General features: G+C 39.2%; 2 protein-coding genes, 1 long non-coding RNA gene and 1 other non-coding gene across 8 annotated transcripts in view; 1 reads left to right on the forward strand and 3 right to left on the reverse strand.

The window, feature by feature from the left end:
- Nucleotides 1–1,026, reverse strand: part of LOC129636210 (uncharacterized) — an 11,537-nt gene extending 10,511 nt beyond the window's left edge. The window contains exon 1 of the long non-coding RNA XR_008706802.1: nt 876–1,026. This is a non-coding gene — a long non-coding RNA (uncharacterized LOC129636210). The remainder of the gene's footprint in view (nt 1–875) is intronic.
- An 8,445-nt stretch (nt 1,027–9,471) lies between these two features.
- FAM114A2 (family with sequence similarity 114 member A2) lies at nt 9,472–44,892 on the reverse strand. 3 transcript variants are annotated; one of them, XM_055559574.1, is made up of 14 exons: nt 44,758–44,892; nt 39,702–39,943; nt 39,296–39,395; nt 38,798–38,890; nt 35,130–35,221; nt 33,859–33,993; nt 33,188–33,346; nt 32,441–32,564; nt 28,009–28,088; nt 20,277–20,417; nt 19,641–19,780; nt 15,757–15,829; nt 12,167–12,220; nt 9,472–10,106 (listed from the first exon to the last, which is right to left on the reverse strand). In XM_055559574.1, exons 2-14 carry the CDS (start codon nt 39,927–39,929, stop codon nt 10,005–10,007), a joined length of 1,521 nt encoding a protein of 506 aa, XP_055415549.1. In that variant the 5' UTR covers nt 39,930–39,943; nt 44,758–44,892; the 3' UTR covers nt 9,472–10,004. The 3 variants fall into 3 exon arrangements, with proteins under 3 accessions (XP_055415549.1, XP_055415563.1, XP_055415555.1); XM_055559588.1 differs by having other exon boundaries at nt 44,779–44,888; XM_055559580.1 differs by having other exon boundaries at nt 44,737–44,819.
- Nucleotides 43,157–43,259, reverse strand: LOC129642517 (U6 spliceosomal RNA). Its single transcript, XR_008709786.1, has one exon. It is a non-coding gene; the product is annotated as a U6 spliceosomal RNA (small nuclear RNA).
- On the forward strand, nt 44,789–58,798 carry MFAP3 (microfibril associated protein 3). Of its 3 annotated transcripts, XM_055559600.1 has the most exons (4): nt 44,899–44,915; nt 50,032–50,185; nt 54,279–54,759; nt 57,870–58,798. In XM_055559600.1, the coding sequence occupies exons 3-4, from the start codon at nt 54,465–54,467 to the stop codon at nt 58,661–58,663; spliced, it is 1,089 nt and encodes a 362-aa protein (XP_055415575.1). In that variant the 5' UTR covers nt 44,899–44,915; nt 50,032–50,185; nt 54,279–54,464; the 3' UTR covers nt 58,664–58,798. The 3 variants fall into 3 exon arrangements, with proteins under 3 accessions (XP_055415581.1, XP_055415575.1, XP_055415588.1); XM_055559606.1 differs by lacking the exon at nt 50,032–50,185 and having other exon boundaries at nt 44,789–44,915; XM_055559613.1 differs by lacking the exons at nt 44,899–44,915; nt 50,032–50,185 and adding an exon at nt 53,107–53,240.
- The last annotated feature ends 13,291 nt before the right edge of the window (nt 58,799–72,089 follow it).

The following is a 72,089-nucleotide window of genomic DNA, read 5'->3' on the forward strand; positions in this document are numbered from 1 at the left end:
GAAGTGGATTTTAAGCAGCTGCTGACAGCCGATGGGCCCGCCCACTCTAGGGAGAAGCGTTCTCTCACCCTAATTTCATTTGAGTGACCCCCTTTTTAAGACATGCTAACCCTGAAGTATAGAACCAAAAACCACCCAAAGGTAGTCTCCCTAAGCCGGGAGGAACTTCGAGATGCAGAAGAAAACTCCTCAGCAGTAATTCTGCTTGTTTGTGGTGGTGTGTGTTATCTGTCCTCTCCTGTTGGATCTTGGTATTTATCTTGGCTAACAGGGGTCCTATCCTGGTTTCCTTCCTATGGTATGTTAACAGCACCAGCTGCTTTTCCAGGAGGGCTTAATGTGAAATTGGATGAACCAGAATACCAATATTTTTCATCCTATTGCTTGTCTTGGAGAAGGCAATGGCACCCCACTCCAGTACTCTTGCCTGGAAAATCGCATGGATGGAGGAGCCTGGTAGGCTGCAGTCCAAGGGGCCGCTAAGAGTCAGACACGACTGAGTGACTTCACTTTCACTTTCCACTTTCATGCACTGGAGAAGGAAATGGCAACCCACTCCAGTGTTCCTGCCTGGAGAATCCCAGGGATGGGGCAGCCTGGTGGGCTGCCATCTATAGGGTCACAGAGAGTCGGACACGACTGAGGTGACTTAGCAGCAGCAGCAGCATTGCTTGTCTTTCAAGTAATCAAGAGACAGGCTATGATATACTTTCAACCATCAGGACTCTTTAGAGATCCTAAGTCTACTGGAGAGAGAGGGCTTATTATTCAGATTTAATTAGGCTATAACAGGAAGTCCTAAGTCAGTCACATCCCTTTGAAGGGTAAAAAATAATTTTGTTACCTTCTCTGACCCTCAGCCTGCCCAGACTTACCTTCTTCCCTGTAGGGCAAGATTGGCAGTTCTTACATTATTTCCTTACTACCCCCTGATAGGTTCAGGTGAGAACTAGCTAATTGGCTCAGCATCCATTAGAGCCATGGAGAATCCAGACCCAACAGCCCAATCTCCTCTTTTCACGGCTGAGAACCAAGCTGCCATCGGTGCAGTGGCTATAAAGGCAGGCAGGGCTGGTGGTGAGTCTGCTTGCCACACCCCGCCCCCCACCCCCACCACACATCATATAACCTCAGGCTAATGTCTTCACCTCTGCAGGCCATCATAACAGTTCTGGCTTTGTTGGGCTGTTGTGAAAATAAATAGCATAATGTACTTAAAACCTTCAGCACAGTAGCCTGACACATAGTAATCAGTGTTAACATTATCTATTATCATTATCAAGATTAATACACTGAAAGTGTCTCCATATAAATCTTGAGAGTTAGAAACTAAACCAGCATTACAATCCCGCTGTCCTGGGTAGCTTCTGTTCAAACCTTTGTTTATAATAACTTTTATTTAATTCATAATGCTTCTTTCACCCGTTTGATGCAGAATCTGGCTTTGATAATGCTGGAAGCAGAATTCCACAAATATCTTTTCGACTAAATGGGTGGATTTCAATGAACAGTTCAGTCGCTCAGTTGTGTATGACTCTGTGACCCCATGGACTGAAGCATTCCAGGCTTCCCTGTCCATCACCAACTCCTAGAGCTTGTTCAAACTCATGTTTATCAAGTCAGTGATGCCATCCAACCATCTCATCCTGTCGTCCCCTTCTCCTCCTGCATTCAATCTTTCCCTGCATCAGGGTCTTTTCCAATGAGTCAGTTCTTCGCATCAGGTGACCAAAGTATTGGAGCTTCAGCATCAGTCCTTGCAAAGAATATTCAGCACTGATTTCCCTTAGGATTGACAGGTTTGATCTCCTTGTAGTCTAAGGGACTTGCAAGAGTCTTCTCCAGCACCACAGTTCAAAAGCATGAATTCTTTGGCGCTCAGCTTTCTTCATGGTCCAACCCTCATATCCATACACGACTACTGGAAAAACCATAGCATTGACTAGACAGACCTTTGTTGGTAATGCCTCTGCTTTTTCATATGCTGTCTAGGTTTGTCATAACTTTTCTTCCAAGGAGCACGTGTCTTTTAATTTCATGGCTGCAGTCACCATCTGCAGTGACAACGATGGATTAAAATTATCCCAAAAAACTTCTCAAACACTTTCCACTTTGGAACCTGCTCCCCAAGGACCTGCTTATGAAGAGGAGCCAGATGGTGCTATACTTACTACCGTTCCTGCTTCTGAGCCCCTGTAACAGGGACAGTCACCTGAGAGGCCCCGAGGCCTTTGTTAAACCCAGGAAGTGGGCAATGTTTCTTGACTCTTTGGCTCTGTTGGCCCAAAGCCCTCCTTTTTTTAAAAAATTGAAAGAAGTATTGAGATAACTGTAGATTCACATTTGATTATAAGAAACAAAGTCTGTGTATGTTTTACCCAATTCCTCCCAACGGTAACATCTTACAACACTAAAATTTCCCAACCAGGATACACACTGATACAATCTATCTGCCTCATTCAGATTCCTCAGGTTTCCTGTGCACAGTATGTGTGTATGTGTGTGTGCATTTAGTCTATATACTTTATTACTAGATCCCTGTGGCCACCATTACAGCCAAGTTAGTCCATCACCACAAGGATGATGTTCTTTTAAAAACACACCTACCTACCTCTTCCCCCATCCCCATTCCTAACCCCCTACAGCTATTCATCTGTTCTTCATTTCTGTACCTTTGTCATTCCTGTTACAGAAATGGAATTATATACCTTAAGCAGTTTTGAGGGGATTGGATTTTTTTCACTCAGTGTAATTCCCTTGAGATTCAGCCAAGATCTTCCATGTAGTTTGCTTGTTCCTTTTGACTGCTGAGTAGCAACCCATGGTGGGGACACACCACCATTTATTCACTCATTAAAGGACATCTTCAAACCGAGCTTCCAGTTTGGAGCTATTACAAATAAAGCTGTTATGAACATTCATGTACTCCTCTATCCACTTTGATCACTAATTGATACAGATGCTCTTAGTTCACTGAGATCTTTGTTCCTGCGGCTGCAAACATGACTCATCACCACACCATCCTTTCTGTGCCAGCTCCTAGTGGCTTTGGATAATCTGCCCAGATGCTCCCCTACAGACACTTATCACTAGATAGGCACCTTCAAGCCTTTCTCCTAAAAGAAATAAAATAGAACAAACATGAGTTTGCGAGCCAGACAACGTGGGCTCACATGGCAGGGGCTCTGCTATTTACCGTGGTAAAGTCTCACGAGAGTCACTTAATGCTCAATCTGTTTCATAATCATAATAAAGTAGCTGATAGCTGGAAAGGTTTCTTTATCGACAGCTTTTGGTGGCAGTGTAATGTAATGGCTAAAAACAGGAACTCTGGTACCAAGCTGCCTGGGTTTGAATCCTGACACTATCACCTGTTGGGTATGAGATCTCAGGCAAGTTATTTAACCTCCTTGTGCCTCAGTTTTTCCATCTGTAAACAGTTCCTACCTCATCAGAATTAAATTAATACACACAAAACAAATGTTCGCAACAGTGCCTGGCACATAGCATTTACTAAGCATTAGTTCCCACTGCTATGTGGCAGACTATTCTAAGCAGTTTATACAGATTATTTGATTTAATCCTATCAATGATTTTATTTATTAGTGCTATTATAAGATCAGTTTTACAGATGACAAAGCTGCAATTTTAAGGGATTAAGTCACTTGCTCACGATCACACAGTTGGAAAATGAGGGAACTGAGAATCCATTTTGAGCCTGTCTTTGCTTCTCACCTCTATGCCACCCTGAAGGCCCATGAACTGGAAATGGCAGTGCCCTGCCTCGAGCAGTTATAAGGATGTACAAAGAAGTGTCTTTCATGGTGCCTGGGAGTCAACCTGCTCCATACGTGTTAGTGTCCCCTTGTAACTACTGGTGGCTGATGAGCAATACATCACTCTATAGTTCTATATACAGCAGAAACAGGCCTAAGACACAAACCACCAAAACAGAAATCTGAGGGTTTTGAGGATGCATCTTCCAACATTTACAATGTGACCTGCCCAACAATCACAACCACATTTGGGATGAGTCCATCCAACTCAGCCTCAAAATCCCTTACCACAGAGCAGCTGCCTCACTTCTTTCTCAGGTTTTACAGCTACCATGCAGAGATCACTCAGTGGCATCCACGGAGTTCCTACAGGATAGAAGCTACACATTCTGCAGTCTGCTCCCTGCAGCCCTTATCCCAGTAAACATGTACAGAATGCCAGGGAGGCTCTGGTGTAATGGAGTGACAAGGCCAGCATCCAAAGATCCAGGTTCAAGTCTCCACTGAGCCTTCTATCAAGCCATATGACTTTGGGGGTCACATCCTTCTATGAGGCCTCAATGTCCCCAGCTGTGAAATGAGCATTTTCCACCTTGTTGTTGTTGTTCAGTAGCTCAGTCATGTCCAACTCTCTGTAACACCATGGAATGCAGCACGCCAGGCTTCCCTGTCCTTCACCATGCCTGGACTTTGCTCGAACTCATGTCCATTGAGTCAGTGATGCCATCCAACCACCACTTCCTCTGTCACCCCCTTCTCCTGCCCTCAGTCTTTCCCAGTATCAAGGTCTTTTCCAACGAGCCAGCTCTTCGCATCAGGTGGCCCAAGTATCAGAGATTCAGCTTCAGCATCAGTATTTCCAATGAATATTCACAACTGATTTCCTTTAGGATTGACTGGTTTCATCTCCTTGTTGTTCAATGGACTCTCATCTTCTCAAGCACCACAGTTCAGAAGCATCTATTCTTTGGTGCTCAGTCTTCTTTGTGGTCCAACTCTCACATCCATGCTAGACTACTGAAAAAACCACAGCTTTGACCATGTGGACCTTCGTCAGCAAAGTAATGTCTCTGCTTTTGAATATGCAGTCTAGGTTTCCATTGCTTTTCTTCCAAGGAGCAAGCATCTTTTAATTTCATGGCTGTAGTCACCATCCACAGTGATTTTGGAGCTCAAGAAAATAAAGTCTGTCACTGTTTCTATTGTTTCCCCATCTATTTGCCATGAAGTGATGCGACCAGATGCCATGACCTTAATTTCCTGAATGCTGAGTTTTAAACCAGCCACACTCTTCTTTCACCTTCATCAAGAGGCTCTTTAGTTTCTCTGCTTTCTGCCATTAGGGTGGTATCACCTGCATATCTGAGGTCATTGGTATTTCTCCCAGCAATCTTGATTACAGCTTGTGCTTCATCCAGCCCATCATTTCGCATGATGTACTCTGCATATAAATTAAATCAACAGGGACAATATACAGCCTTGACGTACTCCTTCCCCAATTTTGAACCAGTCTGTTGTTCCATGTCTGCTTCTAACTGTTGCTTCTTGACCTGCATTCAGATTTCTCAGGAGGCAGGTACGGTGGTATTGTATTCCCATCTTTAAGAATTTTCCAGTTTGTTGTGTGAAAGGTTTTAGCATAATCAATGAAGCAGATGTTTTTTTGGAATTCCCTTGCTTTTTCTATGATCCAACGAACATTGGCAATTTGATCTCTCATCCCTCTGCCTTTTCTAAATCCAGCTTGTACATCTGGAATTTCTCAGTCCACGTACTACTGAAGCCTAGCTTGAAGGATTTTGAGCATACCCTTGCTACCATATGAAATGAGTACAATTGTTCGGCAGTTTGAACATTCTTTGGGATTGGAATGAAAACTGACCTTTTCCAGTCCTGTGGCCACTGCTGTTTTTCAAATTTGCTGGCATATTGAGTGCAGCACTTTCACAGCATTATCTTTTAGGATTTGAAATAGCTCAGCTGGAATTCCACCACCTCCACTAGCTTTGTCTGTAGTGATGCTTCCTAAGGCCCACTTGACTTCACACTCCAGGATGTCTGGCTCTAGGTGAGTGATCACATCATCATGGTTATCTGGATTAAGACCTTTTCTGTACAGTTCTTCTGTGTATTCTTGTCACCTCTTCTTAATATCTTCTGCTTCTGTTAAGTCCATACCATTTCTACTGGTTAGGATTTGGTGCTCTTACTGCTGTGGCTTAGGTTCAATTCCTGGTCAGGGAAGCCTTTCTTCTTGAGTTCCAAAGAACAGTAAGGAGAGATGAGAAAGTCTTCTTAAGTGAACAATGCAAAGAAATAGAAGGAAACAACAGAATGGGAAAGACTAGAGATCTCTCCAAGAAAATTAGATACCAAGGGAACATTTAACACAAAGATGGACACAATTAAGGACAGAAATGGTATGGACCTAACAGAAGCAGAAGTTTCCACCTTATATGTTTGATATTCTAGCTCCATATTCTCTAGTAGCAGGAAAGCACTAAGCATCCTGTTCTTTTTCCTTCCCTTGCTCCTTCTTTCTTACAGTCAGACAGTATTTCCTACCATGTGCCAGACCCAATACCAAGATCTGGGAATGCAATGGTGAGCAAAACACAGAAAAACAGGTACTTAAGTGTTTGTTGATTTACTGAATGCTCTAAATGCCTTTATTGTTGTTATTTAGTCACTCAGTCATGGCCAACTCTTTTGCAACTCCATGGACTGTCACCCACCAGGCTCCTCCATCCATGGGATTTCCCAGGCAAGAATACTAGAGTGGGCTATTTCCTTCACCAGGGGATCCTCCCGACCCAGGGATCGAACCTGCATCTCCTCCATTGGCAGGCAATTCTTTACCACTGATTCTTACCACCTGAGAAGCCCCTCTAAACGCCTAAGAATACTCAATTCTTACTTTGAAACTTTTGCTTCAACATACATGCTAACCATGCAGTTTTCATTATGCTCAGTAATGCAACTGGAAGCAACAAAGAGCAGGCTGTACTAAAGAGAAGTTCTTCGGTTATGACATAAACAGCCACAATTATGATGTAAACAACTCAGGCTTAAACATGTTTGGCTGAAATTGGCTGAACTGTCTGGTAGAAAATTTATGACAGATTATTCCAATTTTTAAAATGTGCTTTAAAAAATTAAGGATACTGGTACATGTACAGCAGATTTGGGAAAACAACTTCCCTTCAGAACTAGCTTAAAAGCATAGCACTGGCCAGTGTGTACACTGGAGATAAATGTGGGGCTGACATTAGTTTATGAACATTTGTATTTCCTTTAGATCAAATTAATGAAGTCTCTTAATCACAGCCTTTAAAAAATCCAATAGTAGGAACAGGAACATTTACTCTAGTAATAACATTTAATCTATCAAGGTGCTAAGTGAACTGGGAAGAGGTGAGTGGCACATACTAAGACACAGCAGTAAATCTTTGATACCAGAAAATTTAAAGGAAGTAGCACCAAAAAGGGAGAAGGCAGTGGCACCCCACTCCAGTACTCTTGCCTGGAAAATCCCCTGGACAGAGAAGCCTGGTGGGCTGCAATCCATGGGGTTGCTAAGAGTCTGACACGACTGAGCAACTTCACTTTCACTTTTCACTTTCATGCATTGGAGAAGGAAATGGCAACCCACTCCAGTGTTCTTGCCTGGAGAATCCCAGGGATGGAGGAGCCTGGTGGGCTCCCGTCTATGGGGTCGCACAGAGTCAGACACGACTGAAGCGACTTAGCAGCAGCAGCACCAAAAAAAAGTAGGAATCGTCACAAAACTACATCATGTACTCACTCCAAATGGGATAATGAAGCATGCATCATCCAAAACCATCACCTTAATCCAACAGGTTCCAATATGCCCCCTCAACCTACCTACTTCACCTATCAATGAATGTTTACGTTCTTATTCCCTCAACTCTACTACATCAAGGAACTTTCATTCTTTTTCGTTATATTCTAGGTGAAAGGTAGGCAACTGTTATGCAGAATCAACTGGCCCTTTCATCACTTCATTGGTAGTCTCCATAATCCACTGAAACACATGTGGGTGGGCGGGTGAAGCTGATGAGAGGGATGAGAGAAAAAGAAGAGGCGGTAAGTCACATTGGCCTTTTGTAAGATCTAATCTCAAATAGGTGAAATTGGGGGCTGCAATCTGGACAGAGGCATAAACAGTCACTGTTCTATCCCCTACTCTATACCCCTTTCTTAAAGAAAAACCTTAGATATGTTTCCAGATAGAAGAGTAAAAGCTGAAAATTGCCCTTATATGAGAGTCCAAACAGGTAATAGTCAGTGTGACCAGTTTCCAAACCTTGCTCAAAAGAATACCATGTTGAGTTCAGACAGAGCAAATGAGCTTGAGGCACACATTAGGGCTGGGAACACCAGCTTTATTTACCATAACACAACTGCTTTTCTGAAATTACAGAATTGCTCACTTTGGGAACAGTGAAATGTGTCTATTAAAAAAAATACTCAAAAACTTTTCTCATCATGTTAGAACATAGTATAAGCAGAATTAACATTTTAGTGATGTCAGTGAACCTTTTGATTCCAAATCTGCCTTGCTTAACAAACTGCCCCCTACCCCAAATAAGGTGACACATAGAAATAGTGTTGATATCAACCTATGTTATAGCTTCACTTTGCTATTTCTTTAGTCTGGGAAAATACTGGGGCTTACATTTGGAAAACTAAATAAAAGGATAAACTGACAGAATTATTACATTTTACTTAAAGGTTTAAAAGATATGGGGCAGAGCTCATAAAAGTTACCTGAAACATTAAAAATCACCAAGTTGGAGAACTTTTTTTTTTTTTCCCAAGAGTGGATAGCAAAATAGCTGTTGCTGCTGCTGCTGCTAAGTCGCTTCAGTCGTGTCCAACTCTGTGCAACCTCATAGACGGCAGCCCATCAGGCTCCCCCGTCCCTGGGATTCTCAAGGTAAGAACACTGGAGTGGGTTGCCATTTCCTTCTCCAACGCATGAAAGTGAAGAGTGAAAGTGAAGTCGCTCAGTCGTGTCCGACTCTCAGCAGCCCCATGGACTGCAGTCTACCAGGCTCCTGCGTCCATGGGATTTTCCAGAGGACTTATAAATCTTTTAAATTGCTGAAGAAAGCAAAAGGCGGCTTAGAATCTGAAGGATAAAAGTTATATTTATAAACATGCTAAAGAATACATTAAAAGAAACAAAAAAGAATGAAGAAAAATATACTGTGTCTTAATCCTATTATACATGAACATCATTTTCATGGGACTCTACAATCCATTTCAACCAAGTAACAAAATCTCCATCGCTGAAAGAGCTTCAACCCTCCTTTTGAGCTAGCTATTACAGAATTCATCCTGCATACAGGGTATGCATGAAAAACATCCTAGAAACTCAGAATATCTACAAACATGAAACTGTTTCTCCAAATTGCATTTCTTTGTCTTGAATCTGGTAGAGTGGGAGGCAACAACAACTTGAAGCTTACCATCGTGGGACAGGAGAGCAACTTGAAGTCAAAGGACACTTGGCTATAGTTAATTAATGTGGCTATAGGTAGGTATATTCTATAAGCTTCTCCTCAATGCCACATATCTACTGAGAATTACAGAGTAGATGAAATTTTCTAACCAATTCCAAAAATCCATGTAATAAAGGGCAATCACTACAGAGTTTATACATACTCAGTTTTCTTAAAAGCAATAGATTTTATTATAGAAAGGAGAAAGAAAATGGCATTAACAGATCAAGCACATGAATTCCAAAATATTGAATTCCTTTTCCTCTTTTTTTTTTTTTTAATTTCTTTTCCTCTTAACAACCAATTATATCCATGGACTATAAAATGACATCCATGACAAAAATATTAGTGTTTTACATATTGCCAAAGAAAGATCAATATCTTTGCCTGAGTATCCCATTAACTTTCACCTAGAGCTATTATTTTTGAACTGTCTATAAAAGTTTCTTTTCAAATAATTTATTAATTATAACAACTGGGAAGAGCAGCGTGAGGACCTGAATACTTCAGTCAAGCAGTGAAGACAACAAACTTCCTTCAAATCTGCTCTTCTGCCAGCATTTTTATATACCAAAATAACCTTTCTCCCTCACTTCTGCAGGGCTACCCAGAAGTGAGTGGCATTTCTCAGCCATCACAAGTCTCAGGTAGAATCTTCTCTGTTCCTTAATGTTCGGACAAAGGCCTCTGGACATGAAGCTCATGCCTCTGGTAATTCAGTCTTGTTCTCAATAAAAGAGATCTCCAATACAGGTAAAAGTAGCTGAAAGGCATCCTGAATGTAGGAAGCACTGTTTGATGCCTACAGGGATAAGAAATGAAAAATAAGAAAATGAAAATATTGCTGTCTCTTAAAAGAGAAAATATAAGACAACAAAAACCAAACTAATTTTTATAATCTAACTAAATCTGTAGCCTGGCAAATAAGAATACAGACTTAATCATTTCACTGAAGTTAAAAGGAAAAGAATGACCCAGCTCTTAAGATGATATGATAACACAAAAAAAGAATGTCACCATTTTTGTCCAACTGGTCCATCAAAAATAATAGCCATTCTTTGGCATCTTGCTCAAATTCGGCATTCAAAGCTTATTGACTCCTTGAATGAGTGGGTAGATCCTGTCACAAGCATTTTACTCAATTACTCAAAGAGGATTTCAGAAGGCTATGAATTCTAAATCAACAGAATTTATAGTCTGTTGTGACTGCTCCTCTTCCATGGACTCAGCACAGTTGTGAACATGTGACAGGTGCTCACAAGTATAAACAAAGAATACTACTTTTAAAGATGATAAAGTACAGATATGTTTCTGTCTAGTATAAGAGATGTATTTATGAAAAGCTAGGATTCATTATGCCCAGAGTTTACCAGACTTCATTAATATCTGACAAGTTCTGACTTTCCAGAAGAACAGAGTTCATTACATTAAAAAAAAAAAAAAAAGTATAATTTCAAGGACAAAAGTGTTCAAATCTATAAGCAGGAACAACCAACTCAAAAAGAGCAGAAAGGTACCCATATCAAGTGTGTTAACCCTTTTTTGATTTATCAGTAGCATAAATTTAAATGGTTATTTTAACTTCAATGTGACATCTGATGCCAAACTTTTAAGCCAAAAGAGACCTCACAGCACATCTAGTTAAATCTCTTATTCTGTATATAAACATAACAAGACTGCCAAGAAGGTAAATGCCTGGTCCATGATCATACTGCAAATCAGGGGAGATCCAGAACAAGACTGGGCTCCTGGTTTGCAAGCTCCTTTCATCTATACCACTCTGTCATCTATTAAATCATAAACATATTTAATTGCTTAAGTGATCAGAATGATTTCCCTGACTATTAAAGGAAAACGATTCAGTTAAGGAATGAAAGGCATTCCCTCATTGGTAACATTAAAAGAATCTAAAACTAAAGAAGTAACAGTCTGGTGGCAAAAATATTTAATTCATATTTAAAACCTAACTGATTATCAAATATATTTTTCCCCTTACACTTAGATAATATGCTTTAAATAGGTAATCAAACATCTAACTTTTTGCACAATTAATTTACAAGATAGAGTTCTTAAACCACAGAATCCAGAAAGCATCCCATATGGAGGGACTATAATCCATCCATGGATTTAAACCACCCACCTCCTTAAATCTAATGAATTGAAGAGGGTTATATAAATACATGTACCCTTTTGACAAAATAAAGAAAATTCCCAGGCAAGGAAAAAGACAAAATGTTTTATTTTTGTTTTGTAACTAATCTCCTCTGCATAAACCTTAGCCCTTCAAGTAGCAATACTAGCCTATTTGTAATTTCCAGCCCCTCATGTTTACCAGCTGGTCTCCAGAAGATGTTTCATTACTGAGAATTGTCCACTAATTACCAAGGGGTAGTACTAAGTAATGACAGCCTAACTGCTTCTTCCTCTGCACTTTACCTGGCATCTTTAAGCTTTGTAATTAAAGGACAGGAAATATGTATCAAATATACATCATTTTGGTCATACCTGCATCAACACAGCTAAAGTAGTTTTAAAAAGCCAAAAAATAAAAACTTAGAAGTAAAGTGAAAGTCGCTCAGTCATGTCCAACTCTTTGCGACCCCATGGACTATACAGTCCATGGAATTCTCCAGGCCAGAATACTGGAGTGGGTAGCCTTTCCCTTCTCCAGGGGATATTCCCAACCCAGGGACTGAACCCAGGTCTCCCACATTGCAGGTGGATTCTTTACCAGCTGAGCCACAAGGGAAGCCCCCCCACCAAAAAAAAAAAAAACAAAAAACACTTAAGAAGAGTTATTAATACACAATGCCCTAGAAGTTAGAGACTTAAAAAATAATAATAATAATTAGTACTACTAACCTCTAGAAATACTGCAGTGATTAATGGATTAAGGACATCAGCCTTTTCCTTAACCTAGAACAAAGGATAATATGTTAAGGGAGCATAGCATATTTAAAAAAGAAAAAATAGGTACAGTATGACCCCACTTTGAAACACACCCATACACACCCATACATAAATATAAGCATAGAAAAAGTCTGAATCAGATCAGGAAGGACTTTAAATTTCCTTCTTTCTATCCTTCTGTGATATCCAAGTTCAGAGTGTACTCCTTTGTAGTTTTTACTGACTTTAAAAAGTATCTTCATTTCAGAAGGGGATAGAAATGGTCTATTTGACCATGAAAACCAGAAAAATTTTTAAAACAAAATCTGCAGATATAAAACTCGTGCTCAAAAGACTCAACTGATTTTTTAAGATACACCATTTGGAAAACATGAAAACAAATAATGCAAATTTAATACTTCCATGTATTAGCTAGCACCTCAGAGCCAACTTGCTGTGACATCTTTATGAAATACATAGAAAAATTTAGCCTCAGAAGATTAACTTTAGGAAACCCAGAAATTCTTTTAAAGAAAACACTAAGAGGAAAAAAGAAGCTATATAACAGAATTGTCCCCTACAGGAAAAATCTAAACTCAAAGTGAGAAAAATTAATTTGGGCCATGCTCTTAACTAAAATAAACGTAAGGACCCAGAATAACTTTGCTGCCATACTGATACTTACCACAAGCTGATTTTTTTTTTTAATTGAGGTATAATTGACATATAACAGTATATAAACTGCAGGTATTTTTTGCAGATGTACAACATAATGATTGTTATCTGCATACACAGCAAAATGAGGACAGTAAGACCAGTCAACATCTATCACTATACATAAATAATTTTTTTCTTGTGATGAGAACTTTTAAAATCTACTCTCTTAGCAACTTTCAAATATGCAATAGATACTATTAACTATAGACATCATGGTGTACATTACATCCCCAATGCTGTACATTATTTATTTTATAATTGAAAGTTTGTATCTTTTGACTCACTTTACCCATGTGGCCCAGCCCCACCACTTGCCTCTAGCAACCACCTATCTGTTCTCTGTATGGATGAGCTTGGTTTACTACAAAATGATTTTTATTTGTCCATTTAAAACGCCCTTGATTTTATCCCAATTCATGATTACTGATGTCTGAATCATCTTCCTTAGTTCACACACCTTCAGTAAATTTTTACAATTCCTTAAACCAGAACAAAACAAACAAACAAACAAACAAAAACTTTCGCTTTAACTACAACTCTTCCACTGGCTGGCAACTGCAAAATATTAGAGTTACCATAGTCAAAGTAAGGCGCTGCCCTTAACACTAGAGTCAAACTTCGGAATTCTTATCTTATCAAAGTCTACATTCTCATCACAGGTCTCAGGAGAGCAGCACAAAATATACTGAAGATTGTATATAAAAGAACAAAAATGAGTTGCAAAATTCAGTTAGATGTAGATAAACTGATCCTAAAATTCAGATGTAATTGCACAGGGCCCAAGACAGACAAAAAAAGTCTTGAAAAAGAATAACAAAGTTGGAAAACTTACACTGCTTAATTTCAAAACCTACTACAAAGCTACAGTAATCTATACTGGCATAAAGATACATACAGATCAATGCAATAGAAATAAGAGTCCAGAAAGAAATCCACATGTCTACAGTCAGTTGATATTAGACAGAGAGGGGCTAAGACAATTCAAAAGAGGAAAATTTTTCAACAAACGATGCTGGAAATACTGGATATCCACACGCAAAAAAAAATAAAGTTGGGCCCCTACCTCACATCCTACACAAAAAAATGGATAACAGACATAAACATAAGAGCTGCAACACAGAAGTCTTAGGAAAAAAACATGAATAAATCCTCATAATCTTGGGTGAGGCAATGATTCTTTAGATACAATACCAAAAGAACAAGTTATAAAAGAGAATATTGACAATTTGGATTATATCACTATTCACTATCAAGAAAGTGAAAGAATAGCCCATGGACTGGCAGAAAACATGTGCATATCGTATATTTGTAAGGAATTTGTATCTAGAAAAACTAAAGAACTTCTATAACTCAATATTTCAGTTGCTCAGTTATGTCTGACTCTTTGCAACCCATGGATGGCAGCACATCAGGCTTCCCTGTCCTTCACCATCTCCTTCAGTCATGTCTGACTCTTTACAACCCCATGAACTGTAGTCCACCAGGCTCCTCTGTCTGTGGGATTCTCAATGCAAGAATACTGGAGTGGGTTGCCATTCCTTTCTCCAGGGGATCTTCCCAACCCGGGGATCAAACCCAGGTCTCCTACATTGCAGGTAGATTCTTCACTGTCTGAGCTACAGGGAAGCCCCCTACAACTCAATAATAAATCGTAAATAATAAAAGACAAGTAATTAAAATCAGAATAAATAAGAAATAATAAACATCCCAATTTAGAAACTAACAATAAAAAGATAACCTTAAAAAGAGGCAAAGGACTTGAAATGACATTTCTTTAACAAAGACATACAAATTGCTAACAAGCACATGAAAAGATGCTCAACATAATTAGCCAACAGGGAAATGCGAAAAAAAAAAAATAATAATAATGAGATAATACTTCACACCCACTAGCTCAGGTAAAATTTTTAAAACAAAACAGAAAATAGCAAGTGTCAACAAGGATGTGGAGAAACTGGAACCCTCATACATTGCTGGCAGGAGTGTAAAATGATACATCTACTTTGGAAAACAGTCTGACAGTTCCTTAATGGTCTGTATTACCCATATGACCCAGAAATTCTACTCCTAACTATCCACCCAAGAGAAATAAAAACATATATGCATGTTTATAGTAACAACATTCATTATAATCAAAAAGCATAGACAATCCGAATGTCTATCAACTGATGAACAGATAAATAAGGTATATCCATAAAATAGAGTACTATTTAGTAATAAAAAGGAAATACTGATACAATGTGGACGAATCTCAAAACATTACGCTAAGTGAAAGAAGGGCTTCCCAGGTGATTCAGTGGTAAAGAATCTGCCTGTCAGGAAGGAGACGCAGGTTTGATCCCTGGGTCAGGAAGATCCCCTGGAAAAGGAAATGGCAACCCATGCCAGTATTCTTACCTGAGAAATTCCATGGACAGAAGAGCCTGGTGGGCTATAGTCCATGAGGTTGCAGAGTCAGATACGACTTAGCAACTGAACTACCACAAACAAGTGAAAGAAACCAGACACAAAACACCACAATACTGAGTGATCCCATTTATAGTAAATGCCCAGAATAGGCCAATCTATAGACAGAAAATATATTAGTGTTGCTTAACGTTAGAAGTATACAGAGGGGAAGGGCAAAGTAAGTGACTGCTAATGGTGTGAGGTTTTCTGAGAGGTGATGAAAAAGATCTAAAATTAGATTATGGTGATGGCTACACAGCTCTGTAAATATATTAAAAATCACTAAAATGTACACTTAAATAGGCAAATTTTTAAGATATGTAAACTATATCTTAATAAAGCTATTCTAAAAACAAAACAAAACAGACATTAGCCCAATAAAAGTCATGAATTCTTACCCCAGCAGTTGTTAGGCAGGTGGTGAACTCTTTAGACAGACAGGACAATTCTTTACACAACAAAACTGTCATCCTAGAAAAGAAGGGAAAAGAGAAGGGTTCTTTTCTGTTTTATTATTTTCTCTTTGTTTTTTTAAAATAAAGCTACTATCAGGAAAAAAAAAAAAAAAAACCCACACCTGATACTAAATGTAAGAAGGCAGCTTTTAAAGCAAGTATTTGGAGGCCCATACTACAGGAAGAGAAGGTTTAGTCCTTAGAGAAATATTTTTCTACAAAATTCTCTGGAAAAAACTATGCTTTCAAATTAAATCAAAGGAAATAACTAAGATACATTTTAAGGATACAAGGCAGTACCTGAAAGATCCTACTTTTCATTTAGAAAAATAGTTAAAATATTTATTCATTCATTCAACACATACTGAAAGGCTTCTATGTGCCAGGTACTTCTGAGCACTGGGGATATATTAGTAAACAAGCAAAGTACCAGTGTTCATGAATACTGACTTACTTGCTGATTAAGAGGGAGACTATAAATATAGAAAGAGATGGGTATTTGTATATGTTTATAGTTATGTATGTATACATTTATACACAGACATAAACATATAGATATATTTATATATACATAATATGCACTAAATGGTGATATGAGCTAAGAAAATAAAGAATTCAAAAATATATCAGGAAAAGGCAAATCAAAGCCACAATAAGACAGTAACATTACACTGAGTGAAATAAGTCAAATACAAAAAGACAAATATGGTATCACTTATATGGGGAATCTTTAAAAAAAACTTATTTACAAAACAGAAGTAGAGTCATGGATATAGGAAACAAACTTATGGTTACCCGGGTGGGGAGGGATAAACTGGAAGATTGGGACTGATGTATACATACTACTATATATAAAATACATAACTAATAATAACCTGCTATATATACAACAAGGAACTCTTAGTACTCTAATGGCCTACGTGGGAAAAGAATCTTAAAAAAAAAAAAAGTGGACATATGTACAGCTGATTCAGTTTGCTGTACCCCTGAAACTAGTACAACATTGTAAATCAACTACACTCCAATGAAAGTTTTTTTAATTTTTAAAAATTAAAAATTTTTTTAGAAAACTACAATGAGATATCACCTTATACCTGTCAGAATGGCTGTCATCCAAAAGAACACAAATAACAAATGTTAGCAACAATGTGGAAAAGGGGGTACCCTTGTAACTGATGGTGGCAATGTAAACTGGTGCAGCCACTGTGGGAATAGTATAGTTTTCTCAAAAAACTAAAAATAGGACTACCGTATGACTCAACAATTCCACTCCTGGGTATATATCAAAAAAAAAAAAAAAAAACACTAACTCAAAAAGATACATGCACTCCAATGTTCATAACAGTATTATTCATAATTGCCAAGATATGGAAGTAACCTGAGTGTCTATCAACAGATGAATGGATAAAGATGCAGTATATATAGACAACGGAACACTACTTGGCCATAAAAAAGAATGAAATTCTGCCATTTGCAGCAACATGGATGGACTAAGAGGACATAAGTCAGATAGAGAAAGACAAATACTGTATGATATCACATATATGGAGTAAAAAAAATACAACTAATGACTAAAATAAACAAGAGGCAGACTCACATATATGGAGAACACAGCAGTTACCAGTAGGGAGAGGGAGGGAGGGGCAATATGTAGGTGAGGGAGTGGGAAGTACAAACTATTGGGTGTTAAGACAGGCTCAGGGATGTACTATACAACATGGGTAATAAAGCCAATATTCTGTAATAACTGTGGATCTTTATACTTTTTGCCAGTCCAGGTTCGATGCATGATACTGGATGCTTGGGGCTGGTGTACTCGGACGACCCAGAGGGATGGTGTGGGGAGGGAGGAGGGTTCAGGATGGGGAGCATATGTATACCTGTGGCAGATTCGTTTTGATGTTTGGCAAAACTAATACAGTGTTTCAGGTTTAAAAATAAAATAAAATTTAAAAAAAAAAAGGTAATCTTTAAAAACTGTATAAAACTTTTTTTTAATTAAAAAAAATTAAAAAACAAAACAAAATGGGCTTCCTTGGTAGTCAAGTGGTTAAGAATCCACCTGCCAATGTATGGGTCACAGGTTCAATCCCTGGTCCAGGAAGACCCCACATGCTGTAGAGTCACTAAGCCTGTAAACCACAACTACTGAAGCCCAGGCGCCTAGAGCCTGAGATCTGCAACGAGAAGCCACTGTAATGAGAAGACTGCCCACCACACTGAAGGGTAGCCCCCACTTGCCACAACTAGAGAAAGCCTGTGCACAGCAATGAAGACTCAATGCAGCCAAAAATAAAATAAATAAATCTTAATAAATAAATAAATAAAATATAAATCCAAACCTTGAGGAAGTTAAATTGATCTATGTAATACTGAAAGAGTCAGAGGGGAAAAAACAATGAGAAAATGGTTGAAGATAGCATTTTAGATTGGAGGTGAAAAAAGGAACCTCTTAGAAGTAAAAACTGAATTCAGTGAGGCGAAGAGCCATGACTTGAAAAGCATTCCAAGCAGTGGAAATAGCTACTTTCCCAAAGAACAGGATGCTGTAGGTTTGTGAATCCCTCATCCTAAGGATGGGGCTTCCTTGGTGGCTCAGACGGTAAAGTGTCTGCCTGTAATGCAGAAGCCCTGGGTTCGACCTCCAGGTCGGGAAGATCCCCTGGAGAAGGAAATGGCAAACCACTCCAGAACTCTTGCCTGGACAATTCCATGGATGGAGGAGCCTGGTCGGCTATAGTCCATGGGATCACAAAGAGTCGCACATGACTGCGCAACTTCACTTCTCATCCTAAAAATGTTTAAAACAAGACTAGGCCCCCTCCTTATGGAATGTTGTAGAGGGGCAGCAACAGTGTAGTGAAGAAGAGGCCCAGAGACCATCAAGGGTCTCTTCTAATCCTAATACACTAGACACTCTCACTCACGTTTTTTTTCCCAATGAAAATTCTCATTATTTAATTAGGAGATTTAGTTAGAAAACAGTAGGATTTTGTTTTCTCCCTCTTGTGACTATAGAAAACAGTAGGGGTTTTTTTTTTCCTCCTGTGATTATCTACATTCTATTATTTTTAAAAATTTTGTTCAAAATCATCAATATAGTAAAAAACAAACCAAAAAAAAAAAAAGGGTTTGAAACTTAGACCTGGGTTTAAATCCCAGTCTGCAAAACTTGGCAATTTACTTAAGTCTGCGTTTCCTCATTTTTAAAGCTGGACTGATCACTTATCTTGAAGTTTGTTTTAAAGATTACTAATGATACATTTATATGTATCCCTTAGCATGGAGAAGGCAATGGCAGCCCACTCCAGTACTGTTGCCTGGAAAATCCCATGGACGGAGGAGCCTGGTAGGCTGCCATCCATGAGGTCACTAAGAGTCAGACACGACTGAGCGACTTCACTTCACTTCACTTAGCATGGTACCTGGCATATAGTTAGCACTCAAAATCTAGCAACTGTTATGCAATGTAGACTCAGCACAACCAAAAATAAATAAATAATTTTTTTTTTAAATTAAAAAAAAACTGAGGTTCTCAGAACTATTTTCTGTTTTCACTTATGTACAATTCTATTCCAACTAAGGCCAATAATCTGGGGAAAAAATAGTTTTCAGAGTATGAGTTGGTTAATTAAAAAAGGTAAATTTCTAATGCAGATTTAAGGCTCAATGAAAATAAACAAAATCCAAAATAAACCTCAAAGATGTGAATGGTGCAACGTGAATAACATCTTATTGAGAGGAAAGTTTCTAAAACTTTGGAAAGAAAACTGAGAAAACTCTTACAGCAATATGCTTCCTTTTAGAGGGATACTTATTACACTCACTGGCAAAGGGCTCTGCTCCTTTCTATGGTTGTTACTTCCTGTTTCCGGCCATGTAGAACCAGAGCCGCTGTTTTGTGAAAAAGTTCAATTGAGCAGGCAGTCAGTTCTGCTAGGCTCCGGATTGCAAATGCATGGATATCCTGGATGGAAAACAAAACAAAGCATAACAAGTCCGAGCACTTGGCTTTTTTTATACAAGAGGAAATGACACCACCTTGCTTCTCCCATACTGAAGTATTCAGTACCTTGAAAGCAACAAAGACTAGTACCTGCCCGTCAATAAACCTCCTCTTCTTCTAGAGTTGTTACATAATTTTATAACTGGGCTCACAGATGTAAAAAAGAGGCTCCCCTGAAGTGTGACCATGTGACCAAGTTTTAGCCAAACAATTAGAATAAAAAGTGTCAGATGTTAGCTTCTGGGAACCTTCTCATGACGCCACACACATGCACCCTTTGTCTCTTTTTCTTCACTCTTTCCATCCTGTAGTTTGGAACTAAGATGCTGGGATCTTGGATCACAAAGTAGAAATTATGGATAGCAGTACAACAAAAATAGAAATAGCTTAGGGCCTTCTCTTATGATACTCCCATCTTAAATTAAAAAAAAAAAAGCCTTAGTTGTTTTCATTTTACCTCTATTGATTTGTTATTGATCTGTTCAATGTTTTCTGCTTCCAACTGTTTTTCTGCTTCCAAATGTTTTTCTCCTTCTTCCTTCTCTTTCAACGGTTTGGCCAGAGATGTCCTGATCCACTCATAGGCTGTATTTCTTGCCTAAATAAGAAAAAGATTACAGTCAGCCCTCTATATCCACAGGCTCCACATCTTCAGAGTTAATCAACCATGGACTGAAAATATTCAGAAAAAAAAAATCCAGAAAGTTCCAAAAAGCAAAACCCGAGTTTGCCAAAGGCTGGCAACTTCAACAGCATTTAATATTGCTTTTACAACTATATACACACCATTTACACTGTATTAGGTATTATAAGTAATCAAGAGATGATTTAACTTATACTAGAGGATGTACATGGGTTATATGCAAATATTACACCATTTTGTATCAGGAAATTGAGCATCCCTGAATTTTGGTATCAAGAGGGGTCCCTGGAAGCAGGATATTTCTGAGGCTGTCAAGGGATAGCTGTATAATCCATCAGCAATTTAATTTAGCTCACCAAGATTCCTGTGCCTCCATCAGAAACATTTTAGCACAATGGAAGTCAGCGTTCTTGTTCTCACCCAAACATACCATTGAACTTCTCAGTGCTGAACTCACCAGAGCTCTATAAAACTCTTAACATCTATGACCACTCATTCCCTCTTGAATTCTCTAATCCTTTGGCTGTTTTTAAACTCAGGTGTAACTTACATAAAGTGCACAAATTTTCAGAGTATGACACATTACATGTGTACATATTTATGTTTATGTGACCCAGATCAAGATACAGAACATTCCCATCCCTCTAGAAAGTCCCCCATAGCCCTTCCTAGTCAATACTGCTCAAACCAAATAGCAGTCATGGCTCTCTACTTCTCTCACCCTACTCTCTTCTCTCTCCATCAGTCCTAACTCAGTAGTTTTAACTATTCCCTATCTGCTGCTGACTCCTGAATCCTTACCTCCAGCACTAACTTCTCCTGAAAACAACATATTCCAAATCCTTGCTTGACATACATATCAGGATATCCTATGGCATCTATATCATGTGTAACATGGACAAAATTTAATTAAATGTCATCTTTCTCTCCCTACCCCTAATTTTTTCATCCTCTCTTATTCCCTTGAGCTTTAGAAGAACCACCAGTCATCCAAGCCAAAATACCTGAGCCATCCTAAATTCTTCCTTTCCAAGCACCAACATGGTCTGATTTTAGCCTACGTATTTCTCCAATCTGCCTCTCCTCTTCCTGTTACCACCACAGGAGTCCAGATATACTTTATGGCAATAGCACTCTGGTCTCCCTGCTTCCAATTTGGCTCATCTTAAAATCCATCTTCCACAGTGGTACCAGTGATCTATCTAAGCCCATAGCTGATTTCTCCGCTTCTCTTCAATGGCTCCCCATCAACTAGATCATGCTCTTTGACATGATCTAAAAAGTGCCCATGATCTAGTCTACCTACCTCTCCAGCTTCTCTCACCACTTTCCACTTTATGAACTGATTAATAATGTCCAATAATGTGCCTGTTCTTTCATGTTATTTACTTATTCCAGAGTGTCTTTCCCATTTTTTCCCCTTAAATCAAGGCAATTCAATTTTCTTTCATTTCTCCATCCAAACACTGTCTGCTCCAAGTAACTTTCAAAGACATCCCAGGAGATGGGCACCTCAACAATCCTTTTATGTATGCCTACAGTCCCCTAAATACCTTTTCAACTTGTTGTTTGGTTGCTAGGTTGTGTCCGACTCTTGCAACCCATGGACTGTAGCCCACCAGGCTCCTAAGTCCATGAGATTTCCCAGGAAGAATACTGGAGTGAGTTGCCATTTCCTTCTCCAAGGGATCTTCCCAACCCAGTGACTGAACCCAGGTCTCCTTGCATTGGCAGGCAGATTCTTTACCACTGAGCCACCAAGGAAGCCCCAGCTTTCTAGTTTCTTGAGCTAATAAATATGCCTTTCTCTTAATCCAGTCTGACTTAAGTTTCTGTCACTTGCAACTGAGAGAGTCCAGGTTTCTAAGGAAATGTTTATTGTCATTACATGAGTTAACCCACTTGAGTGACTTTATATAGACAGAATGTGGTCAGAGTTGTAACTAAGCAATAGGAATCCAAAGAAGACCTTGAGAGTCATTCCAACTGAAAACTGAGAGAATTGCAGGCTTTATTACAGACATAGTATTAGGGCTGAGCCTTTAAGGATCAATAAGTGGTACTATAACCAAGGGTACACATGAATGAGCTAGAGTAAAATCTATGTACTCGACATTCACTTTAAGGTTCTTTCCCCTGTAATACAGGGACTCCCAAAAGTCCCTCAGGTATAATCTGGCTCTGATCTATAACCTTCCCACTACTTATGCATTAACCTTCAAAATTAATAAATAAATAAACACATTAACTATATAAAGGTTTGGAAGCAAGAAAACACAAGGTGTACTGAGAAAACTGTCAGATAACTGGTAAGACCAGATAATAGGGCACATTCATTCATTTGTTACAAATATGTAGCACATAGTGTCCTAGATGCTGGGAATATAGTGACTAACACAAACTACAGCCCTGATCTTTATTCTACTACCAAAGGACAATTAACAAGCAAACATGTAAATGCATGAAGAAAATAAAATGGAGTGCTAAAGAGTGTAGAGTGGGTGAGTAGAAAGCCGATTCCATTTGGGTGGGCAGGAAATCTCTGAGGAGCAATATTTGAGCTGAATTATGAAATGTAAGAGGTATTAGCCATATAAAATATTTAGACAATGAGAGACATAAGCAGAGGGAAACCAGATTGGTATATTCAAGGAACAGAACCAAGGCCAATATGGGAGAAGTGTGATAAAAGATGAGGTTGGGGAGGTAAAATTTATATAGAAGAGAATAGTGAAAGATGAGGCTGTTAAGAATTCTAACAGCTGACGAATAGTCTAAATATATGTGAAAGTCTTTACAATTTCTTTGAGGAGATAAAATGAGAGAAAAAACAGACACTGATTTATGTGAGATGGAAAAAAGAAAAATAAGAGATAAGGCCATATAAAACAGAAAGAAAACTGATACTATAAATTTAACATACTTAAGAATCATTTTAGTAGACATAATATATACTTAAAATAACCTCTCTAGTAATAAATACATTAAGTGACGTTATTACAGTCTATTGTATCAACTCAGTGTAATTTATCATCCTTTTCAAAAAAATACCAACGGTAGCCACCCTCCACACCCAGATCAGTCTGGAACTAGTCTGAGATCTAGACTCATCAGTGCTTGTTGCTGTTGTCAGTTGCTCAGTTGTGTCCGACTCTTTGCAACCCCATGGACTATAGCCCATAAGCTGTCACTCTCCTGTCCACGGAATTCTCCAGGCAAGGGAACTGGAGTTTGCAGCCATTCCCTTCTCCAGGGGATCTTCCTGACCCACGGATCAAACCCAGGTCTCCTGCATTGCAGGCAGATTCCTTACTATCCGAGCCTCTAGGCTCATGCTTAGTCATGTCCAACTCTTTTCGACCCCATGGACTGTAGCCGGCCAGGCACCTCTGTCTGTGGGATTTTTCAGGCAAGAATACTGGAGTGGGTTGCCATTTCCTCCTCCAGTGGATCTTCCCGATCCAGTGATATAACCTGCAACTCCTGCACTGCAGGCAGATTATTTAACCACTGAGCCATTAGGGAAGACCTAAAAATTAAAAGGCACCTTTGAGCCTAGCTTCTGCAACAGCTTATTTATTTATTTTGCTTAAAAAAAGTGAGGCCTGAAGAAGGAATGGGATTTGCCCACATCACATGTGAGGGTCAGAATAAGAATCAGAATTGTGCTCTCAGATTTTTACTTCATTGCTTTTCCTCTGAATCATACAGACTCTCATATAAATTCCTGGAAATAATCAGGCCCTTATCCTTAACCATTGTATATCTTAAGTCTCAAAACCCAAAATATAAACAATATGAAAACTGCTTTCAGAGAATGACTAGGACTAATAACTTATTATTATAATCTCTTTGAGCAAAGAATCTATGTCTCTTTCATTACTTTTTCCCTAGCACCTAGCAAAATAAAGGTTTATTGTAAACATATATTTATTGAACATCTAAATGTATAACACACTGAGATAGCTTCTTCAGGACCATAAACAATGTATATTTACTATGGGCCAGGCACTTTTAAATGCTCTGTGTGTATTAACACATTAAATCTTTACAGGAACCCTACATTATCCCTGCCTCACAGACAGAGAAGCTGAGGCACAGAGAGATTGAGCAACTTGTTTAAGACTGCACAGAAAGTAAGATGGCAGAGGTGGGATCTAAAGAACAAAAAAGCATATCACAGATCCAGCCTTGAAGAAATTTAACTGTTAGAATGGGAGGTAAGATACACACATTTAAAAACAAATAAGAACCAATGATAATTTTATGAAGTACCTCTGAACAGTTAAAGTGAATAAAGTGCTACATGGAGTATACATATACTATGTATACTTTTATATAAGAAGGAGATAAAAAAATATATCTGTTATCTAAAAAAGAAACATAGGAAGGATATGCTGGAAAACAAGAAAGTTCAAAATATAAAAGGAGAGTGGAGAATGGAGTAGATAGGAATTGGGAGGGAGCGACACTTCTGTGTATATTTTTTTGAAGTTTTGACTTGAAAACATGTTAATCCTCTACATATTCAAAGATGAAATTAAATTAACCAGAGGAGACAGTAAATAAATCATAAATTTTTTTGTAGATTGGTTTTATAGTAGTATGGGCAAGCATACATTTCAAATGCATTACAGAATAGAGGAAAGTAGAAAGTGTGGTAATGTTACTGGGAGACAGAGTTCTTACTGTGAAAGAGACAAATGTAAAATGGGGAGAGGCAAGGAAGAATCCATAAAAATGGACTGAAACTGGGGTTATTGGTATGAACTCATGATCTCTAAAATAAGTATATGAGTATACACATTTACACACATACATACACTTATGCATATACACAGGGTGGTGCACATGTGTGTAGTTAAATACATTTCCTAGCTCTGCAGCTTCCCAGGTGGCACTACTGGTAAAGAACTTGCCCGCCAACTCAAGAGACATAAGACTCACAGGTTCGATCCCTGGGTTGGGAAGATCCCCTAGAGGAGAGCATGGCAATCCCTTCCAGTATTCTTGCCTGGAAAATCCCATGGATGAGGAGTCTGGTGAGCTATAGTCCATAGGGTCACAAAGAGCTAGATGCAACTGAAGCAACTTAACACATGCACACAGCTCTGCCAACAAACACACATACACACACAGCTCTGCCAACAAGCCTAGAAGCAAAGATATCCTAAGCAATGAGTACATCTAGCACCCAAGTTTTGGCTTCAAATAGCAAAAACGAACCATGGCTTCTTGAATTTCAGGTTGATTCTAGGGAGAAATATGGAAGGCACAAGATCTTATTATGCCCCCAAATAAGGAAGTACTCAAAGACTAATAGGGACACATCATACAGGAGTCAGCTTGAAGGACAATTTGAACACCAAAGTAATTAAGGACAGTAATGAATTACAAACCAATGGGGAAAAAAATAGAAACCCATGAGACCATACCAATAACAGATAATAAAGAGACAAAGGGAGAAGGGAAAGTTCTTAACTCTTCAGCAGAATGCTGACAGCCAACTGGTAAATGTGAAGCATGTACTGGGATTGAAACAAATCATCATTTGGCAATCCTCACAGTAAAGACTGGTGCACCAAGAATCATGAATAGTTGCTAAATCTAGAATGCTAAATTATGAGCAGCAGGGTATTTGTATGGTCTTAACAATGTCTCCCCACAGAAAGCTCATTAGCAGCACAGGAACAAAATCATAACCATACAGTAAGAAATCAGACAACACCCCACCAATAAGGGACAGATGGACATCATGTGCCTCTAGATATGTTGTACCCTGTGCAGGATACAACATTATTTATGAGCTCTTTCAGCTGAGAATGCATAACCTGACTTTAGTCATGAGAAAACATCAGATAACCCTCAAGTAAGGAATACTCTACTTCTATAAAGGGAGAAGGGGCTTGTATTTCTCAAAAATGTCAAAATCATAAAGGACAAAGAAAGGCTAAGGACTATTCCATATTAAAAGAGACTAAACAAACAAAAACAAAGCAAATACAGATTAAGAGAGACAGAGTATGTGACAAAAAAATACAATTTATGATCATGTTCTTGCTCCAACATTAGAGGAAAAAAATGAAGGACATTATCAGGTCATGACAAAATTGGAATGCAGACAACAGACTACATAAAGTATGGTATCAATGTTAAATTTATTGCAGTTGATAATTAGTGTGGTTATGGAAGGGAATATCCATATTCTTAAGAGACACATATTGAAATATTTAGGAGTACAGGGCTATCATACTTACAATTTACTCTAAAAAAAATAGTCCCAGGGACTTCCCTGGCAGCCCAGTGGTTAAGATTCCGTGCTTTCACTGTGGAGGGCATGGGTTTGATCCCTGGTTGTGGAACTAAAGATCCTGCGTGCCACATGACAGGGCCAGAAATAATCCCAATAATAGTTACAACATGTGTGTGCATGTGTGTATGAGGGAGGTAGAGAGAAAGGGATAGAAAAAGAGAACATATTTGCAAGCACAAACGATTAAGTAAATGAAGTAAAATGTTATCAGGTACATCTGCATAAAAGGTATATGAATGGCTATTTGTACTATTCTTGCAACTTTTTTCTAAGCTGGATATTATTTCCAAAACAAAAACATTATGATCCAAGCTATAAAATGCTACAGACAAGATGAGGGAGAGGAGCTGCTGAGGCTAGGTGCTGAAAGCTTTCTTGGAGAATGCAGCATTTTCACTGGTAATGACAGAGTAATGCATAACTTCCCTCAAGCATCATATTTCTTACCCTGGGGTACGCAAGAGATAACTCTGATGTCTATTTAATGGCTGTCAGTTCTCCCTGGCCAGGAAGCAATGTGTACCTGCTGATTCTAAGACGTTTCTCGGGATTAGGAGAAGAGAGTGAAGAGGCAGCAGGCAGCCCAAGACCCAGAGAATAGTTCCCAAGAGCTGGCACACTGGCGTAAATGGTAGGCGGGTCCTACTCTGCTAACAGTCTCTCCCGACCCACTCTGAGCTCTGACCAAAGTCCTTCCGTGCTCCAGTTGTGTGAAGACAATTCAGGCACCACCACCAAAGAGCAAGGTCCAGGCCAAGAACTCTCATTTCCACAAGCTAAATGGTCATTATCTGAGTTACTGGGTTCTGGGAAATGGCAACCTCTAGTTACCTAATTGCAGGGGTCATGCCATCATCTGTGAATCACTCAGAGCCCTGAGAACGTCAACAGAGAGTAAGACCTCAATAGAGAACTAGCCCATTGGTATCACAATGGCTGGTGAGCACAACCAACGGCCGGGACCTAATTTAAGCTTTAGGACAAGCAAAGCAATCCATATGAAAACAGGTGAGGATGGCAGACGTGTAGGAGCATTGGAGGTGGAAGGCGCAGTGTGAGTTTAGCACACTAACCTGTGAAACCAAAAAGCGGATACAAGGTATGGATCTCAGAATGTACCCTTGGTGTTGGTGACATCCTTGCCAGGAATTTACAACCTTACATTCTTTATCCACTAAACATATGTATGTAAAAAACTGAAAAAACTGAAACTCACCAAGAGGAAAAACTTACCCTGGCAAGTTTCTCTGGTTTGGAGGAGACATGCAGCTGGGAAAATAGCTCTGTTATCTCTTTGGTAAAGTCTTCATCCCCTAGAAAAACAAGTCCAATGTAAAACACTGTACAAAGAATGGAGTGGATCATTGCAGGGGAAGAAAAGAGAAATACTAGCAGCAGCAGTAGTACTAACAGCAGAAGCGAATTATACGAGCAAGGTGCTTTAGTGGTTACAAAATCCTTTTTAATGTATATTTTATTATGAATTCTTTTAATGGGCTTGTTAAAAAAAAAAAAAAAGGCATCATTATCCCATTTTAGAGATGAAGAAAATAGGGCCTGAAGAGGTTAATTTACATCCCCCAAATCTCATAACAAATTAGGAGTCAAACCTTGCCCTTCCCACCCCCAATCCACAGCCTGTGCTCTTTGTATTCCATCCTATAAGCATGAATGGAGAACTGATGAAGGCAGAGTACTAACCGAGTACTACACATGTGCTTCCCAAGAAACTAAATTTAAGTTGGAACATTAAAGATGAGTACAAGTTAGCCAGGAGAATGGCTTCAGGCAGAGAAAACAAGTACAAAGATCCAGAAAGCAAGGCAAGAAGTTCCATACGTTGGGATTGTCCTGATGGAAGAAGGAGAAGAGGGATAGAATGAAGCTAGGCAAGTAAGCAGGATTCAGGTATTAAAGGATGTTATAAACCATGGTGAAGAATTCAGAACTTTCCACAAAGAGAGTGAGGAGCTGCTGAATGATTTTAAACAGACAGGTAAATCCAATTAAAATTTTAGAAAGATCACTTTAGCTTCCTGGTAGGAATGGAATCCAAGAGAAACATGAAGGAAAGCAGGAAGGCTGAGGCAATAATCCAGGATCCAGATAAGAATAATGGTAGATAATAAGAAAGGAAGAGGAAAAAGGATTCCAAGATGTTGGAAGGATGGTGAGGAAGCTATTGGAATAAGCTTGATGAACAATGATGTGAAACATGGAATACTTAATACCTGAGAAACATGCAAGCAAATAGGTGAGTCAAGATCAAAAACAATCAACACATCCAAACAAATGACAGGAAATTCTCTGTTTCTCTCTATTCATCTAAATACTAGCCAATCTCCTCTTTGAAGCAGAGCCCAAGTGTTTTCTGCACCAAAGACTACAGAGAGAACTCTTGTATACAGAAATCTCCTAGCACTTAAAATCTATGTGAGTATCTCTCAGTCACTAGTTCATGGTTACCAAAGCAAATTATTACAGCTTCATACCTGCTTTCCTCCCCAAAATCCTTAGGGGGAAGAAAATCTGCCTTGATTCTTCTCTATCTGCTAGTCTTTTGTCCTCCCTTGGGATTCAAGGCAGACCATTCAAATCGTTTAGTGATCCCAGACATAACACAATTTGGGAAAAACTGACCCCACTCAATGATACAACTGTGACCTTTGTAACTTGTTTAAACAACTCCTAATCATAGCCTACTAAAAATCTGACTCTTAGCAGGGAATTTTGTTTTCCCAGCAAAGCTCTAAATTATTTGGGATCAAGGGATGAATGTGCATTCAAGTGGGATGCAAGCATCTCAAAGAGTAAGTGTAGGAGGGAAAAAAAATGACTTTTACTTATAGCCATTTATCTCACTCTTTAAGAAGTTATTTTCTAGGATACACTTAAAATGTAAATTAACATATTATTATGGGGACATGTTTATAATTTATACACATTCAAATATATATATATATATATAAACACACACACACATATTAGGGTTTAAGTGCTCAAAAAACTTTTACTGCTGAAGGTTAATCAAAAAATGTCTGTATTTGTAATATGTACAGACCTGGTATTAGGCTTAGTGAAATAAGTGAAACAGAGAAAGATAAAAACTATGTTATCACTTATATGTGGAATCTAAAAAACAAAACAAATAAGTATTTTTTGAAAAGATAAAATACAGGGGGGAAATGGAGATCTTTGTTATGTACTCCCCATTAATTTGAGCATAAAAAGCAGTTGTTGTATTAGAACAAAAGTATACAAAGACAAAAGGAAGACCGGGTTGGTGCTTTGGGGGGGGGGGGGGGGGGGCTCAGAAGATAGGCTGGCACCACAAGCAGGAAGTCTCCTACAAAAATGAAGGGATCAGGTACATAAGATAGAAGGGTAAAGGCTAAGAATGCTGACAGAAACTGAAGATGATCAATATCACCAGAATCAGGCTCTGTGGTTTTCTCTCCTCTATCCTACCATACTTTTTTTTTTAAACTTCATTGAGATATAATTAAATACCAAGGTCAGTGTTGCATTCTCAACCAGAATCACTAGGGAGGTCTGTTGGAAAGGGTGGCATGCAGCACTCCAATGCTGTCTTTGAAGAATCCTGATCTCTGGCAAACAGGTAGGGAATAAAAATCTCATAGACACAAATCCATCTGTTTAGAAATTCCCTAGAGTCCTCTGAATGGTATTTAAAATCAGGATTTCTGATTACTATACAAAGTGAGATGTTGACTAAATTAAACAAATACTATTAATGGTATTATGTACAAATAACCTAAATTAAGTTCGTAAAATAACCAGGAATTGGTTAGGAATAATGGAGCAACTCGGAGAAGGCAATGGCACCCCACTCCAGTACTCTTGCCTGGAAAATCCCATGGGCGGAGGAGCCTGGTAGGCTGCAGTCCACGGGGTCGCTAGGAGTCGGACACGACTGAGCGACTTCACTTTCACTTTTCACTTTCATGCATTGGAGAAGGAAATGGCAACCCACTCGAGTGCGCTTGCCTGGAGAATCCCAGGGACGGGGGAGCCTGGTGGGCTGCCATCCCTGGGGTCGCACAGAGTCGGACACGACTGAAGTGACTTAGCAGCAATGGAGCAACTTAAGCAAATCAAAAATCAATTTATAGGTGTCCTGCTAAGTGAGACTTTGAAAATGAACATCTTTATTTATTTACTCCTGCCATTCTAATAACGAAAATAATAGCCACCATTTGTTGAGGTCGCACAGAGTCAGACACGACTGAAGTGACTTAGCAGCAATGGAGCAACTTAAGCAAATCAAAAATCAATTTATAGGTGTCCTGCTAAGTGAGACTTTGAAAATGAACATCTTTATTTATTTACTTCTGCCATTCTAATAACGAAAATAATAGCCACCATTTGTTGAGTGTTTACTATGAGCCACACATTAAACATAACATTTCATTTAGTCCTTATAACAAACTGAGAGGGATTAGCCACCTCTACTTATAGTTGAAGAAACAGAAGCTCAGGGTTACAAGCTCAAGTCACAAGGCTTAATAAATGGCAGATCTTGATTGAGAACCCAGGTCTAACTCCAAAATCCATCCTTTTATCTACCATGCTTACTGTCTTCTCAGTATGTCAAGACAGCTTTAAAAATTCATATTCAAGGACCATTTCGTACCAGGACTCTTTAACACAGAGTAAGATACTATATAAATATTATCTATTTAGCAAGACATTATATAACCAGACAAATGCTTTAAGAAGATGTGGTACATACAGGGCTCTGGGATAACCTAGAGGAGTGGGATGGGGTGGGAGGCAAGAGGGAGACAGGAGGGGACATATGTATACCTATGGCTGATTCATGTTGATGTATGGCAGAAACCAACACAACATTGTAAAGCAATTATCCTCCAATTAAAAATAAATAAAATATATTCCACATCACCCATTAAAATTACCACAGACCAGAATAGATCCCTGCCCAATATTCATTAATTAATACCCCATCAGGTAGGAGGCCATAGAAGAAAAAAAATCTATGCTATCAGCTTACATTGAGACAGGGCATATTGTGCCTTGCCCCAACCCTTTAACACTCCCCATCTGCTGGTTAAAAAATCTAATGGCAAAAGTTAGAGATTTGTAAAAGTCTTGAGATCAATCAATGCTATTATTCTTTGCCATTCTGTAGTGCCAAACCCCCATATCTTACTGTCCTATATTTCTAAAATAGTGATTTGTTTTCTGTGATAGATCTCTGTAGTGCATTCTTCAGTATCTCTGTACATTCTGGTGACCAATATCTTTTTGCCTTCATCACTTGGAATGAATAATATATAGGGACTCTAATGCCACAGGGCTATGCTGAAAGCCCCACTTATTTTCCCAGATATTAAAAGCTGACCTTGATGATCTAGATTTTCCTCACAAGTCAGTTCTAATACAATACACAGACCATTTACTGCCATGTTCAAGTTCTTTGATAAATAGCCAACAAGATACCCTGTACTTACTTCAGAAGCTAGTTTCAAAGGTATATAAAGTGTCCAAGGAAAAATTATAATTTTGCAAGACTGGTATAAAATATTTAGGACATATGATGGTTATATATGTACTGACATCTACATACGTACTGCACATAAACACACTACATCTTTCCCACTCAAATGCTGGATTTCCATATTACCTTTCTTCTCTTCCTCCTCTTCCTCACAGAGCTCTGCCAGGGAAAATGCTTCTTTGAGTTGCTCCAGTTCAAGTTTCAGAGTCTCTAACTCTTCTCCACTTAGAGAATTAAGAATAGACTTCACCTGAATTGATATAAGATAATAAGCATGAAAAAGAAAAACACTCTCAAATGCAGAAGAGGTTATAGACCATAGTAAAATGAAAATTATGAATTCACAAGCTCTTAAGAACCTTAACACAAGAGGAAAGATAGGGAGAATTTGTGCTTCCAAAAACAATATAAACCACTACAGCCATACCACCCTGAATGTACTTCATCTAGTCAAAAACAATATAAACCAGAAATGTATAGAAATTAGTGCTTAACTCAGCTTAAAAATTAGGAGAAAATGAAACAGTCTTGAATCAATTAAAAGCTAACAGGTAACTAAATCCAAATCAGCATCTTAAGCCAAAGAAACTTGGAAAAAAGAACAAGATGAAGGACAAATAATAGATGTACTATTGAGACATCTTTGTTAATCTGTCCATTTGTCTTTAAAAATTTAGAGAAACAACACTTGACTCATTCTTTTCTAGCAATTAATGCAAATATTAATTTGTTTGTTTTGGCATAGTATTTTCAGAGTGTCTCATGCCTCTACCTGACATACATTTCATTTTCCAACTGCACAAAGGCAAAGAGACTATGCAGTGTGCTTTTGCTGAAAGACTACCCCAGATGAAATTTTTGGTTTGGAATTACCTTTATTTCACTTTCTCGAGAGAGCATCTCCAGAGCTTCTAGATGTGAAAGGCCTTGAAATTCATCAAAGAGTAGCCCATAATGAGTTTTCTTGTCTGTTTCCATGGTAACCTCATTGGAAGTCCATAGTTCTTCTTTCTCCTTTGCCTCTCGTAAAACCTGAAAGAGAGGTGGAGGCATTATACTGCAATACTAACAAAAGCTTAAGGATGAGTTTTGAAAGTCGAGGGAAGCAAAACTGAGATGAATAACACTGCTCTTTCATTATGGAACTGTGATTCAAATCAGATAGGCTCAGGAGCTGCAGGGAAAATATGATCACATAATTTGCTCCTACACAGGGTAAATAACACCCTAGGAACCAAGTGTTTTTCTGAACGTGGTTTTTACTATTAATCTAATAAACAACCCTAAAAGGGCTTGGCATCTTATACTGCATTGAGAAGACATTCTGAGGGAAGGAAAGAGGAGGAAAAAAAAAGAACTGCGCATTTTTCTAAGCATTAGAGCTGTGCATCCCCTCACCAAAAAAAAAAAAAAAAAAACCTTAATTAAAAAAAATTTCACTAAAAAGTCCTCAAAAGGAAATACTAACAAGGTCCCAAGTTAACACAGGCAAAAATACACATCAAAATAGAAACAGAAAGTAAACAGATTAATGCAAATAGTACCTGAGACAGCGTAGAAGTCCGGTTCATCAGACCCTTGGTTCTTTTAAATCCAGGATCCCCCTCTGCTATTACATCCATTGTCTTTTTTCCAATGAATTCTAAGGCATCCAAACCCCCACTGATAACACTCTTTCCCTAGGAAACACATGTAACCTCGTCACAATAATGTTGAAGAAAGACACCTGCATGTTTTGATCATGTAAAATAGTGGATAACAATACCAACTGGCAAGAAAGTGGGGCAACTAAAACAATCATACTGTACTTATGGGAATGTAAAGCAGTATACCCACTTTGGAAAACTATGAGTATGTCTGAATATATGAATATCCTATGACCTAGCAACTGTACCCATGGTTAAAAACTCAAAAAATTGTGTAGAGGTTCATCAAAACACACACAAGAATGTTCACAGGAGTACTATTATAAAAGCTAAAAACTGAAAACTACCTCAACACTTACCAACTCTGGAATGAGTGTTACACAGTCACTCAATGAAGCACAACAAAGAAAATGGAATATACCACACAGCTATACCATGAATAAATTATACAAACATAATATTGAATGAAAGAAACCAGATACAATAGAGTACATTCTTTATGATTCTTTATACAGCAAGCAAAATTAATGTATGTTGGTAGAAGACAGAATTGTAGCTACCTTAGAAGTCAAGAGAGGGAGGCATAGAAGACAGGGAGACAGCACAGGGAGACATCTGATATACCACCATGCTGTTTCTCAATCTGAATATGAGCACATTGTGAAAATTAAAACCAAACACTTATGATTTCATTTTTCTGAATATAGATTATACTAAATAAAAAGTTAAAATAAAAAGTACTAGCTATTGTCATGCAGGAGATATTAAGCTTCCTATATAATCCTTTCAAAAATGTTTCTAATCATCTATGCCTTTATAAGTACTCATCATAAACATCTCATTTTCCCTTCATCTAAAAGATGTAATTATGAGAAAAATATTTTTGTAAAGCAGAGAGGTTTTTCTAGGATCAACAAACTAAGAATTCTTAGTCCATAAAATATTATGTACATTACCTCTCCATTACTCATCTCCTCCTCCCTCTTTTACTTCTAAGTTTTGCAAGTAGCTCTCACTCTACACTTAAGATCAAAGTGAATGATCTTCGGCAATTTGAACTACCATAAGAGTAATCAGTCCCCGTGACTTTTAAGGAAAAAGAGAGAGAGAGAGACAAAACCCATTATAATCATGGAAGGAAGCAGGCCACCTTGGCAATTTTTACTCACTGTGCTCTGAACAGCAGTAGAGATGGTCGAGAATACCCCAAACGGCCCACTCATTGGAGAGGAGTTTCCATTCTCTTTGGCACTTGTCTCTCCTATAGTAGGGAAGGGATGTGTAAATATGGACAGTCCGTAAATAGGTTTGCTTTATTAGCATCTATATGAGTTTTTTAAAATCAGATCTTACTTCCAACATACAAGGCCTTAGCATTTCTCAAGCATTTTAAACCATTTGCTTATTTAAAATATAAGTTAAGGCAACTTTTTTTCATTTTCATTTCAAAACAAAATCCAGTCTTTTGAACAACCTACTGATTATATATAAGAGACAACATGATTTTCTGCACAAGGTAAAACCACAGGGTCAGAAAACAGGTCAGTGGTCACTGAGAGTGAAGAACTGGTGGAGGGGAATGACTACAAAGGGGCATGGGGGGTGTGGTGTAAAAATATTCTTGTGTCCTGTATAGACAGATATAGGAAATATTCTATATCTGAATAGCCACAATGGACTATGATTACACAGTGTAAAGAGGACTTAATGCTTGTCAAAATACATAAAACTATAAACAGTTGGTCCTCTGTTCTGTGATGTCAAACCTGTGGATACTCATTTTATATAAAGGACTTGAGCATCTGAGGATTTTGGTATCTATTGGAGGGCTCCTGGAACCAATCCCCATGGACATTACAGGATGACTATACCTAAAGAGAGCAAACTTTATGTAAATTATTAACTCAATAAATCTGATTATTTTTTTTCAAATCCAGACTATTTTAAACTTTATCCTAGAAAATTATCCTTCTTCATAAGATTCAGACATGCATTAGGGAGATTTTTTTTTAATCTGTACTATTAACACTAAAATCTATTATAGAAGATCAACAAATAAATCTACTGTAGGGAGGACTTTTGCTTCCAACTATGATGGATTATCTGATGTCAGACTTGCCCTTCTACCACAACATCTAGAAAAGTAGACAAAATATGAAGAACAATTATCTCCAGATACTAGACAACAGACTATACTGGACTATGGTTCAGGAGAGAAAAGAAAAAAATGAAGAGAATTCTGATTGGTTTGCTTTCCAGACCACAGCACAAGGAAGGGAAACCCAAGCAGAGCATGGTAGTCTTACTAAGTGGAAGAAACGGGCAAGAAAGCTGAAGCACCTGGAATTTGCAGGTCAGAGTACAAGTACACCTCATTTTATTGCACTTTACTGCACTCTTCAGATAATGCTTTTTTTTTTTTTTTTTAGCAAACTGAAGGTTTGTGTAACCCTCCATTGTCAGATAATGGTTAGTATTTTTCATTAATGAAGTATTTTTTAATTAAGGTATATACACTTTTTTTAAGAGATAATGCTACTGCACACTTAATAGGTTATAACATAGTATAAATTTTTACATGTGCTTGAAAACTAAAAAAAAAAAACTTGTGAGACTCACTTTATTACAATATTCACTTTATTGAAGTGGCCTGAAACTGAACCCACAATATCTTCAGACTTGACTTTTTTTTTTTTTTTTTTAGGAAAATAATATCAGGGCTTTAATCCTCTTAAATAAAATGTAACATTTAAAATATACCAAGCACGCAGTCCTCAGGTTTCTCTAGGAAAGTCCGTCTTACTAGGGGAATCACCTTTAGGTCACTGGTCACTAGCTGGGTGTGGATTTCAACATTTCCAAAGGCGAACGAAACAGGACAACGGTGACTGACTCTGTCACCCTCAGTAACGGGCAAAGTAGAGAGGCGTGGTCGTTCTTGGCAGGCAGGCAGGCAGTTACTGATTATAAAGGAGCTCAAATCACGTTTGTCACCAAGGGCGTCATAAACCTCCCTCAGCAGTCCCCTCCACTGCCCGAGTGAAAGCCAAGCGTCCCAGGAGCTCACAGGCCACAGTGAGACACACGGGACGCAGAGCAGCCGGCACAGCCAACCAGCAGACGGGATTCCTGAAGGCCTTCCTGAAGAGGAGGGAGCTACAGAGGTAAAGATTTCCAGCTATCTACACAGGCATGCCCTTGAGTCTTGGGCTGAATACTAAGCTATTCTTATATTGGAAGACTCCATGATACTGGGCAAAGAATGACCATGAAGCTGTAAACTAAACAATGCCCAAAGCTCATGCTAGGCTGAGAGATACTTGACTTCCAAACAATCAAGTAGACAGACCTAGTTAAACACCTAGAAATTAGATAGAAACCTCAGAAGGATCAGAGGCTTAGTAGCTAAGCTAAACTAGCACTTATAAAAAAAATAAATAAATAAATAAATAAAAAATAAATAAATAAACTAGCACTTATAAAGGCTACCCTAGATTCACCCTAAAGCAGCTTAAAATGAAGTCTTAAAAAGATCAACCTAATCTACAAATGGACTTCCCTGGTAGCTCAGCTGGTAATGAATTGGCCTGCAATGCAGAAAACCCCGGTTCGATTCCTGGGTCGGGAAGATTCCCTGAGGAAGGGATAGGCTACCCACGCCAGTATTCTTGGGCTTCTCCAGTGGCTCAAACGGTAAATAATCCACCTGCAATGTGGGAGACCTGGGTTCGATCTCTGGGTTGGGAAGATCCCCTGTAAGAAGACATGGCAACCCAATCCAGTATTCTTGCCTGGAGAACCCCATGGACAGAGAAGCCTGGCAGACTGCAGTCCAGGGGGTCATAAAGAGTTGGACATGACTGAGCAACTAAGCACGCACACAAGCTACAAATATCTTCACTGCCCTCCAAACAAAACTCACTCCCTTTAAAAGACAACAAAATCCACTCAACTATGTAACATTTTTAATTTCGAGAATCAAAGAAATGAAAAATGTGATCCATAACCAAGAAAAAATACTAGTCAACAAAAATAGATTCAAATGTCAGAGATGACAGTATTAGCAGACAGGGACACTAAAATAAATACATCAGAAGGTGAGAAATGGAAAATTCAAAGAAAAAAGAAACAAATGGAATTTCTAGAGTTGAAAATATAATGAAAGTAAAACTGAACATCATTCAGTCGTGTCTTATTCTTTGCGACCCCATGGACTGTAACCTGCCAGACTCCTCTGTCCATGAAATTCTTCAGGCCAGAATACTGGAGTGGGTAGCTGTTCCCTTCTCCAGGGGAGCTTCCCAACCCAGGGATGGAACCCAGGTCCTTTTAAAAGTCATTGAGTAGACTTAATAGCATTAGACACAGCAAAAGATTAGCAAAGCCACAACAAAAACTATGCAAACTGAAGGACAGGAAAAAAAGGCTTAAAAAAATGAACCAACTTTAGTGACAGTGCAACAACACCAAAACTAATACATTAAAATATTTTTTCAAGCCACAATAGATTCACATACAGCTAACTCTTATTAGACTCTTACTCAATTGTGCCAAGCAAAAAGGTAGGCAATTTTTACATTCTATATTCATGGTTTTATTTAATGTTTATAACAGTCCTCTGCAATATAAAATATCATCCCAATGCATAAATAATTAAAAACAGACACCTAAGTGGTTAAAGGACATACATCTCTGTCAGTCAAAGATTTCAAGTCTCCTTTCTCATCAGTCCCATGACACTCTGAACATCACACTTCATAAACATCTACTGAAGAAATGAGCTGAACTATTCCATTTCAATCTATAATTCTAGGCTGTAACATTTCCACATACTGACCTGTTGCATACTGGACTTCCGTTGAAATTTCACTAGGACTAGGGATTCCAAGGGAAGTCTCTGCCTTCTCAATGACATTTGAAATACCTTGTCCTGATGAGAAAAATGATAACATTTTCATATTTGAATATTATTTGCAATTAGCCACCAAAACTTAAGAAACAAACCAAAATTCAAACCCACAGATTTTAAAATTCATTACAACTACAAGACTTTACTTTGACCTTATATAACTGATTTTGGGGAGTTTATCCTTATCTCCTCCCCCCAAAAATTGATTATCACTAAATAATAGTTTTATATTTTTAATTCTTAAATGTCAACCTTCTAATGAAAATTATAAATTTTAGTGGCAATATAAATCAGCCCATCATTCTAATGCATCCTCAAACTATAAAGCCTCTGCATAATCATGGAAGAATGATTAACAAAGTCATTTTTAACACAGATCTGTAGCAAAATATGCACAAAAATTAACAAAATGACTGATGACCTTACCTACTGTGGCTACTGTAGCTGAGGCTGAGGACAGCAAGGACTTGCCCCAACTGCCCCAATAGCCCCATCCGGACTGGGGTACATCTTTGGAAACAGTCTCCTATTTTTCCCAGTAGCCAGAAAAACCAAAGAAAAATGGAAAAATTAGAGGGAAGTCAGAGTGCATACACAAGGTAGCTAATTATTGGCCAAAAGTATGGCTGAACAAACACATACTGTGTGGCTCAAGAAATGTACTGACTGGCAGATGTATGTTAACTGCATGTAAGCATTTATAGAACTGAGAAAATTTAGTGTTTTATGGTTTTAAAAGGAAGTAAATAAGTATAATTCCAAGTTTGTATTGATTCCATGTTCCTTTTAGCTCCAATATTTTTTAATTTCAGTGTTTTAATAGATACTCTACTTTGCCTGCAGCCTGTGATGCCTGAACAGGGAAAACTTCTGTCTCAAGGTCACTAGAAGGTTTGGACTCTGGTCTTTTCCGAGTAGAAGCTGCGGGTTCTGATTTACTCTCCGACTTGGCACTCTGGTCAACTGACTCAAAATTCTTGACTGGCTCAAAGTTCTCATCTTCACGGATGGGAGTTGCTTCAGTTATCACTGCAGTCTCAAGATCATCTTTATTCGACATGATTAGATCATTGCCTGGTAAAATAAAAGCCCCCCGACCCCAAAAAATTAATTATAGGCTTTTTTTACTTGTTACTTGTTTAAACTTTTTGAGATTATCACTAAGTCACATGCAGGTGTAAGAAATAATAGAGCTCTTAATATACTCTTCACCCAATTTTCCCCAAGGTAACAGTTTGTGTAACTATAGCATTTCATAACCAGGATACCGATACATACCATCCCCTGATCTAACTCAAAATTTCACCAGCTTTACACTCATTCGTGCAAGCATAATTACTTCTATGAAATGTTATCACATGCAGATTCATGTAATCATCACTAGTCAGGATACAGAATAATTCGATTACAATGATCCCTTGTGTTTTAGCTATCTTTAGCCACTCCCACCCACCTCCTAACCCACAGCAATCACTGACACTCTCCATCTCTCTATTTTTGTCATTTCAAGATGTTACATAAATGCAGTCATACAGCATGTAACCTTTTGAGACTGAGTTTTTTTACTCAGCAAAAGTCCCTCAAGATCCATGCAAGTCGCTGCGTTAGTAGTTTCTCCCTCTTCATTGCTGAGCAGTGCTCCTTGGTATGGGTGCATCTCAGTTGTTTCACCACTCACCTGTTGAAGGATGCCCGGGCTGTTTCCAGTTTAGGCCTATTACAACTAAAATGCCTATAAACATTTATATACAGGCTTTTATGGGAATATAAGCTTTCATTTCCCTGGAATAAATGACCAGTGCATGCTTAATTTTGTAAGAAGCTGTGTGAAAGTGAAGTCGCTCAAGTCGTGTCCGACTCTGCGACCCCATGGACCGTAGCCTGCCAGGCGCCGCAGTCCATGGGATTCTCCAGGCAAGAATACTGGAGTGGGCTGCCATCTCCTTCTACAGGGGATATTCCCAACCCAGGGATCAAACCCGAGTCTCCTGCATTGCAAACAGACACTTTATCGTCTGAGCCACTAGTGGCAATCTTGGACTTAAGAAGCTGCCGTACTCTTTTCCAAAGTAGTTGAACTATTTTACATTTCTACCAGCAATATACGAGAAATCAAGTTTCTTTTTATTCTCATCAGCATTTGGCAGTGTTATTTTTTATTTGAACCATTCTGACATAGGTGCGCTAATATGGGTTTAAGCTTTACATTGCATTTCTCTAATGGTAATAATACTGAACATCTTTTCATGTGCTTGCCATCTGTATATCCTCTTCAGTGAAACAGCTATTTTTATCTTTTGCTCGCTTCCTAATTGGACTTTTTTTTTTTACTGTTAAGTTTTGAGAGCTCAATTCAAGTCCTTTGTCAGATATGTGCTTTGTAAATATTTTATTTTACTTTGTAGCTTATCTTTTCAACCTCTTCATAATTTTTCACAAAGCAAAACTTTTAAATTTCAATGAAGTCTGATTTATTAACTTTTCCTTTAATTGACATTTTTTTAAAAACATTATTAGTTCTTAATCGTCCCTACCTCAATTTTTCAGAGAGATTATGAAATTTCAGCTATCAGGATAAGATTTACATCACGCCAGCTTTTGAATAGCAAAGTTAACCAATTCAATTCCTTCCAGAAGTACAGAGCTTTAGCGATTAAAACAAAGATATTACTGGTGTATTTACAAACAGGAGATGCTGGTTTCTGAGACAACAAAGTATCACCAGGGGAGGAAAAAAAATGCATTTCACACATACATACACACACCCAGACCTTAAGTATGAATAAGCACATATCTTGTACCTATATATACTAACCACGGGCTTTCCTAGTGGCTCAGATGGTAAAGAGTCCACCTGCAATGCAGGAGACCCAGGTTCAATCCCTGGACTGGGAAGATCCCCTGGAGAAGGGAATGGCAACCCACTCCAGTATTCTTGCTGGAGAATTCCATGGACACAGGGGCAGTTCATGAGGTTGCAAAGAGTCAGAGGAGACTAACTCACACATACACAATCTAACCACATAATTAGATCCAATCCATCGATGCCATCAAAACATTTCTAACATACTAAAAATGAGAGACATAATAACAACTAAGGCAGCCTGTAAATAGCACTATAATTGAGGTACACAAAAAAATTTAAAGGACAGGCAGCAAGGAAAAGTATGCGAGGATCAGGAAATAACATTCAACTTTAAATACCTTTGAAAACTTTAAATAGCACAGAACAGTGATCACAAACTGGAATTCTGAGTTCCAAATCAAGCCTACAGAGGTTTTTGTTTGGCCTGCAGAGTGTTTAATGCTTTTTTATACTAATTGGTTTAACATTTAAAAATCAGACTTCATATACAAATAGAAATCTCCAACTTCCTTTGTAAAACCGAAAGATCTGACAACACTGGGCCCACATTCAACTTGGTAATAACTGCTGCTGCAGCTGCTAAGTCACTTCAGTCGTGTCCGACTCTGTGCGACCCCATAGACCCACCAGGCTCCCCGGTCCCTGGGATTCTCCAGGCAAGAACACTGGAGTGGGTTGCCATTTCCTTCTCCAATGCATGAAAGTGAAAAGTGAAAGTGAAGTTGCTCAGTCCTGTCCGACTCTTAGCCACCCCATGGACTGCAGTCTACCAGGCTCCTCTGCCCATGGCATTTTCCAGGCAAGAGTACTGGAGTAGGGTGCCATTGCCTTCTCTGTGGTAATAACTAGCTCATGCCAAATATTTGCTGGGATCTTTTAGACAGGGTAGTGCTCTCTAGATCCCCATAATCTCCAACCAACTCCACTTGACTCATTTATGTTACCTGAGTAACCTCTGTAGGCATCTGAACTTGTAACATCTGCCTTAAAGGGCACTTAGGATTTTGGTCTTTTTTAGTTTTTTTTTTTTTATTACAAAAGCATGATAACACATTTACAGGAGACTTGGAAAAACTGAACAAGGTTACATATGGATACACTATATATTACAATTATTTTTTTAAATAGATAAACTAAGATTTTTAGTCAGAGTTTCAATATAAAACTCTCAAAAATTAATAGAATGAATATACAGAGAAATAGAAGGATATTAATAGAATGAATACCCACTAATAGAATGAATTAGAAAAATGAATATCCATTAATAGAATGAATATAGAGAGAAACAGGTCTACTACCTGAAAAGCATTGTGAATCAAACCAACATAATTAAGATTTATACAATTTTCACATAATAGTAGAATGCAAATTCTATTCAAGTTTCCATGGACTATAAACTACAAGACACTGGAGCATAGCCAAAAAATTTGGAAGGCTTCACAAATTTGGGAGTCATTCTTGAGCAGGGCCCCTGATAATCTTCTCTGGGTGGTTCCAATTTTAGTATATTAGCTGCCAAAGCCAGCACAAGGGCACTTAGGATTTTGACAGATCAAGACGCCAATGAGAGAACTCAAAGGTGTGGAAACAACACAAAGGAAAGCTCAAAGGTCTGAGATATTAAAGTGTGGAATGCAGACAGATACCGGAAGTAGTTGTTATGAGAAGGAGAATGATGGGGAGGCATAAAGCTAGAAAGATAGATTTATATAACATCATAGATCCTAGCCCATAGAGTATATGATATACCATACATTATATGATACATTATACACTTCTAAAACATCAAGGAAATCAGTCTGAATATTCATTGGAAGGACTGATGTTGAAGCTGAAACTCCAATACTTTGGCCACCTGATGCGAAGTGCTGACTCATTTGAAAAGACCCTGATTCTGGGAAAGATTGAAGGCGAGAGGAGAATGGGGCACAGAGGATGAAACGGTTGGATGGCATCACCAACTCAATGGACATGAGTTTCAGTAAACTCCGGGAGCTGATGATGGACAGGGAGGTCTGGCATGCTGCAGTCCATGGGGTTGCAAAGAGTCAGACATGACTGAGGGACTGAACTAAACTTAACTGTATAACAAGTTTTGGAGACTGGGAATTAATTTAAGACAATTTCTGCCTACTTACAGGGGCCTAACAGGAAAGGCTACAGAGTTGCTATTTTGTTGTTGTTTTAATTAAATTATTTATTTAGGCCACACAGCGTGGTTTGTAGGATCTTAGTTGCCCTGGTCCCCAGTCCGAGGCAGTGAAGGTGCAGAGTCTTAATCACTGGACCACCAGAGAACTCCCAGAGCTACACAGTTCTTGCACAAAGTTCCATCAATGTTTCCTGTAGCTGAATACACATATTTACTTTTTCTTTTACCATCTTTTTGCTATCCGTGTGCTCTCGCCAAGCTACAAAACACAGTGATATGTACTTAACACACACATTAGATGTTATATATAGTACATAGTAATATAATGGGCTCTGGAGTTAGGCTGACACTCTTCCAACTTTGTACCTGAGTGACTGTGGGATTAGTCACCTATCTGAGTCTCTGGTTCCACATCTGTAAAACCTACATGCCAGAGTTCCTAGAAAGACAAAACGACCCAGTGGACTTGAGGGGCTCGGAACAGAGCCTGGCACATATCGCTCACCGGTTAACAGCAGCTGTTAGTACGAAGTGGTTGCCTGGAGCATTACTATCTTTACTAAAATAACCACTTGTCTCGAGACGGACAAAATCTGCTCTCCCTTCTTCCCAATTACAAGACCGGGTGCCCAACGGGAGTTCTGGCGTAAACCTGGGCTCCTAAGTTCTCCGACGCTGACAACGACGAGAATTCCTCACACGGGCTTAGCGTTTCAATAACCAAAGGACTTCCGCAGCATCAGCGTCCACCGCGAGGGGCCAGCCGCCCAGCCCCAGGTTGCTTCCCCCCGTTCCTCGGCGACCCCGGGACCCCACACCCGGCCCGCCTGCTCCGGGAAAGCCCCTCACCCAGGCCGCCTCCTCCCTCACCCAGGCCGCCTCCTCCCTCACCGCCGCCACTGCCTTCTCCAACAAGCTGCTACTACTGCCCCGGAAGTCCTCTTTCAGGGTGGAGACGGCCTCGCTTAACCGAGAGAACTTCCGGGTCAAGCAGCAGCTCCGGCCGGAAGGAGCTCGGCAGGCGTCTGGTGAGTGAGGGCTAGATCGGGGTCGCTGTAGGGGGTGTGGAGAGTTTAGTGGGGCACCCGAGACGTGGGTTTGAGCCCGTGGGTTAGGGTACAAGGTAAAAGAAGCTGGAGTATCCGTGGCCGTTTTGCAAGCCTGGCCTGGGCTGCTGCAGGCTTTCGGCCATCCTATATTTACTGAGCTCCACCTACCTGCCAGACACTTCTCTGGGCTTTTGGGACGCCCTGGTTTACGAGAGACTGTGGCTTTGTGCTCAAGTAGTTGACAGCCTAGTGGAGGAAACCGACCATAAACAAGTTTACAAGCAAACACGGTTATCTAAGATAGTAGTGCGTGCTTTAAAGAAAATTAAGCAGAACAAAGTGATGGAACGAAGCGAGGGGTAAATCTTATGAAGAGCTGCTAATGAGTATTAGGAGCAAAAGGAATAGCAACTGCAAAGGCCTTATCATGGGAACAAACTGAGCCGGGTTAAGGAAAAGGCAAAGGGCCACTGTGAGTGGACCGAAAAGAGGAAGATGAGACCAGGAACTTAAACTGGCCGAATTTTGTAGGGTTTGTGAGCCAAGATAAGAATTTTGACTTTTATTTGAAAAGCAGTGGAAAGGCATTTGAAGGCTTCTGTGCTGAAGAGTAACATGCTGTGATTTATGACTTTGGATTACCCCTGACCCCTCATCAAAAAGATGTACCTCTTCATTTGCTCTTGGGCAATGAGAATGCGTGAAACCAAACTGATAGCCAGAAAAAAGTTACACAGACACCCTCATTGTACAGATGTACAGATGTGAAAAAAGTCCCAGAGAGGTGAAGGCACCTGACCTTTTAAGAACCCGAGACTTCTAACTCAATTTCATGTTTTCAGAGTTATTTTAATATCTAGACATAATAACTGTCACTTCCTAAAAGCCTTCAGATACTTGATTTGCTTCAATGGTGATCCTCTAAATTTAGGGGCATCAGTATCACCTGGAAGCATGTTAAAAATGTGTATTCCCCCCAAACTAAAAACACTACAAGTATAAAATAGGTGTTTTCTTCTGATCTTCTGTTGTAATGGAAAGTGTATAGAATTCGGAGTTTAAGAATAGAAATTTGGTAAACCGCTTGCTGCTGCTGCTGCTGCTGCTGTCGCTTCAGTCGTGTCCGACTCTGTGCGACCCCATAGACGGCAGCCCACCAGGCTCCCCCGTCCCTGCCTGGGATTCTCCAGGCAAGAACACTGGAGTGGGCTGCCATTTCCTTCTCCAATGCATAAAAGTGAAAAGTGAAAGTGAAGTCCCTCAGTCCTGTCCGACCCTCAGCGACCCCATGGACTGCAGCCTTCCAGGCTCCTCTGTCCATGGGATTTTTCCAGGCAAGAGTACTGGAGTGGGGTGCCATTGCCGCTTAACTGTGTCTTAATCTTATCTTTTAAATAGTGTTGATGATAATTGTAGTGAAAATTGTTCCAATTTTTTGATCTTAGAATCTCTTGAGACTTCTAAAACTTTTAGAGAATATTGAAGAGGTTTTGTTTGTGTGGCTTATATCTATTATTATGCCATTTTAGATGTCAAAACAATTTTCCAAAGAGTTATTTATTTAAAATAATTAAATTCATTAAATGTTAACATAAAAGGCATGTCTATGAAGAATAGTTTGCCGGCAAAAAAATTTTTGAGAGAAATGGCATTGTTTTGCATTTTTACAAGTTTCTTTAATATCTGACTTAATGGACAACAGCTAGATTGTCATACCTCCTTTGCATTCATTCTCTTGTGATATCATTCATTATGTAGCCTCTGGAAAACAGCACCTATTGTGTGAGAATGAGAGTGAGAGGGCAAATAATGTTCTAGTATTGTTACGAAAATCATTTTGAAGACGTCTCAGGGTCCCCCAGGGACCCCTGCAACACATTTTGCAAATTGCTGAATAACAATATGGTTATGAAAAATTAAAAGATATATGGGCTAAGTTTGAGTGGGACCAAGAAATCTGCATCTTTAATAAGCACCCCAGATTAATTTAAGTGATCTAAGAATTGCATTTTGAGAAAACGAGTTATAGATCAAATGAACTCTAGAGTGTTCGGCCCACCAAAAAAAAGAGAGAAAAACTATGTTTCCATATTTCCATATTTCATATCTCTCCATTAACAATTTCCAGAGATTGAGACTAAAAAGTCAGTAAGACGTTTATAGCAGGTCCCTTTCTGACTGCCACATTAATGGGTGTCTGAATTCAGAATGTTGATTCCACTGCCCTACCAAGGGGGTTTTAGACTCTGTCTTTGGTAAGCTTACAGTCTTTTGGACATACAGATAACTCATAAAAGAAGGAAACTGAGAAGTCTTACAGTTGAGTGCTGTGAATGTGCTAGGGGACTGACAGCAAAAGAATTCATCTGAAATCCAGAAGGAAGAGTGAGAGCTTAGGTAGGAAGGCTTCTTGAATAAGATCAAAAACACATTGGATATTGTAGAGAAGGTCCAAATTCCACAGGAAGATGGGGAGGGCAGGAAGTTTCAAGCAGAAGGGACAATTAGAACCAAAAATTTTAAGTGGAAAGTTATTTGGAGATAATAGAGAGTGAAATAAGTATAGTTAAAGCTTTGAGCCATGATAGGGAAGCTGGGGAAATTATAGGATTTAAAGGAAAATAGGAATGATAATCAGTTTGTAAGAAAACTAAGACCCCTAGAGATCATAACTGATTAGTGACAGGTGTAACTAAAGACCAAATTTGACTTCTAATCCATTCATTCCTTTAGCAAGGAATTAGTGTACATGCAGGCACAGCTGGGCTGCAACTTCGTGCTTCTGTTCTACCACCTGAATCCATTCCTGAAGAATTATGGATACCATAAAATGTGAAGCTTATTTCATGGGTAGAGGATTTTAAAATTGCCTTGACTCTTTTGGATTTGTGTTGAGGACCAGTTCTGAGGGGAGCAATATTTGGGACATCAGAGGGATATGGTGGGAATTAAGGAGACCCATTTAAGAATTAAGAGGATAGTGTGGTACCCAGGTAAGGTAAAAGGACCCAGGTGACCTAGGGCAGGGACAGCAGGACTTAATTGAAAAACATCTAGAAGGAAGAAGGAGAAGGTGAATAATAATGGCATGAATTTAAAATGTACATTAGTTCATCTAATGTTCACAACTACCTTATGAGGTGGTTACTGTTAATAACCTTATTCAATAGATGTATATACTAAGGCCTCTTGATCCCATAGCTTCACACAAGGATAGGATCAAGCACTCTTAATCCTAATCCACACTCCTAACCACACAGCCATGATGATACTGTAACTTTGATCTTGCAAAACTGGAAGATTTGTATTGTGTGGCTATCATTCAAGTTATATATATGCTAGACAGGTAGATCTGAGGGTGAGAATAAAGAGCTTTTTTTTAGTTATCCTGAAATTTGAGATACTTGGGGGTAGGGTCAGACCACAGAGGGGAAAAAAATGAGCAAGGAAATCAGTGTCTTTGTGTAGCTTCAGCAGATGCTTATGGCAAAAATGATCATAGTCAGGGGCAAAACAAATAACCTTGGGTTTGAAGCACAGCTTCAGCAAATACAGAAGAGGGTATTCCTCAGTGTGCCAGAAAATATGCTGACGTTTGAGTGCCTAAGCGCCAATGATGAGGTATGCAGTGGCTCCAAGATTCTATTGGGAGCATAAGGGCTATGTTAAGTTAGAAACTTTTTGGAAAATGGCCCTCAAAATGGTGATTTCTGTTTGTGTATTACTAACCTTTGTATGTTACAGATTGCTATAGTAAGGCTTGCGTGTAAGCAGAACAGCTTTTTGTTTGTTCTCTGAAAGGATAGAGGAGTGCTAATAGTCTGCTCTTCATTTCCTTTTTCTCCCCTTTGCCAATTCAGAATGTCACTGACCATTTGTGTGCCTTGTGTAAGGGAACTTCTCCATTTTTCAAGTGTAACAGTGCAGGCAGAGAATAGTGGATGAGTTGTAAATACAGCTCGAATGCATTTAATTATGGAGAATGAACCATTACGATCCCAGTATTCTTGGAGCAAAACCCAGTACCATCTGGGCTTCAGTGTTTTTCCTTCCTTTGAATTATCCCAGAACTATTTCTGCAAACAGCCATTTCTTCAGCCAACTTAATATTGAGCCACGAGAATGGAAATTAGCCACGTTGCTTCCTTATTCTCTGTTGAGAATTGGAACAGAATGGAAATATTTCTTCTCTCAGAAGTTGGCAGGCACAGCAACAAGGCAGTCTGTTAGGGATGATAACTTAGGCACTTTTCTTTTTCCTTTTTAATGATACAGCCAATATCCAGAATGGTTCTGTAGGTTAAAATCATCTATATTTCTGATTATTCATGATCCTAGAGAAGCTAACATTTTATGTACCTGAAAGATGAAAAAGGAGTTAGATTAAATTTAAATATCACACTCTTCTGTTATTCCTATTCATGCAGAAGACAGGTAATAAAACATTCTACTAAGTAACTTCACCCACAAGCATAGCATAGCTCTTTTTAACTGTTTACAGGAAGTGGCACTTTGATTTTCCTTTTTGAACTCTTCTTACCCTTCCTCCATATGTCAGCTGCCCCATTGAGAATAGCAGGCATGATATACAAAGTCCCAAACTTAAAACTGAATTGCATTCCTAAAATTTATGAAGTCTCCCTTTCTCTTTTGTGCTCAGAGCACAATTACACTTCTGTTCAGTACTTCTCCCTGTCTTATATATAGTTAGCCCTTTCTTTTCCTGTCTTCCAGGTTTTGCTGAACTTAATCTTCTTTCTCCCACCTGACCAGTTCTCCATTTCTTTCATTGTTTGCACATTCAGTTTTCATTTTTGTGGTTTTAATTTCGAATGAAATTAGATAAAGATGTTTATTTCTTTAAAAAAAAAAAAAAGCCTTATTGGAGCCAGGAAGTAGAACTCTGTCAAGAGCCAGAGCACCATGTGTGAGCCTCTTTCTCTTCCCCTCTGTAACTCTTTCCACCACCACCACCCGCCTCCCTAGACCCCATCTCCTGGCTGCTCTTTTTCCCTTCTGCATCCCTGTTGTCCTTTAACGCGGTTGCCTCAGCTCCCTGTAATCCTTCTCTTCCTCAAATGTCCCTAACCCACAGTGTCTCAGTCCACATTCCAAGGGAACATTCTTCTTAGTGAGTTGACTTCCTCCTGGATCCAAGAAGGCAGAGCTCCAAAAAAGGAACAACAAAGGCTCTCTGGCACAAACTTAGGATGCGGTGAAAACAATGTAACGTCGTGTTGGTCTCCAAGGTCTGTTTACAATGCCTTTTTGATCCATATTTTTGTGAAATATTTGCACTGAGAGAGGAGTGTGAAATTTAAAATTAAAGACTGAAATTACCTTATGATGTTACCCCTTCCCCCTCCAAAATTTTTAAGTGGTTTCATGGTATTCCAAGTAAAAGTGTTTTATATATCTTAAATAATGGTTTTGCTGTAAAGTGTTGATTTTAGTACTCGAAGTGATGTCAACAATAATAATAACTAGAGTTATCAGTGATTACTGTTACCAGACTCTGTTTTTCACATACTGTCTTTTTCAGACCTTGCAATAGTCTTGTGAAAGTAGATGCTATTATTTTCCCTCATTTAAAGATGAGGGAACTGAGGCATAGAGAGATTAAGTCATTAACAGAAGTTGCAAGGCTGATTAGAGTCGAGCCTAGGAAACCTGGTTAGAGAGTGTTCACTGAAGTTCTCTGCCACTCTGCCTATCAGAGGCCTGCAAGTATGAGTTTCTAGGGTGAACTTAATCCAGAGTGGAATCTGAGTGATAGCTCTTTTGTGCTTAAAGTGTTCAGATAGTCGAGCACCATTAGGTAGGGCTGTTACAGAGGAAATGAGGAAGTATATTAGGGGTTGCTAGTCCATGAGCCCTCTGCCTCAGAATCACCCAGAGAGCTAATTAAAAACCATAATTACAAGGTCCAAACCCAGAGATTTTTATTCACTGGTCTGGGGTGGGACCCAGTAATCTTTATTTTTAACAAGTTCTCTAGGAGATTGAGATGTTCAACCTGGTTTGGAAACTGGTCTTGGTTATCTTTTATTCCCACCATTATTTCCTGGGACACGATGGTAAGTGAAGACATTGAGGGTTAGTGGTCGGTTCAAGGAATACATTTAGGCATTATGCCTTTAAGATCTTTTGAGGTTACTAGCAGTAGCTCTTTTTGTCTCAGAAAAGAATCACAAGTGCTAGTAAATGCACGTAAGTCTAAATAATTATGATCCCTGTTGTATAACATTTGTCAGTTTACAAAGATCCATCACATACTTGATCAAATTTAAACTATTCATCATTAAGTATTTATTGAGTATGTGCTAGTTATGACACATAGTGTTAAAAAATACAGTCCTTGTGCTTAAGAGGCTCATAGGTGAGATGGAGTAGACTGCCTGGAAGTACAGAGCCAGGTGAGTCGTGTACTGGTGAGGGCCACAGGGCTCAGGGAATAGCCGTCTTGCGTCCAGGTGAACTCCTGAGCTGGATGGGAAGAAGCAGCAGGCCTTGCGAGGAGGCTTGGGGAAGCTGCGTGAAGAAGGAATTCCACACTGCGGTAACACTGCCAGGACACTTGCCCCACAGCCCCCCTCACGTGGAGGCTGTTCGTTCCCCTGAAATGCCTACATCTCAGAGCAGAGAGAGTGAGTCCATTTCTTCCATTCCTGGTGTCTTCTTCCTTGATCCTGGGGTGACAGTAGCACCCCCACAGGTGATCTACCTCACTTTTGAGCCTCTCAGTTCTTTGACTGCTTCACCTTGGACAATTCTTAATTATAGTGAGTTTCCTTCACTCACTTCAGCCTCCCACTCCAGTTCCCAAAGTCTTATCTCCAGTTTTTATCTCGGGCCAAACTGCTCCTCTTCAGGATCAGGAATGAGACCCATGACTCTCTGGCCACGTCTCTCATTATGACTGCTTGTAGCTCTTTTTCCTGACTACCTCGCTAACCAATGACTGATCTGCTTTTTCTCTGCCACGTGTCCCTTTACCTCGATGGCTCTCCCCAACATTCTCCATTCCCATTTATCCCCCAGGTCCTGTCACACACCTTACTTTCTCAGGGAAGCTTTCTGCGACATGGTTAGCTCCCTATAGCATCCTGTACTTTCCTTTGGGTAGCATTTAGTGTATTTTGAATATATTTAATGGCCATGTCCTCCACCTGACTGAGTTCCATGAAGGCAGAGACAGTGTCTGTGGTACAGTAGGTTGGCACATAGTAGGTACTCAGTAGACACTGTTGAATAGGTGAAAATGTATACCCCTAGTCTAAGATAGCAGGTTATAGACTTAGTGGTAGGAAGCAGTGGGTAGGAAAGGAATGGCAGGATAAGAAGTGAGGTGCTATTAGAATAAATGAGTTGTGGGAGGTTTGTTTTGTTTTCTCTACAAAGAGAGCAGGCCTGCAGCTCAGAGCCTTCAACAGAAGTTTCTCTGCAAGTTAATAACATGGCTTTGTTTGCATTGTGCCTAGTGTACAGTTACTTTTATCCAGACTTTGTGAAAGACAATGAGTTTAAGAAAAGCATAAATAATAATTTATGAAAAGCATAAAATATAATTTTAAGAAAAGCATAAAAAAATAATAAAAAGATATAGTTTTTAAACAAATCATGACAGTAGAAGAAATGAATGAAATTTGGGAAATGCCAACTTGGATGAAGCCACAGAATCTCCTTATGGAAGTCCTGGGTGAAACTTGGAGTACTTTTCAGCACATTCGTTTCCTATCACCATTGAGAACCAGTAGTCTAGAATAAAGGACAAAAATCTTATTTGCCAGTTGTTGTAGAAAAGAAGTTGAGAACTTATATATATCAAGCCTGAGCACAGTGCCTGGCTTACTTCAGTCATTCTGTAAGCTTTTATTTCCATTGTTTCCACTCTCAACTCCCTCCCAATAGAGGCCAGGATTCTCCTGCTTACTATATAATATGAAGAGCAAGTCAGGGTGAAGAGGTTAGATCAGATCACTTCCGTAATCCCTTTCAGTGCCCAAGAGCTTTGTGTCATTTTAATGGGATTTGGGGAAGAAATAAAAACATACAGTGTTCATCTATTATGTATAGCAAACTCTGAAGTTCTTTGTTTTACTTCAAATGGTCCCTCCTTAAATTTGCAAGATAGAGAAAATTATTGTCATCATCTAACCATCCTTTCAAGGACTAATGAAATTTATATGATATTTACAACTTAACTGTCAAATTTAGACTCTGAGCAGTTTAATGGCAAAATACAATGATCTGTTGATTTTTGTGTTACATGATCAAGCAGCTTTTGTATGAGTATACAGGGAAGTAAGTGTCATTTCCAAAACTCTTTAGTTTGGCCCTTACAAGAAATAAAGCTAGGTGTTTCATCCCATATTTTATAGAAATTGAAATGAAATTTTTAAGAGTCAGTGATTTTAAAAGAGGAATCAGATGACCAGGAAGTTGATCATAATCACATAGATTCTTGAAATGGGATATTATTTTGCTTTTATTTGTGATATTTTACTCTTCTTCTAAATGTGTCTAACAATCTTTCTCTGTAGTTTGTATTTCTGCTAACTAGACATTTAAGGTGTCAATTCCTCCCATAGCTAGTTTATAGACTTTGAGTTAGAAATTTGGTATTCTTACAAGCTTATTAAATATACTGTGTTTTATCTCTTGATATTGAAAAAATTATTAAAGGAAAATTCTTTTGTTTAATCTTCTTACCCAAGAGGAAAGTTCTATAGCCTCAAAAGCCAGTAACTATTTATTTATGCATAGTGGTGCAATTTTCTAATATTACAAAAAAAACTACTTCAGGTAGCCCTGCATTATTTATATCTAATGTCTGTATACTTGAATTACTCAAATTTTGAACTCCATGGTTATAATTATTATGTAGCAGTTGATTTACATTATTGATATAACAGCAGATGGTAATGGTGCAGGTTGGAATAAAAGATCATTAAGTTAAATATTTTAGCCTTCATTGGCTCCCTCTTGCATGGAATTTGTCAGAGTGAAATAGAATCACAACATTTCAGAACTAGAAGAGCCCTTAGAGATTGTCTCATCTAGTCCCCATTTGACACATGAGAAAACAAGCATAGCTATTTGCCAAGGGCTTACAGCTAGTTATTAGCAAAGCTAATACCGGAATCTAGATCTGCCATTTCCCAGTTCAGTGTTCTTTCTGCTGACTCTGTTGAAATTTTTAGGTGGTATTTTCACTGTTTCACTTCATAATATTTATGTCAGTTATTCTAATCAGTTTCACATCTATTTATTTCTCGAACATAAACTTTCACTCCATTATGAGTCTTTGTTGGTTAAATTTTATATCTGGCTCTCTTTCAGGTTGGTCTCCACTCATATCTTTTAATCTTGAAGACTCCAGAATATACCTGGATCTACCTGTTTGGTTTTTTTTTTTTTTTTTTGGAAAATTCCGGTACCAAGCAATCCATGACCCACTGTGCTCTTGTTATAAGATAGAAGCTATTGAGTTCTCCAAATATAAACAAGATTTTCTCCCCTTTTCCCATGAAGCCACTTCGTTGTTTATCCACTTTAGTGGTGAGTGTTATTGTGCCAGCTGCTTTTGCTTTGGAAGATGTAGACTTCAACCAAATGATCCCACTGGGAACAAATCACAGTTCTTCCAATGCATCATTTCTTCCAAGTTTTGAACTGTCAGCGGATTCCCACTCAGGTGATGACGTCATCATAGCCAGAGAGGGAACTAGTGTTTCAATCAAGTGTCTTCTCACAGTCGACCACTATGAACAGGTCTCTTGGTACAACTCAAAAGGACAGCAGCTGGATGACAGAGACAGAGGTAATTATCCCAAAGCATAATTAGTCAAGATTACTCATTTCCTGTTACTTCAATCTTGGTTTTATGGCATATTCAACAAGAAATATCCAAGATGAGGTACTACAATAAATAGTTAAAACTTTTGAAAGGCCCGGGGTATTATACCTATCAGGAAAAGTGAAATAATGGTAATTACTGAACCAGAAGAAGAAAAAAATAAAGTATAGTTACAAATTTAAGAAGTGTTCACATAATGATGGTGAGCTGTTTCCTCCCCTCTTGGCGAACTGGTTTCCTTCTTCATTCAAGGTTGGCTCCATCAGGGTTGCTGCACACAGCTGTGTGGACTCTGTACTGTACAGCTCCAGGGGCACCATTTACCTAGACTGTAATGGGAGTAGTACAGTGTGCTGGCCCTGTATGAGTAGAGCAAGAAGGATTTTGGTTAAGTGAACTTGTCATAAATAATTTTTTTGTTTTTACTCAGAAATGAATTACTAAAAATGTTGGAGGAATCCCGGATGTTTTTGAAAATGGTTATAAAGATCAGTACATAAAAGTTTTAACTCCCTCTGAGAATCAGAAGGGCATTGAGGAGGAACTTTATAAGCCCTTCCAGCTCATTTCTCTTTTTAATTCTGTACCTTAACTGCATGAAAATAGGAAAGTTTCTCTTTACATATTTTTGTCTCTCAGTCTTAAAAAATCACACAGGCATCGTAGTAAGGTGACCAAGGTCTACCTTTTGACAGGTTTTTATTTGATTTTGCTATTTAAGAACCTGTGTACACAATCAGAATATTGTTTCCTTTAACTAGTGTTCTGTTAGATTTTTTTTTGAAGACTACCTGTGTTAAAATACCTTAGAAAGAAATCGCCATGAAATATCAATGGGGTAAAGATTAAATAATGGTATACTCACAAGCTACACTTTGGAAAAGGCCTGCTTATATTTTCTGTTAGAAAGATAGTCTAATCTCTTGGCTATTTATCTTGGACTGGAAAACAGAAAAGGAGACAGATGGTGCTTCCTTCTAAAGTATATGCTAAACATTTTAACCTTCTATAGACTGAGAAACTGGCCACCAAGGAATTGAAGAGTTAGAATGTTAGAAAGAACAGAGCTTCTTAAGAATATAGATCTGTTAAATCAGAATGTCTAGAGTGGTGCCCTGAACATGTATTTTGAACATGATTTGGGGTTCCCTATTTGGAGCCACTGAACTAGACTCTTATCTTTTTTGGCCCTAGGGTCCTGACAAACACATCTAAGATGTGAGTTACTCAGTCAGTGTGATTATTATAGACTGGTCGTATAAACCGATTTTAGGAGACCAGCCAAGTGGAATGGCAGTTTTATTTTTCTATTTTGCCTTTACTTTGAAAACCACTAACATCTATCACTGATGCTTTCAGCAGCAGCTCTGGACAATTGTATTAAATTTTATGAATCTCAAGTGAGAGGAGTTTAAAGAGCATGTCAGTCTAGTATAAGGTTCATAAATCTTGAGCTATTATCAGCAAGTGAGCTAGAGAGTTTAGATTGTGGTTATAGTGGTTGATGAATGGAGTCTATGTATATAGTTCATATACTGTGGATTCACAAGATATCTTTTTTATAGCTCCAGGTTTATAGACAGAAGCTTGTAAAATAATGACTATATTCATAGCTACATGTTTTCCTTCTCTTTTTACATTAGTAAAAATATAACTACAGAATTTAGATAAATGTTGATGTAGATAAGAATGGGCACGGTCCACAGTGCTTACTAATTGAAGTGCCCCTAAATCCTGAACCGTAGAATCCAAGGGATGAAAGGGAGCTGGAAGATTAGGCATTGAAGCAGTGCTTAACAAGCAGTCCCCCAGCCTCCTCTGGGCCACCACCTGTAGGCATGGGGATCCATACCCTCCACCCCATGTTAGCCCATCTATCCTATCTTTTTTTTTTTTTTTTTTTTGTACTATCCTATCTTTGAATGGCTTGTATAGTTAAAGCACAGAGCACACTGAGGACTTATCAGAGAGGTGAGAACTGTGCAGGCAGAGCCATGTTATTCAAGGCTGTTCGTCCTTGTGCTTTGGTTTTCATACTCCTATACATTTGTATACAAATTCCTGAATGAAGATAACTTCGTGTATGGGAGAAAGGCAGCATGTTTTCAATTTAAAATAGAAGCCTAGGCATGTTAGGGCAACTTTTATTCCCTCTGCCAAGCTGTTCATTTACCCTCACTTGTGAGACATTGCTTTTGGCTTGTGCTTTATTTACTCTGGCCAGAAAATCAAGATGTTATCATCAACCAACCTTTTCTAACAAGACAAATTAACATGTATAAGGCATGCCAGATTAGCCAGTTAGTAATTGAACAAATACATTAAATTGGTAGGGTTTTTAAAAAATAAGTTTGTCTTTTCTTAAGTAAATAAGTAAACAGTAAATTATTGAAAGTTAAAAAGGAAGTAAAAATTACTCATTACCCTATAAATAGCCATTGTTTATTTACTCTGGCCAGAAAATCAAGATGTTATCATCAACCAACCTTTTCTAACAAGACAAATTAACATGTATAAGGCATGCCAGATTAGCCAGTTAGTAATGGAACAGTTACTTAGTAACTGTTAGCTATTAGTAAGCCAGTTAGTATTTCTGAGACATAGCCTTCTAGTTTATGAGAATGTGTAGGTAGAGACTGTGTAACTATTAGTAAGCCAGTTAGTATTTCTGAGACATAGCCTTCTAGTTTATGAGAATGTGTAGGTAGAGACTGTGATACAGACACGTACACACATACATATAAACGTTTCTTTTTAAGGTTAGTCACTTAGCATTATGTTGACACACCTGTCTCCCTGAAAGGTGTCTTACATCTAGCAGTGAAAAGGCAGCCACAATAATCGTTAGTTTCAGGAAGATCTTGATTCCCTTTTTTAAGTTCCAGCCTGTTTAAAATTCAGACTCTGAACATAAAAGTCTGCCCTGTCTTACATCATTTAACAAAATAGCAGAACCTAATAGATGAGTTGATGTAACGTGCTTTCATGAAGAGGTGAAATATTGATAAGGCAGTTTGCATATTTAGTAATAGTATTCTTTATGCTGTAATTTTTTATTTCTGTTGGGTTATCAGGTGGAAAATGGTTGGTTTCTGATAACTTCCTGAATATCACCAACGTAGCCTTTGCTGACCGTGGGCTCTATACGTGTCATATCACCTCTCCAACCCGTGCCTCCTACTCGGTCACCCTGCGTGTTATCTTCACCTCGGGAGACATGAGTGTCTACTACATGGTTGTTTGCCTGATTGCCTTTACAATCACGCTCATCTTGAATGTTACACGGCTGTGCATGATGAGCAGCCATCTTCGTAAAACTGAGAAAGCCATCAATGAATTCTTCCGAACTGAAGGGGCAGAGAAACTCCAGAAGGCCTTTGAGATTGCAAAACGCATCCCCATCATCACCTCGGCCAAGACTCTGGAACTTGCCAAAGTCACGCAATTTAAAACCATGGAGTTTGCTCGTTATATCGAAGAACTGGCAAGAAGCGTCCCTCTGCCACCCCTTATTCTAAACTGCCGGGCCTTTGTAGAGGAGATGTTTGAGGCTGTGCGAGTGGATGACCCTGATGAGATGGGAGAGAGAATTAAAGAGAGACCTGCCTTGAATGCGCAAGATGGCATCTTTGTCATTAACCCAGAGATGGGCCGGAGTAATTCACCAGGAGGAGATTCAGATGATGGTTCCCTGAGTGAACAAGGCCAGGAGATAGCAGTTCAAGTTTCTGTCCACCCTCAGTCAGAGACGAAAAGTATTGATACTGATTCTCAAGACAGCAGTCATTTCAGCCCACCTGATGATACAGGATCTACTGAATCGAACTCTAACTACAAAGATGGGTCATATGAAAGCTGCCAACTGTGAGCTACCCTCATACCTACAAAAACAGCTTGCAGAAAAAGAACATGTTTCATGCAGAAAATAACATTTTTATCAAAAAATAAGTAGGATTCCCCCTCATTAATATTAAGCCTATCAGAACATGAATTATTACCAAAATCTTTCTAAAAATTCAGCATGTTTCCTTTCTGATCTTTCTCAGTCATTTTCCCCAAGCTTGATTAAAGATACACATTGAGATTTAAAGGGGCCTGAGAGATCAGTGTAACGGGGAAAGTACCACACCCAAAATTACATGACTTCTCTTCTAGTCACAGTTCTTTCATTGCTTAAAGCTGACACTTCTCTTGAAGCCTCAGTTTTCCCGCCAGTAAGATGAGGGATTTGCACTAGATGATATGTAAAGTCCTTTCTAGCCCTCTGACTTCTTACCTGCCACCTTTAAACCATAAGAATCTTCAGCTCATTTCTAAATAAACCCTTCCCTAGACTTTGAGTCCCTTTTTACAGAAAGGACCTACCTGAGATTTTATTCTGTGATTTGGATTCCCACATCAATGCTGTGCATAGAGGTGTGGGTCTTTTTCGGATGTCTTGCTGGTAGAGCATACAATTGTATATGCTCTATTGAATCTTTCCAGTATCGCCCATGAATATATTGCTATACAGATATCAGGGACCTAACTGCTCATGAGTAAGCTACTTTCCATGAGTAAGCTACTTTCAATGAGTAAATTGGTCCTTGTGAGGGTATAGCAGTCTTTTTAACTTACTGAGGTATCATTTAGCTCACTGAGCTGGCAGTGATTTCTCAGCTGATCTCCCAAAGTGAAAAATTTGTTCCTAAAGAATAATGTCTTTATTGTTTTTAGAATAAGAAGCAGTGTCAAATCATCTGTCTCTGGTAAATTATGGATTTTGACATTTCTGTTAATGGAATTTCTCAGGCTTTCCCTTTTAAAAGTACTGGACTCTATGAGACAGTTCTGTGTTTGTGATCTCATTCCAGAGGGAAACCCACAGCTGAATTCCTCTTTAGACCTCTGTCAACACTCTTTACTCTATCGTCTTAAATACGGTGCTAAAGGTTGCATGCCTCCTTACCTTGTTTGTCTTGTTTATATTTTATTGTTGCTGAGGTTTTTATTTTTGTGTACATCAGATGTAGAATTTTAAGCTAGGGCTGCTTTTGTGGCCTTTCTGAGAAGCACTAACCTGAAATAAGATTAGATAATGGTGTGTGCTGTGTGTTACTATATTAAATATATAGATACAGATATATAGGTATATATATACACACACACACAAATGATCTAGACATAAAAAGGGAGAAAAATTATGAATGATGCCACTTGATTCAACTGTGTATAATAAACACTTCGGACAGTATTTGTTGCCTGGCTGAGATCTGATATAATGGAATTGTAAATACTCTTCAGAGTCATTTCTTCAACTACAGTGAGCTTGGCGTCATATAATTTTAAGAACTTGGCAATGGAGCTCTGTGTGCTTCAAATTTCTTCATTTGGCTTCTGATTACTGAAGCTTTACTTGAACTAGAGGTTCCTGAGGGAAATGTTCAGGGGAGGTTTTATCAGAATTTTAATTTAAGGTTTCAAATGGAGGAAGGCAGGAAATTTGAAGTGTGACCAGATAGAACTCCTGCCTCCCTTTGTGAAGGCTTATCAGAAGTCATACATCTGGTTCTGGATAGCACGAATGAATCAATATGCAGTTTTATCAGGTGGCATTTCAGATAAAGACGATAATGCTGCCTTTTCTGTCTCTCAGGCTGTTTCCATGGAAACCTCCAGAGCCAAACAGAAGCTACCAATCATTTAGCCAAATCTTGTCTTGGCTCATAGACCTGTATTCCTTTAAAGAAAACTGTTTTCATACATTTGGCTATGAGAACAAGGGCTCTGGAACATGCCCTAGATTATAGAACACTTCTTCCCTTCCCAGAATGTTTCTCTTTAGAATTTAAAATTCTTTAAAATCCCTTCCTAAGGTCTGAGTCTGTCCCCTAAATGTCCCTCAGATCTTTAGATAACACTTCATAACCTGTACCTATATAGCAGGTTTGGGGTCATTTTTAGAATGTAGCTTGTCACATTAAAGAGAATGAATTTACCCCCCCCCCCCAATGTTTTCATAATAGACATAGGTATTTGGAACCTTAAGGTAGACATATTTAACGATCCAAGTCCTGGGAAACAGGGCTTGGGAAAAACAAGAAATATTCAGAAAAAAACTGTAAGTTGCACAATACTGTATAACAGATATAGGCTACTCTAGTGTATCCTGGATAAATTACTTTAGAAGTGTAATGGTGACAATTTAGTGGCCAAAGTAATAGGATTACTCTGAGTATTCCAGGTTATGGTGCCACTGATAAAGTAGGTCAAAATTTAAGTGGAGCTGGTACTTTCTAAATCTGAAATAGTTGTTCACAGGAAGAAAATCACACTCGCTAACATTTTCTCTAGCTAATCAAATACTCTTCATATATAATTAATACTCCTGTTATCTTTTTGTAGAATCCTTAACCTTTTGAACTTCAGCTACAGTCTAACAGTCTTTTGACAATAGTGGTAGTGTAATTATCCTTCTGTCTTGCTAGATTTTATAATTGGTGAACATGCCTTTACTCAGCAAATTGGATTTGAAATAGTTCTGTCATCTCATTTATAAATTTTGTCTTGTATTGGGATTTAATGACCCTTATCATCCTTGTGAAATGAAATGGTGGCTTTGTAAAATAAATTTACCAAGACAAGGCATATAAACATTTTTAGAGATTCCTTGGCAGCTGAAATTCCTTACCAGTCAGGCATCTTTTGCACTGGTATGCCACTTGTTTATAAGCTGTTTGATAAACCTATCCTCAAAGTTGTATCTGTTCCAACACTTTAGTTCTTGAGTCGGGCCCAGTGGACATTTTTATTTCCTCCCAGCCACCTTGATATAAGTATCTTGGGAGTTGCTGACACTGAATGGTTGTGAGAAGGCTCCTGGCTTCTTCACCTCACTTAACACATATTTTAAAGTGAAAATTCCCAGCTTTCCCTTTTGTCCTCAGTGAACCCGCGCCATAGTCCTCTCCACGCCCTGCACGTTGTTTCAGCCTAGGTCAGATTTTGTATTCTGTATCCCAGAGCAGCATGGGAGCATGGCATGTTTGTTTCCAGGGCCCAGCCAGTCATGGGTGCTAGTCTTACCTCTACACACCAGCTATTGTAACACAAGTATTGAATATATCAGGTTTCTTGAATCACCATTTAAAGAATACAGTCTTTTCTCTCCTAGGCCAGCAATGTTAAAAATGCTAAGCCTTATGCATAACCTCTAGGTTCTCAACACATTTCATAAAAGTAAATGAGTTACTTAATATGGTTCAGATAATGTTTAAATAGTTACCTTTTTAATGAATACTTATAATTTTGTCCTTTTAAAAAAAAAAAAGTTGTATTTGAATGTAATGCATTAAATGTTCAGTGGAGTATATTTTGTTTGTCTGAAGTCTTCTGTAGAGATGTATTCATTTTTATGTTGGTGGAATTTGATGTTAATGATTTTGAGCAGGAGTAAATTTGAAGTCAACTTGGATGCTACTATGTCTACCCATTTAAATTTTACAGATGTTTACTAAGCATCTATATGTTCTCGGTGCTATGAGCCATACTGAGATGGGTGTCCTGCCTACAGTTGGCATGAGAGTGAAGTTACCAGACCATCCTCACCTGGCGCAAGTACAGCAGTTTCCCATTTCTAAAATAAAGCATTCTTAGGAAAGGCAGAGCTTGAGCAAAGGCCTAGAGATAATTTAGCACATGTTTTAGAGCAGTGGTCCCCAACCTTTTTGGCACCATGGGCAGACAGAGCAGGGGAAGTGGGTGGGTGAGAGTGAGGGTGGGCAGGATGATTTCAGGATGATTCTCATAAGACGTGCACAACCCGAATCCCTCATATGCACAGTTCACAGTAGGGTTCTCCTATGAGAATCCAATGCCACCACTGACCTGACAGGAGGTGGAGCTCAGGCAGCAATGTGATGAATGGGGAGTGGCTATAAATACAGAGGAAGCTTGACTTGTTCCCCCACCGCTCACCTCCTGCTGTGCAGCCCAGGCCACCGACAGAGGGGTAACAGTCTGAGGCTGGGGCAGTTGGGGACCCCTGTCTTACAGAGCTTATGATTAGTGTGTAGAGTTTGTGATGAGGTGTGGCAGTGGGGAGAGCAAATGTCTGCAGTCCCATGGCAGTGAAGCAGGCATGGAAAAGCACAGGATCTCAGGAGACAGGCAAAAAGAACAAGTAGATGTCAACTCATTTCTTAAATGCCACAGACTCCTTAGAATGACCATTTAGCCCCTATCTTGGGACTTGGCCTCTCTGGACTTCAGTAAAGTGGAGTTGATAACACCTACCTCACAAAATTAACATGAGGATTAAATACAGCAACATGTAAGCAAATACTGTGCAAGCTATGACATGCAATATAGTGTTCAGTTGTTCAGTCGCTCAGTCGTGTCCGACTCTTTGCGACCCCGTGAATCGCAGCACGCCAGGCCTCCCTGTCCATCACCAACTCCCAGAGTTCACCCAGACTCAGTGTCCATCGAGTCAGTGATGCCATCCAGCCATCTCATCCTCCATCGTCCCCTTCTCCTCCTGCCCCCAATCCCTCCCAGCATCAGAGTCTTTTCCAATGAGTCAACTCTTCCCATGAAGTGGCCAAAGTACTGCAGTTTCAGCTTTAGCATCATTCCTTCCAAAGAAATCCCAGGGCTGATCTCCTTCAGAATGGACTGGTTGGATCTCCTTGCAGTCCAAGGGACTCTCAAGAGTCTTCTCCAACACCACAGTTCAAAAGCATCAATTCTTCGGCGCTCAGCCTTCTTCACAGTCCAACTCTCACAGGGTCTGGTAATCACGTAGCCATAGCGTCAGCTTTATTAGCAGGCATGTCCAGCTGATGACTGGTTGCACTTGGACTCAACTGAGAATTCCTCCAGATGTCTCTCAGTTACAGTTGCATTTGGCTGCATGCCACAAAAACCCAGTTGTGGTGGCCTACCCAAGTAAGAGGTTTATTTTTCTTAAATAACACAAAGTCCAGAGAAACTCAGCCCTAGGCTAGAACAGCCCAAGTTTGGCATCAAGGGCTCCATCCAAGTCTTTTTTTATCGAAAGACTTCTAGATTTCTTTCCATCCTTAGCATGTAGCCTTCATCTGCACAGTCACAAGATGTCTGAGATTGGGTTCCCCAGAGAAAGGATTCCTCTACAAGTAGTTTATCTGGAAGGTGAACCCAGGAGTGAGATGAAAAAGGGAGTCAGTACAGAATGAGTTCATTATTTCTGTGAGCAACTGGGCTCAGGCCCTCTGGGGGAGTCAGGACACTCTATCTGCCCCTTGTGTTTGTAGCTTACACCTCAAAGTTGTCCCATCTGAAGGCCAAGGAGCTTGGATGTTTATACACCAACTTCTGTCTGTCAGTGAGGGCTGCTTCAAGCATCACTAACTCTCTGGTACTTCCGACCAGGCTAAGCATGATCCTATAGCCAGCAGAAGCCCTCTGCCAGAGGTACAGGAGCTTTCAGTAGAAAAATCTGTAGTCAATATAACAATTTCACGTGAGTTTCAAAAGGTTATGGACAGAGTTCTGATGGTACCTACTACATAGGACAGTTGCTTCCCTTCAGCATCACGTGTACATTCCAGGCAGGGAGAAGCAACAGACACAGCCGCTGAGTCTGTACCTTTGTATTAGGAAGGCAGTGGCTTTCCAGAAGCCTCACCTGACTTCACTGCCAGAACTGGGTTCCATGCTACCTGCTGTAGCTGTAAGGAAGCCTGGGAAGATGAAATTGTATGTTTTTTAACTGGACACACTTCCCCAAAGTGTTCTATTAAGAAAGGAGGGAGGAACGGAAGTTGTGGGCAACTGGTAATTGCAACAAGTTCATCTTCATGTGAATTACAGGAGTAAAATGCAATTCTGTGGTGGGTAAGATTGCAAGCTGTGTTCCTTGATAATCACATGTGTGGACGACAGATGTCACCTGCTATATCTGTAAACAAAGGATGGTGCAGCCATCAAGCCATCAGCCACTGCAGCCTTCCCCAGTTGTGCACCATAAGGGGATTCAGGATGGAGACTAGCAGGATACTGGCCTTAGATAGGTAAGGTGCCTATCAAAGGGATGATTTCAGTGACCCAGACTCACATCTTCCCAGACATAGAGAAGTGTTCAGTTCACTAAATTGAGATATCGGGGTTTTCTTTGATTTACAGTAAGCTTCTGCAGTAACCTTTCTGCTTTTGTTGCAAAAACTCATGTACCTGGCTCCTCTGTTACTTCTTCAGAACAATCCCTCAGAGCTCTCTGGGAGCCTGGATCCTGGACTTAGGTCCTCAGTATAAAGTCCTTGGAGTCCACTGAATAAAACATAATTCTCAACTTTTAGGTTGTGGTGGTGGTTTTTTTTGTTTGTTTGTTTGTTTTTTTCCAGTTGACACATGCAAGAATCAGCATTAAATCTTAGGTTAAATCTTCAAGTCATCACTTATATTATCTCCACTTGGCTCAAACAGCAGACAGACAAGTTATGGGTTTCTGTTGGGGCATAATTGGCTTATCTTAACCTATTTATTCATGAACAGATATGTACTGGCCACATGCTATGAGCAAGCAATAACAAAAATCCTAGGGGACAAGCTTGGCCTGTTGTTAAAAGAAAAGTAAGCTTGTGTGGCTATGAGGAAAGACTGTCAGAAAAGCATACAGGGGCCGGGAATAAGGTTAAAATATTTCAAAGTTTATTTCTTCAGAGGAAATGCTAGCAGTACCTAATTTGGAAGAGGGGATTTGGCAATGTAGGTAGGAAAGTTTGATCATTCAATAGTACTATTCATTTTTGTCCTGGAGTTATCTGCAGCTGAAAAAAATTCCAATTTGCTAATTTTCTTTAAGGAATTAAACTCCTTCAGAGCTCCTTAAATTCCAATCATGTTCATGAGTTTTCATGTTTTCACTGGAACCTATTGATTAGGAAATATATATGTAAATATACATATGTCTCTCCATCTGCCTGGATGATCATAGCTGCTGCCAGCAGGCCGCTTCTTCCTGACAGTTGGGAACACTGCTTTGCCTCCTGCTCAGCTGTGTGAAGAAGGAAGACTCAAGTGTCCTAAGTGACAATAAATCAGCCTTCTAGGGGGCCTCCTTACCAGAGAAGAGCCACTCTCTGGGAAAGTTTGTCCCTAAGCAGAAGGGAAGTTAATCAGAAAGAATTCCATCTAAGGGTAGTTTTGCCATGTGAATTTCATTGCTCTTTCAGAAACTACAAGCAGGTGGATGGATCATGCTTGAGGCTGCTCTGCTCAAGCCCCTGACCCTTTGAACACCTAAGGCCCTGCCTGTTCAGTTTTTCAACAAATGTTTGTTGCACACAAATGAAGGATATCATCATGAGCAAAATCAGAAGTGGTTCCTGTTCTTTGGGAACTAATAGCCTATGGAAAGACAGAACCTATTCAAATAGTCACATGTAGGGTTGTTTTAGTTGCTCAGTCGTGTCCGACTCTAACCCCATGGACTGTGGCCCACCAGGTTCCTCTGTTCGTGGGATTTCCCAGGCAAAAGTACTGAAGTGGATTGCCATTTCCTTCTCCAGGGGATCTTCCCAACCCAGGGATCTAACTTATGTCTACTGCTTGGCGGGCAGATTCTTTACCACTGAGTCACCTGGGAAGCCCCCATATGTAGGGTAGATAGTTAAAAACTGAGAGGTGTGCTAGAAAATGAGTCTGTGAGATCTGGATCTAATCAGAGGTCAAAGAAGAATCCACTGAAGTGACACTAGAAGCAGCAGTCATTGCTTGAGGGCTTATTATGTTTCCCTCCTGAGCCAGAGACTATGAATTTAAGACCAGGATCCTACTCAGAAGGAATTTATAGACATCTTGAAAAAGGAACTATCTGAAAGAGACAGTGTGGCATCAAGCACTAAATGGATTAGCACTAGATAGGAAAAGCTGAAGGAGTTAAAGATGAAAAGTGAGTGATAATAGAGGGTGGGCAATAATATGAAGAGGGTGAGATTTGAGGCAGACCAGAGAGGCCGAACAAGACTTCGACAGGGAAGGAAAGGTGTTGATCTGGTCATGAAACTCAGAAATCTTCAATACGGTCCTACTTTCTTTGCAGTAAAAAAAAAAAAAATTGACCTCCCCATAATCTTCTGGGCTTCCCCAGTGGCTCAGCAGTAGAGAATCCACCTGTGATGCAGGGGACAAGAGTTTGATCGCTGGGTGGGGAAGATCCCCAGGAGAAGGGCATGGCAACCCACCCCAGTGTTCTTGCCTGGAGAATCCCATGGACAGAGGAGCCTGCTGGGCTACAGTCTATAGGGTCACAAAGAGTCAAACACGACTGAAGTGACTTAGCAGGCATGTACATGATCTGCTCCCAGCGTGTCTTCCCAAGTCTACCTTTTAAAGACCCCTCCACTCTCTTGGAAATAAAATAACATTCTACCTTTTATATTTGCTCTTTTCTTTACCAGTTTATGAGCAACTTGAGAGATGACATCATGTATTAGTCACCTATCTTTATAGCCCTTTATTCCTTAGTGTAACACCTTTCTTACAGAAGAGACAATAAATGTTTTGTCTAATGTAATTGGATGTTGGATGGGAGGGAGCGAAATTGTTGTGGCATGGTGTATGACCATATTGTTTAATATGGGACTTAGGGGTGAGGGCTGGGGAGGTGTGGCTGCCCCTTCTCCGACAGCACTCTCTTCCTTGGAGACATCAGTGGCGTTCAAGTTCTAAATACCATCACCACACTGGTGACTCCAATTTGATATTTCTACCTCTAAGTGCTCTCTTCCAGACTTGTGAATCTAACACTTCACTACTTGGCATCTCCAATTGGCCAGGTACCTCTAAAAGGCATCTCAAAATTAATATGTCCAAAACAGAATTTTTTATTCCCTGCCCTGATAACAAAGGAATACATTCGTTTCTATCCCCACCATCTTCTCTCAGTAAATAGCACCATCATCTAGTCATTTGCTCAAGCCCAAAATTGGTTTCATCCTTGACTCAAGTTCCCTTACTCTCAATATTCAATAGATTAGCAATTTCTCTTGTTTAACTTCAGAAACCATATATCTAATCCATCCACTGCCCTCTACTTCCTTTGACATTGATGGTGTCTGGTCCAGAACACCATCTTCTCTTGCCTGTATTATTTGATGTCCCCCACTATTGTTCCCAGGTGATCCATCCATTCTCAACAGTTCAACCAGACTGAACTTTAAAAGCATAAGCCATATGTTATCCTCGGCTTATATTCTATAGTGTCTCCCATCACTGGAAGAAAATTCTGAAAGACAGTCCATACTCCTCACTGTGGCCTTTAAGATTCGCTATAAGCTGGCTCCTCAATTGTCCACACTCATCGCCCACCACACACCTCATTCTGCATCCCAGCCACCCTGACTTCCTTGCTGTTCCTTGAACATACCAAGCTTGCTCCCACTGCAGAACCTTTGGTCTTGTTCCCTCTGCCTAGAATGCCTTCCTCCAGATGTTCCCTTCACTGGTTTCTTCTTGGCATTGAGATCTCAACAATGCCATCACTGTTTCAGAGAGGCTTCCACACAATAGTAGGTATGCCCAGGGTTGGGATTAGAGTCAGGGCTAAATAACTCTAATAATAACTTTTATTTTTACCATAGTGTTTGTCACTATTTGTCTTAGTCCATTTGGGCTACTGTGACAGAACACCATAGACTGAGTAGATCAAAATTACCTCTCACAGTTCTAGTGGCTGGGAAGTCCAAGATCAAGGTGCCAGCAGATTAAGTGTATGGTAAGAACCTGCTTCCTGGCTTGCAGATGGCTTTCTTCTTCTTGTGTCCTCATGTGGTAGAAACAGGTGAGAGAGCTCAGCATGGTCTCTTTTATAAGGACACTAATCTCATTCGTGAGGGTCTACCCCCATGACCTAATTACTTCCCAAAGACCCCCCACCTGACTACCCCCTAATACTGTCACACTGGAGATTAGATTTCAACATACAAATTTGGGGGAACACAAATATTCCATCTATCACTCCTTTAGATATTTATTTACTTACTCCTTGTCTATTCCCCCTATCTACAGTATCAACTACATGAAAACAAGGACATTACCTTATTTCCTATTATCAGCAACTAAAACAGCTGGGCACCAAATTGACAATCACTAAAAATTTGTTGCATCACTGATACAGGTGGATGGATGAATTCTGATTACATAAACTTAAATCATTTAGCATCTTTGCCTCAGTTTACCTCCTTCCCTGATGCAGATGGAAGGTACTATACTGCTTATCTCATCTGGAACACAAAGGACATGGTTAAGAAATGAGAAGACTGAAGGCTTTACCACTTATTATGAGAAAAATATTGGAGTATATGGGCAGGAAGCCATTTGAAAGTGGCAATGACAGGCTAATGGAGAAAGAAATTCATTTGTTCTATTACCCGTGAACCTCCTGGGGAGTAAATAAGATGGGGGAAAATGAAATGTACCCATTTGTAATATAAAAATTCATAAATACAGCTTATGTTAATTCAGAGTAGAATAACACTTTGTTTTGCTGGCATCAATAGGTATTTTGCTAAGTGTTTTGTTTTTCCAGATAGTTAATGTTCCCATTGTAAGAAGATTTTTTTCAGTTTGACCGCTTTAATGGAGATAGTTTTCAAATGAATTTCATTGCCACTTTCTCTGGCAGCACACTGAGTAGAGTCTTTTGTCAATAACTTGGGAATATCATTATAAGCTTACATTATCTACTTGGGTATAAAATAGTGATAAACTATGAAATCACAGATGTGTACACCTTTTCTATACATCCTGAGATCTTTTATGTATATTGCATTTTTTTTTGTTTGTTTACTTACTCAACAAGTAAGACACTAGTCCCTGCAGGCTGACCACTAAGAACACTGCCCAGAGTGATAAACAAGAGAAATGTGGTTTCTGCCCTCTTGGAGCCCACAGGCTGCTGGGAAAGATTACAGTGACCCAGGAAGTACAAGGGTGACAAGAACCTCAAAAGCCTGCCCTGAGGCTTGGGAAACACCTCCCCAAAGAAATGGCCTTTAAGCTAATCCCTACAGACGAATTGCTCAGGGGAAGATTGTTCCAGGCAGGTGGAAAAGCATGTTCAGAAGGTGTGAACGACAAAGTTGCATTTGAGCAGAAAAACTAAGATGAGCAAGTTTCCTGATAATGCCGTAGTGTCAGGGAACCAGATTGAGGACCCCTCCTTCCATAAACACAGGATAGGAACCTGTGACTTTATTCTAAAAATTAATGGTTTTAAAGAAGGGAGTAACAAAATCAGCATTACCCTTCAAAATGCATGTTAGAAGGAAATAACCGTTAAGCTCTATGCTTTCACACATATTTTTGGTTTAGAGGAAGTTAAGTGGTGCCATATATATCAACCATCCACAAAGTATGGAATTGACAAGGGCCATAGGGACAGTGCAAAAATTGAGAAGAGGACGTTCAGATTTGGGAAGTACAAGTTTCAGAAAGGAGCCTCGTTATTGGAGGCCTCACAATACAGTACATGTAAGAGCCCAATTTAATTCAGTTCAACATTGTCTGAAACACCTTCCATATACCTAAGAGTTAAAGGAAAGTTAAGGTGGGTGAACATGTACTGCAAGCAGATGCCCAAGTTCAAGGCCCGCCTCAGCCACTACCAGTGGACCCTGGTGTAGGGACCCTTCGGCAAGTCTCTTCCTCCATGGACCTCAGCTTCCTCTCCCTCAGGATGAGATGATGCCTAAGCCAGCCCCTTTCCTGAAATGCTGAGATACACATAGCTTAGCAGACAGGAGGCTCAATGCGGGGCTCCACTTGGACAGATTACTTGACTTCTTTGAAAGCCAGTTTACCTATTTGTGAATCCCCTACTTCACAGATGGCTGTGAAGTGTAAAATGCCTGGCACAGAAAATGCAATCAGGAGATATAAAGATCACTCTGTAATTTTACAGCTTAATGTCTGTTGACTTACATTAGCCCACTACAGCAGGAAAAAGAAATTGGAAATGAATGTTTGCTTCAGGAAAAAAGTGGCCCCTTATGAATTAAGAACTCATGCTACGTATTACATTTTTCTGTATCCTTTGGAGAATTAGTAACATTTTGGGAACCATCTTGCACCATCCATCTGTCCAACATTTGTGCTCTGGAGTATCTTTCCTCTATCACTTGGCCACTCTCTTTTGAATGTGTTGTGACACTAGCCCTAGTCTGTCTATTCTGAGCATCTTATTAAGCTGATGTTGCATGAATCAGTATAAATTCTGCTAAGAGCCAACATTTTCTTGGTTTCTGAGCATCAGTGCAGAAATGAGCTTGCATGGTTTCTTTGTGGTCTCTTTGTAAACCCCAAGGGTGTTAATAACAAGTCATATACTCAATATTTTTCTTAGTATTTTTAAATAACTGGGTTTTAAATTAGTTTAATACATGCACATTGTTTTAAAATATGAAGCATGAAGAAGGTTTTGAGGTTAAAATCTTTTTTGCTTCCTACTTTCTGTTCCCTAGTTATTATACTCCCCATGTATGATCAGTATTTTATACATTGTTCCAGAAATGTTTCCCCTCCCTCCCGTTCTATATATACCCTATGTAATTATCTTTATTTTACACAAATAAGACTATATCATCCTTCTTTCCCACCTTCCTTCCTTTGTATATTTTTTATCATTGTATTTGCTTTACACAAATGGGACTGTACTATTCAGACCTTACATCTTGGACATTTTTCCATGGGAATAGTTGTAGATCTGCCTCATCCTTTTGAGTGGCTTTCTGGAATCCTATCAACTGAATGTGCCCTTTAACCAACCCCTGTTGTTGGGCATTTTAGATGTTTCCTATCTTCTGCTCTTGCAAACATTTCTGTAACAACTATCTCTGGACATATCTCTTTGCACACTTGAGAAACTTTATCTGTAACATAAGTTCTTATAAGTTTTAAAACCCAGAAGAACATCTTCCTGCATGTTCACCAAACCATCAGCCTGTCACTGGTAATGTCAGACCTCCAAAAAGAGCTCATTCTGAGACTGGTGGCAGACTCAGGAACAATCAATATCTTGAAAGGTATTATCCACTCAGGTGGACACTCAGATCCACTCAGGTGGACAACACAGGTACAATCAATATCTTGAAAGGTGTTATCAATCTTTATTGTGAAGATAGGTAATAATGTAGCAAAGTGCCTGACAAATATCCAACATACCATTGTTACCTGATGAATGGTGGTTTTTAGTCATGTTTCCTTTATGCTTATGAACAACCAGTGAAGAATTTATCTCCAAGGCCTGAAGATAAGCATAACTAGAGTTAATG

This window comes from Bubalus kerabau, chromosome 1, assembly GCF_029407905.1.
Source record: "Bubalus kerabau isolate K-KA32 ecotype Philippines breed swamp buffalo chromosome 1, PCC_UOA_SB_1v2, whole genome shotgun sequence".
In the NCBI taxonomy this organism is placed as follows: Eukaryota; Metazoa; Chordata; class Mammalia; order Artiodactyla; family Bovidae; genus Bubalus; species Bubalus kerabau.

Excerpts from the sequence above, each read along its gene's own strand:
- FAM114A2 (XM_055559574.1), bottom strand. The coding sequence starts at position 39,929 with ATGTCGAATAAAGATGATCTTGAGACTGCAGTGATAACTGAAGCAACT. Across the intron at positions 38,891-39,295 it reads AGCTACAGTAGCCACAGTAG|GACAAGGTATTTCAAATGTC; the intron begins GTAAGGTCATCA and ends TTTTCTCATCAG. Across the intron at positions 12,221-15,756 it reads CCTGCCTAACAACTGCTGGG|GTTAAGGAAAAGGCTGATGT; the intron begins GTAAGAATTCAT and ends CCTTTGTTCTAG.
- MFAP3 (XM_055559606.1), top strand. The coding sequence starts at position 54,465 with ATGAAGCCACTTCGTTGTTTATCCACTTTAGTGGTGAGTGTTATTGTG. Across the intron at positions 54,760-57,869 it reads GCTGGATGACAGAGACAGAG|GTGGAAAATGGTTGGTTTCT; the intron begins GTAATTATCCCA and ends TTGGGTTATCAG.